The sequence below is a fragment of the Bombus vancouverensis genome, chromosome 2 (assembly GCF_051014615.1).
Source record: "Bombus vancouverensis nearcticus chromosome 2, iyBomVanc1_principal, whole genome shotgun sequence".
NCBI classification, from domain to species: domain Eukaryota; kingdom Metazoa; phylum Arthropoda; class Insecta; order Hymenoptera; family Apidae; genus Bombus; species Bombus vancouverensis.
Window position 1 is genome coordinate 1,609 of NC_134912.1, and position 72,089 is coordinate 73,697.

Consider the following 72,089-nt stretch of genomic DNA (forward strand, 5'->3'; position numbering starts at 1 on the left):
TTTCCACATCGTTTTAAATGTCGCTAACTCTTTGTCTGAGTCTTGTTCAAAGCTAGATAGTCTGCCTCTATATGTAAAATGAATCCAGCGTTTACCTTGATTTGTTAGCTTCCGTAGATGCTTCCAGTTCCAAAGGCCTTCTGGTTTCGTGGATTAAGAATTCGTCGCCGAGGATGAACGTAGTCCAAGTTAGTCCTTCCCGTAGGTATGGATGTCCTTGTTTTCCAGACGAAGCGATGTTTCACAATCCTGGGGTCTAGCGTCCGTAGAAGCTTTATGAATATTTCTTCCGGTTTCGTTGATAGTTACTTCGTTGTCGCGGATGACAGTAGTCCCAAATGATTCTATCTTCCGTAGATGATGAATGTCTTTTGGTTTCCGAACAAACAATTTTCAGTATCCTGGCAGGATCGCCAAAATGTCACGTAAAGTTGGTACTTGGGTGGTAGTAAGAAGGCTGAGTCGTAACCCAACTACTTATTTTCCTTTATAAAACTTTATTATAAATGTTCACACTTACAAAATAACACCGAACCGGAGAATAGGGGTTGTATGAGTACAGCAACTAGAAGAGGAACAAGAACTGCCCGAGCTGGGTGAAGTCTCGGTTTATATACGTTTTGGTTTTAGGACGCTGAGGGGCTAGGTGTAGGTTATGATGTAGAAAGTGTCCGAAGGACGGGGGTCCATATCCTATCTCTGATGTGGACTGAGGTGCATCACAGCCTTGGTGTATGTTATAATGATAAGGTGGTGATGTATCCAAAAGTGTCCAAAGGTCGGGGGTCCATATCCTATCTCTGATGTGGACTAAGGTGCGTCACAGTCTTGGTGTATGCTATGATGATAAGGTGGTGATGTGTCCAAAAGTGTTCGAAAGTCGGCGGTCGATGTATTATCACTGATGTAGGTTGAGATGTGATTGATGTCACAATTTCGTCGATTTTGACGAAAATTAACTGTCATTTCCTTTCCGTTGGAGATATTTCGACGTTTAAGCGCTCGTTGAACTCCATTCTACACTGCAAATGTAATGCACTACCGTTTAAGCGTCGAAACAAGCAAAATAGCTCACAAATCGCGAAGATTTCGTCGATTTCGATGAAATCTAGCCGTCATTTCCTCCCCGTTGGAGTTATTTAGACGTTTAACCGCTCATTTCACTCCATTTTAGACGCCAAGTGTAATGCACTACCGTTTCAGCGTCGAAACAAGCAAAATAGCTCGAAAATCGCGAAGATTTCGTCGATTTCGATGAAATCTAACCGTCATTTCCTTCCCGTTGGAGTTATTTAGACGTTTAACCGCTCTTTTCACTCCATTTTACACTGCAAATGCAATGTACTACCGTTTAGGCGTCGAAACAAGCAAAATTGCTCGCAAATCGCGATGATTTCGTCGATTTTGATGAAATCTAGCCGTCATTTCCTTCCCGTTGGAGATAATTCAACGTTTAAGCGCTCGTTGAACTCCATTTTACACTGCAAATGCAATGTACTACCGTTTAAGCGTCGAAACAAGCAAAATAGCTCACAAATCGCGAAGATTTCGTCGATTTCGATGAAATCTAGCCGTCATTTCCTTCCCGTTGGAGTTATTTAGACGTTTAACCGCTCATTTCACACCATTTTACACGCCAAGTGTAATGCACTACCGTTTAGGCGTCGAAACAAGCAAAATAGCTCACAAATCGCGAAGATTTCGTCGATTTCGATGAAATCTAGCCGTCATTTCCTTCCCGTTGGAGTTATTTAGACGTTTAAGCGCTCGTTGAACTCCATTTTACACTGCAAATGCAATGCACCACCATTTAAGCGTCGAAACAAGCAAAATAGATCGCAAATCGCGATGATTTGGTCGATTTTGACGTAAAGTAGCCGTCATTCCCTTCCCGTTGGAGATAATTCAACGTTTAAGCGCTCGCTGATGTCACGTCCAGCGCTCCGCACGAGCCGTAACAAGAACAAGAAAACCACTCTATACAAAACTCGCGAATAAGGATTTGAATGCACAAACTAACACACGGCGCTACGAAACTAAAGGAAGGATTAACAAAACGAGGGCGACTAATAGATCCAACCAATAAACAAAATACATATACACACAACTCTAAATAAACCTACCAATAACCGACTTGCAATTTGAAAAACTTATGGTTCAATATAATATAAATCCAACCAGTATAAAATAAAATAAATAGAACCAGCTAATGGATTGAACGAGTTACGAACCAAACAAATAAACCAGGAAATAAGAATAACTACAAAAGGGGATATAATTGAAACGCCAGGAATACATGTATATATATATATATATTTTAATCAATCAACTTGGAGAGTTACATATAAGTATAAACATATATGCCAGACGTGTAATAAACTAGTAAATATTAGAGGCAGTGTTTCCAATACTATGCATCAAATACAATATTATCAATTTATGAAATATAAGTATATATGAAGTCAAAAACTAATAGTCTAACGAATACATAAAACATACAATATTGTATTATTAAAGAAATAAAGGTTACATTGTCAGAAATATATATATATGTGTGCGCATTAAATCAAATAGTAATGTAAGATATATACTTAAAACTAGCCTACATTCCGGTAAAGAGTTATAAAATAAGAACTACATTACTGTTTAGGAAATTCGAGGATTTGGGAATACAAATTATTGACTATATTTCCCACACAGCAGTTATACATCTATATTACTCTCTGAAGAACGTCTTGCACGCACGCTGGTCGCCAACCGACTACCCTAGATTCTTCTAACATCTGGCAACAGTCTTTTGTCTCCACTAAGACCTTGACGCCCTCTAACCCTTACACACACACTCTCATGTACAGTGTAAATGTATCACTTCCCTAACACGCCTCCTTACATTTATACTGTACACTTAATTTTATTTACATACTTGTCGAATTAACAAAATATTTAACATTTATCGCTTTATTTACATTTCTCTTATTTTACATTCATCCATGACCTAAACCTTTCAAATTTCTCTCTACACAGTGCCTTCGTAAAAATATCCGCAGTGTTTTCTTCTGTACTTACTTTTATTATGTTTATCTTATTTTCCTTTACGTACTCGTGAACGTAGTGGTAATGAACTTCAATGTGTTTAGAATTTTTTGTAAAAGTTCCGTATTTTGCTATACTCATTACTCCAAAGTTATCCTCATAGATTTTTACAGGGTTATCGTCTACATTTACATCGAAGATTTTCATTAGTTCTCTGATAGTCATTACTTCGCTCACCGCTTCCGATAGAGCTACATACTATGCATACGTCGAGGCTTTTGTCACACACCTTTGTTTTTTAGACTTCCATCCAATTACATTTCCATACAATCTACTTACATACCCAGAAGTCGATTTCCTATCTATATGATCTCCTGCCCAATCAGCGTCCACATAACAATCTATCGTTTCGCACTTTTCATTTCTTTTATAATGTAGCCCTAAATCTCTAGTCCGGTACAAATATTTCAATATTCGCAAGGCATATTTAAAATGTGTCTCGTTACAACAATCTTGAAATCTACTGAGATAATTCACACTATATATAACTTATATAACTACATATAACTTATATCGGGTCTGGTATTTACACTAATATACAGCAGTGCGCCAATTAAATTCTTGTATCCAATGTCCTCTCTATTTATCTCAGCTTTTTCAATTTTTAAGTTGGTCTCCATAGGTGTACAGTACAATTTGCTATTATGTAATTTATATTTGTTTGCTAATGATTCTATGTATTTCTTTTGGCTTAATCTCATTTCATTTTTTAAATAATCATACTCTATATTTATTCCAAGATATTCTTTTACTTCACCTAAATCTTTCATTTCAAATTTATCAGTTAATAATTTTTTTTTACACTTTGTATCTTCCCTTTGTTTTTACTACAAATCAACAAATCGTCTACGTATATTAACAAATAAACAACATTTTCTCCCTCTCCATAAGTATATAGGCACAGCTCTATATTGTTCTTTTTAAAACCTAATCTCGTCACATACTTATCAAAACACTCATACCAGTCCCTCGGACTTTCTTTTAACCCATAAAGCGCTTTCGATAATTTACTAACTCTATTCGTTCCGTCCGCATATCCCTTTGATTGATTTACATATACCTCCGAGGTTACTTCACCATTTAAAAAGGCAGTTTCTACATCCATTTGCTCAATTATTAATCCATTTTGACAACAATATGATAGCAATATCTTAAAGGTCTGATTACTCGCCACTGGAGAATATATGTCATCGGCTACGTTTCTTTGTTGAAATCCCCTTACCACTAATCTAGCCTTATACCTGTCCTCTGATTTTTTCGTGTAAACCCATTTTACATCTAATACTTCTTTGCCTTTTACCCTTTCTACCAATTTCCAAGTTTTATTCTTATAGAGACATTCTATTTCCTTATCCATAGCCTGTTTCCAAACTTCATTATTTTCGCAACAAATCGCCTCCTCAAATGTACGAGGGATATCTACTTTACAATAATTTGCATGAATCTCGCAAATATTTTCCTTTTCTGGATACCTTACTGGAGTTTTCTTAATACGTGTAGATCTCCTAGGAGTGTTTGAGCTTTCAATACTACTATTATTTTCATCTTTCCTACCTTCTAACTCTTCCTTATCCATACCAACCAATGAATAGTTATCTTCGCTATCATTTCTATCTGCCTCTGATGAATTTTCCTCAAAACCGATACATTTAGTGTCTGTCTCTATGACCTCTACATGTCTAGCTATTGTTATTTTCCCACCTAATAAAACTCTGTATCCTACTTCACTATATCCTAATAGAATTCCCATATCTGCCTTCTTGTCCCATTTGGAAACTCTTTTTTGTTCTGGCCTTCTTACAAAAACTTTACTTCCATATAGATGTAGATTTTTAACACTTGGTTTTCTCCCGAAGAATATTTCAAAAGGTGTCTTTCTTTCTATAGTATTCGCTAATATTCGATTTTTCAAGTATGCCGCTGTGCAAACTATTTCCGGCCAGTACCTTTTATGTACTTTCGCTTCCGCTAACAAGCAACGCGCCATGTCCATCACTGTTCTATTATACCTTTCCGCTGTGCCGTTTAATTCATGTACGTATGTTGGGCAGTTATTTATTCTTATACCTTTATCCCTAGCAAATTTATAAATTCGATTATTTAAATATTCTTTACCATTATCGCATCTTAATATTTTTAACCTCTTGCCCGTTAAATTTTCGGCTTCATTTACGAACTGTACGAAAGAATCAAAGACCTCATCTTTTGATTTTATACAATAGATCCTAGCTATTTTACTATAATCATCGATAAATGAAATGAAATATTTTTCTCCATTGAATCCGGTGGTCTTAAAAGGACCACATACGTCCGTATGAATAATTTCCATTATTTCCCTAGCCTTAGTTCGATTATTTTTGAAAGGTAAGTTATGCATTTTGCTTTCTATACACACCCTACATTTCAAAAGTTCCTTTTCAAATTCATTCGGTATGCCAGTCACTAGCTGCTCTTTACCCAAAATCTCTAAATATTTAAAATTTACGTGTCCTAGCATCCTATGCCATCTTTCCTTTTTACTCATACCACTACGTTCGGCGCTGTTTACTAAGTGCTTCTTCCCTTTCAATATACTTTTTATTCTATATGTCCCATTTTCTTTGAACGCTACAGCTGTAAGTTTATTATCCTCATCTATTACTTTCGCAATATTTCCTTTGGAAATAACCGTATTCTTATTGTCTGTTAGTTTACCTAAACTAATCAAATTTGCGGACATTTCTTTCGCGTAAAATACTTTCCTCATATTTATTTCATTTTGTTTTCCGAATGCTTCGAAATAACTTATAACATTCCCAACTTTTGTCGCTTTTATCGGTCTATTATCGCCTAAATATATATTTACCGGTTCTTTTAGGTCGATAGATTTATCGAAATAATTTATATTATTAATTATGTGATCGGTACAACCGCTATCTAATAGCCACACTATTTCGTTCTTACTTATTTCATTCGTCTCACTGCTGTTTGCTGCGTGCGCCGTTGCTATCCATATGCCTGCTCTTGAGTTTCCATGCTCGCCCGTGCCGGTTGTTGATTGACGATGAAAGTTTCCACGTCCTCTGCTCGTATTGCCTTTGTTCCCTCTTCCTCTGTTTCGACCACGTGTTGGCCCATGCCAATAGCCGTTACTGCTTCCCGCTTGGACGCCATTTTGACACTCTCTCGCAAAGTGTCCTAATCTTCCACATCTGAAGCATCCTTCCTTTTTGCAGAAAAGGCGTTGGTTTGCATTTCTCCTCGATTGGATTTATTTTTCTTCTCTGCTATCTCTATTTTATTTTTTACATACGCTACCGTTTGATCCTCTTCTTTCAATGCGTCTATTATGTCCGCTATGTAGCTGTATTCTTCGGGTAACGTATTCAGCATGTAATTCAGCTTTTCCCTCTCACTTACTTGTGCACCCGCACTTTTTAATTCATTGATTAATTTTTCAAAGTCGTTAAAGAATGATGCTGAATCACTGTAGTTCTCCAGTCTTATGTTTTCCAATCTCCTTCTGCATACGATCTGCAGTGCCGTCGACTCTTTCAAGTACATTTCATCAAACCTTTTTATTATATCATACGCCGTTTTTCCTTCCCTAACATACTCCAATTGTCTGTTCGATATTGCACTATAAATTATATTAATCGCCTTCAAATCCTTTTTGTCCCAGTCTTCATCGTCTCTTTCGTTCTTCATTCTAGTTGTAACAACCTCGCATTCCTTATATTTGAGAAACATCGTGATTCTTTGCTTCCACATTCCATAATCCTCACCATCGAATATACGTATCATGATTTCCGATCTCTCCATTTTAATTGATTCTTCTTTTTTTTTCTTTTCTTACTCAAGCGTTCCTACGTGCTCGAAGTATATTTTTTCCTCTGAAAGTTTTTTTTTCTTTACTGAAAACTCACTCGCAAGATCGTAACCACGCACTAAATATCTTGTAAAACTAGTAACCACGCTCTGCTACCAGGTTAAGGAAATTCGAGGATTGGGAATACAAATTATTGACTATATTTCCCACACAACAGTTATACATCTATATTACTCTCTGAAGAACGTCTTGCACGCACGCTGGTCGCCAACCGACTACACTAGGTTCTTCTAACATCTGGCAACAGTCTTTTGTCTCCACTAAGACCTTGACGCCCTCTAACCCTTACACACACACTCTCATGTACAGTGTAAATGTATCACTTCCCTAACAATTACGAAACATGCATGTCTATATATAAATATATAAATAATCCATATTCTAAACTAAACCACTAATAATAATCTACAAAAGAAATAGAACACACAACGCAACACTTGGGACTAAGCGACAACCTGTCGATAGGCCAAACGCTCAAAATAATTAACACCGCAACGACTTGAGGAATTGCGTACAGAAATTCTATCATCAAACACAAATATGTAAACACACATTAAACACACAATAATCTAGAAACAAAACCTTCAATACTATGTTGTCACAATACAAGATATATATGTATATATGAAATCAAATAATTGACACATAACCTCAAATACACAACATTACATCTCTAAAGAATCTAAATGAAAATCACATTGCCAGAAGTATATACATATATACGTGTGCGTGTGCGTGTTCTATCTTATTAAATGAAGTTAATATAAAATAAATAATTAACATTTCATTTCGTATGAATACTACACTGCCAGAAGAAATATGCATATGAATACATATTTATATATATATGTGTGTGTGTATGTTTTATACTATCGAACACTCTATAAAATAAACTACTCAAAACAATAAATAACGCTATCGAAGAATTAAAAAACATTAGTCATATTAATATGACACACAACATAAATATATGTCGGGTTAACATTAGGATTTAAGGCGCGTAACGATTCTTCGTTTGAATTAGCCATTGTTTTACAAAACAGAGAATATATTTACACGAATAAACAAGGTTTTACAAATATTATGAATAATGAATTTTGTAAATGATATGATTGATTAACAAATGATAAATTAAATTATTAATTAGATTAAAGAATAATAAGTTTTATCGAACAATAAAAGAAACGAATAATATATCTTACGATTTACTAATTTAACGAATAATGAAAATTAACGATTGATAAATTTACAAATATTGAATTTAATTTACGCTATAAACAATGATCCGGGGTTCAAACGAATCCACGGTCAACGGGAAAACTTTAAACAATTTTATAACACAAAAAAATACGTTTGCTGAATCACTCGGAAAAAATTACTCGATGTATCACTTTCCAAGGCGATCACACGAATGCCTCTCTGCATAAAATCTTTTTCGTAATACGACTGCATTTGTTTGTTATATTCTCGCTGGAAACATCGAGAAGGTTCCAATCGTTGTTGCTAGGCAATATCTGTCAAAAGTTTGTTATATACTCCTTGGAAACATCGAGAAAGATCCAAACGCCGTTACTAGGCAGTTTCTGTCTGGAGATTGATTCCTCATACAACGTGTGTCCCATTATATCGACATCTCTAAAGTACAATTCTATGTGATTTCTAGGGAGAACAATACAACCGATCCACACCTTCGTCAGGCAAAACGTTTATCCCGTGACCGTGGCTACGTTCAGCGACCAGTTGTCACCTCGAACCCACTTTCGCTTTTCACAAATGTCAAACAATTACAGATGACAATTACTTAATTACAGTTATGATAAAATCTGGGCTAAAGCATTAAAAGGCTTCCTCAAAATTGCATAGGGAAGGCTCCGGTTTTCATTTCATCTCCGACATATATATATATATATATATATATATATATATATATATATATATATATATATGTGTGTGTCGGAGATGAAAGGACACCGGAACCTTCGGATAGCCCCGCAACATTGCAATCTAAAGTCTACTATAACTGTAACTAAACTATTGTAGTTATTCAATCCGATTGTAATTGTTCGAGATTAGTGACGGTAAGCTTTGGCTCGAGGCAACAGTCTGTCGCCCAACGTAGCCGCGGTCAAGGGATGAACGCTTTGCCTAACAAAGGTATAGAGTAATTCTATAGCTCTCCTTAAAAGAAATATTCGTGGCGACACGCGACAGTAAACATTCCAACGGTTTCTGTCCCGTGGCTCGCCACACGCAGACCCTATTCTTCGAGTAAGATGATTGCCAGATGTCGATGCGTCTCCGCAGTACATGTTCGGCTAGCCCGAGGGCCCGTTATAAATCTTAAGGTTTAGTTAACTAAAGTCCTTCAAACAGACAAACAGTCTTTGTCCCAACTACGGGAAGATAGGGGAGACATATTTTTCAACGAGCGGCGTCTCCCACTAGCAACTTTCCCTCGAGGGCGGCTAGCATCTTTTTCTAACCACCGATATGGAGATTGACCAATTAGCAGCAACGTCAATTTCCCTTACTTCCTAAACGCAGGCTTTCCTCGACGAATCCGATGATCTCGTGTCCTTAGACACACCCCATTATAGTTTTCCTGTGTGGCATCATCGGGACGGGACGGGCATTCTTTGACGCGCTCCCGTCGACTAGAGAGTAACGTCTTTACGCTCAGCAATTATTTTTACGAGTCAGACTTAGATTCAGCGAGAACGCCCATCTGTCATCCCGTTGGCCGCGGATTCGTTATTGAACCGGAGATCACTGTCACTAGTGTCGCGGACGTCTCACCGCCGTGATAGATTGTCAAACCTGTGTTATTCATACCTGTGTCAATAAATCGTATCTTCGCTACACCGCAACGATGGCTACCTTCAATGAAGACTCCTCAAACACCGACAACCCTATCCCCACTGCCTCTCCGACATATATATGTCGGAGATGAAAGGAAAGCCGAAGCCTTTCCTTGGAAATTTTGGGAACATCCTCTAGTACCTTAGCCTAGATTTTATTATAGTTGTAATCGCTTAAGATTTGTAATAAGCGAGATTGGGTTCGAGGTGACAATCGGTCGCTGAACGTAGCCACGGTCACGGGATGGATGTTTTATCTAACGGAGGTCTGGAGTGGTTGTATGTGTTTTCCGAGAAATGTGGTTGTGGCGGCATGCGGCCTCGAGAGCGGGCCTAGCCACGTGTGATGTTGCCTCGGAGGTGCCGATGCAATGGGACATACATTGTATTAGTAATCAAAACTCCAGGCAGAAACTGCCTAGCAACGGCGTTTGGAACTTTCTCGATGCTTCCAACGAGTGTGCCCAGCAACGGCGTTTGGAACCTTCTCGATGCTTCCAAACGGGTATAGAAAACAAAATGCAATCGTACAGGGAGAAAAATCTCCACGAGGCTGGCATTCTTGCGATTGCCTTGGAGAGTGATACATCGAGCATTTTCGACGATCGCATTTGCGTCTAAGTTAGTTTCGCTTAGTAAGGAGTTATCCCGGTGACCGTGGATTCGTTTGAACTCAAACATTGCTAATAGTATTATTTAATTTAATTATTCGTAGATCGTATTATTCATTAGGCTTAGTGTTTGTTAGACTTATTACTAGTTGTACTTATTATTTGTTAAGCTTAGTGATAGACCTGTATATACGTGTAAATAAAATCTCGGCTTTGTGAAACGATGGCTAGTCCACATGAAGAGTCGTCGCGCGCCCAAAATTCGAATCTATATATATATATATATATATATATATATATATATGTCTTTTGTTTTTATGTATGATATATATATATATATCATACATAAAAACAAAAGACATTTAAAAGAAAAAAAATAATAATAATAAGGAACCTCTGATGGAAATGCCTCCGCAAACATTGTCCGAACGTCGATCACCGAAGCCTAGGGAAACAACAAAAAAGGAAAAAACATTAAAATCGCAAAAACAACCATAATATGCGAATATCCAAACTTACGAAAAATAACTCGAAGAAGGAGGTCCTTGTTGTGGGAGAAAAGCGGAATTGCGCGTGTTGCCCGAGCAAACATCGAGATGATAATGATGCTGCAGCCGCCAGCCCTTGCACGCGCCGAAGAGACACGGGTAATTCCCACGGTACAAAACATAGAAGTTTCTCGCGGAAAAGACTACATCAGCATGGAATGCTTCAAGCCTCCTAGACGCTAGCTCAGCAGAAGCACAGGACTGATAGGAACTAAGTCGAAGTATGGAACTCGCATTCTCTCACGTACGATTTCAAGAAATCCAAACTGCAACATCCCGATTCCCACGGAAGCGTACCCCCAGTGGACCACCACCCCGTGGGGGATGGCATTATAAATAAGCGTAGCAACATAGAGCAGAGCTCATTATAATTTACGTACCATATTGTGCTCATTATTATATTTTGTGTTCATTGTTATTACGGATCATTCGTATTACGCTCATTATACTTTGCGCATTAGTCTTTGTGATCATTCTTATTACGATTATTCTTTGTACTCATTACCATCGTGCTTTTTATTACGTTCGTTCAGAAATTTCTTATAGCATTTACTGTATTAATCAGATTAGTAAATTGTAAGGCGGGTATCTAGATAAAATAAATAAAGTAAAAATTGGAAATTAACTATATTCGAGTTCAAGTAATAAACCCAGAAGTAAAAACACCGACGATCACCGGAGCAGGCGAAGTAATGGCAACCGACAGCACTGTTTCCTCAAGGTAAGAAAATTAATTTTGAAAATTCCTTCTCTGATAATTTCGTTTCCCTCGTGTTACGCCGCGCGACTCTCTGCCTGGCCCAGGTCACACACCGCGGGCCAGACGGACACCAGATGTCCGCTCTTCCGTACGGCGTACCCTCAATAGCCTAAGTACCCGTCATAAACCCGAGTAATTTGCTCGTTAAGGTCCTTCAGACCCAACAAATGTCCTTTTCTAAATCAGTTTCTAAAGACTATTGTTTACTACGGCTTGGCAAGGGAAAGTTGGGTTTTTCCACGTACGATGCTTCCTAATAACAACTTTCTATCAAGGGCAGCTAAGACCCTTCCTAATCCACCAACCTTCGTTTAACCAATTAACAACGAAGCCTATTTCCCTCACTCTCTTAGCCAAAATCGTCACCAACAAATCCGATGGTCCCGTGCGCTAGACACTGATCCTTAGCCTTCCTCCGAGACAGCACCGTCTCCCAAGAGGTACTGATTCTACATCCTTCGAACGGTTAACATCCTTCGAGCGGGTATACACACCCGCAGATCAGTCACTCAATCATCTCGTACATACGCATCAGTGTAACTATCCTCGTTATAAGTTGTGGAATAAACGGTGAAATATAACTTACTACTGTGTCATATTCAATCAACCACCTCTGTTATCCTAACCGAAACAGGGGAACGACTACTTCGCGGCGTCGATTCACCGAATCGTAGCGAGAACTTACGCCTCTCGCTGACGCGTTTTCCTCGCGACCGCGTCTCTCCGCGAACGGTCGTAACACCTCGAGAATCGAATTAGAACTTCCTATCATCGATCTCGTTTTATTTCCGTGAACGGTTTTGAAGAAAGAATCATTGCTTAAACTTTACACAAGTCCCGCACAGAGAGGATCGTTAGAATCATCTTCGATTATTAAATTCAAAAGGCGAGAAAATCGTGGCAATAGAATCCATCGTAGCAAATGAATTGAGCCTCGGTTCTAACGACGAACCACTACAGCGAAATTAAAGGAGAAGAAGAAGTCAAACGTAAAAATAAATTTATATAAAACAACGAAAGATCTCACATTCCTATCCAATCCAGCAACGCTAAAATATATATATCCAGCTAATAAAATATATATATAATAACCTAAGCAATTCTACATTCAAATAAAAATCCGTTCAACGAGGACAAATATTTATTGTACCCAGCTTTAATCCTCTCCCGTGCCAGTATCCCTGCACATAGCAGGTTAGCCGAAAAGTGGAATTCGTTTGCCAGTTGTATTAAACGTCAGTTAACGCTACCCATTAAACGCAAAAAAAAATTTAACAATAAAAAGAAAATTTCTGAAATAGTCCTTAGACTATTTCTGGTGGCAGCAACTAACGTATTAATCAGAAATCTAAATCAATATTTCATACACAATAATATCATTTCAATATTTCTCTTCCGATTAAATTCAAACTCAAACAAAAAAAAAATTTCAGTAAAATTTAAATTTAGAATTTGATCGATTTAAACAAACAAATACGTAACAGATTAAATTTTTGGTGGCAGCGGTGGGATCCGCTTCACGGAGGATTAAAGTTGGTTTAAACGGTTCGATACGCTCCACAGAGGACTAAAGTTGTCACGCTTGTCGATAAAATTTATACCTAAGAAATAATGTCGACTAAATTAGAATCGTTGGACAAAGACATGATCTTGAAGTTATCGGAAAAACTTAAAGCATGGGATGCGAATTTTCGCGACATGAGTACAAAAATGAATAAATTACAAGACGATGTGCGTTCACTGAAAATAAGAAAGGAAATCAAGACACCCGTATCATCGCCGATAATTTCCCAAGCGACAATACCGATAGAAGTTAATCCCCAACCAATTAAGTTAAAAGATGCAATAGAGACAGTACCAGTGTTCGACGGACATCGACCCTCGGTATTTCGATTTTTAAGAGCATGCGAGCGCGCACGAAACATGGTTCCTAGGCATCAAGAATCTCAGTTAGTAAAATTATTAACGAATAAGCTTCGCGGACACGCGTTTCTCGCCGTAGAAGACACAGAAGTAATAAGTTTAAACGATTTCGGGAATAAATTAAAAGATATGTTCGTTCCGGGAAAAACGGTTAACGAATATAAAGGGGAATTAGCTACAATGTTTCAACGACCGGGAGAAGATATTTTGGACTACATAAATCGCGTCAGAGATCTCAGACTGGCAATAATGAACGGGGAAAGGTACGAGTACGGCACCGTATTTCAAGATAGGATAGATCGAGACACGAGGGAAGCTTTCGTTAAGGGGCTCCCAAACGAGGTGTATTTACGAGTAAAGATAGCAGGATACCAATCCTTGGACGATGCGTACCGCCAAGCCGTGAAAGCAACACGAGAATTAAAACAAGCAAACAATAGAATTCGATACCAACATCCGACACCTTCCAATAATTATAACCGAAACAACGCTCATCCACCATGCAATAATATCTACATCGGAAACAACCGCCAGGACTGAAGATTTGTACCGCCGTCGCGGAAACATCTAAACAACCCGGGAATAGAAGAAGATGTCAGGAAAGAAGCAAGAGCAATAACCTGGGAAGAAAGATGCATAAATAAATACCTCGATAGAGATATAAATCAAAAGAGAGATGCTGACCATTTCAACTAATCAACTTTTCAATGCAAACACCATTCCGTTGCTGTGATAAGGAATAATGTCACGTTAAACAATGAAGCAGAAACTAGGAAATTGAACGACGAGACGATAGGCAACGCTTATCCACTGCCTAATATCACGGAGATATTGGACCCGCTGGGAAGTGCGAAGTGCCTCTCCACGTTCGACTTGGCAAAGATACAAAAGCAAGACTCCACAAATTTTGTGAATATTTCAACCATAATAGAAAAAGAGATAGCGAGTGTATCTCACTCAAAAACTTCTATAAAACCATCAGAAGGTAACTTTATTGAACTCAAAGCCAAATCATTAAATTGCAAGGAAGATCACACTATAGAGAATAAAAATATAGCTATCCTTAAATCCAAAACAGAATCTATAAGCAAAAAGGTTTGTAATAAAAATTCAAAGAATAATTCCAAATCTACCAAAAATATTCCTAAACGTTCCATACAAATAAATAATAATTTAATTATAATAAGCACTTCCAGTAAAACTATTCATCCTGAAAAGGTAGAGAAAAATCAAGGTGGTGTGAATAAAGTAAATAAAGAAGAAAAAAGGGTAACTAAGGAAAAGGATTCTAAACATTTTCAAGCTGAAGAAACGCAAGTTCAACAAGCTCAAAGACATCAAAAGGGAGAAAATAGGGAATCACCAGTTGAAGATATATATAAAAACTTGAATAAATACGCTAGCCATTGGATTATAATTGGATTAAAAATACTTTATTGGTTACTACATCTAATATTTGACGTAGGTAACATAGTAGGTAGTGCTGATCTTATGATTCCCCCAGGAAAATATAGATGGTATCACACTATACTATATACAAAATATTTTTGGGTTAACATGGCTGCGGTACTTTCAAAAATTTGTATTTTGAATGCTATTGGCAAGCAATTGGATAATTGGATCGGTGTCAGTAAACTTGCGTCTTGGCGTAAAATAAAAACTAAAATGAAGAAAGGGAAGAAAATAGTAATTGGATACATGGAAGTCATGAAGCCAATATTACAAAGTTTAGTAGCTTGCAAGGGAAACGAATATATAAACCCAAACGATTCCCCAAATACTCCAACTGCACGAATAGTCTCCCCAGATTTAAAAACTAAAACATATTTACTTTTAGACTCCGGATCAGAAATCAATATCATCAAGAAACCTGCCTTACCCGATTCAGCAACCATCAACGAGCAAGAATCAATTGAATTTCGAGGAATTTCGGCAAAGAATCTGGTCACCCTAGGGCAGACAATAATACAGGTTGCGGGCCATTCAGTTACTTTTCATGTAGTTGATGAATCATTGCTGATCGATCAAAACGGAATCTTAGGATCCGAATTTTTGCAGGATGCAAAGCTCGTCTGCATTACGAGCAAAAACATATTAAATGGGGAAGTATTTACATCCCGTTCGATACAATAATTGTGCTGAAACGAAGTTCGGTACCACGTACAATAAATATTGCAAATCCGGAGGCAAACGAGGGATTTATTCCCAAAATTGAACAGATTAAGGGAGTCTATTTCGGAAACGCGGTTGTGAGAAACCATAAGAGACGGGGTTATCTAAAAGTAATTAATATCACATTGAGGGATTACGAATTTACCATACCTACAATGGTAATTAAAGAATTTATAATTCCCACTTCGCTCTCTCATATTACGTGCAACAATATTTCAGTATCTAAAGAAACAAGGTTCGACAAAATAATGGAATTTTTGCGACTGGAACATTTAAACATAGAAGAAAGAAGAAACGTTGAAGCACTAATACAGAAAAATCAAGACAGATTTCATCTTCCAGGCGAGACGCTGGAGGGAACAGATATATTGAAAAACGCACCAACACGTTCCAACGATTGATGAATTCGATATTATCAGGATTACAAGGAATATCAATCACACCGACCATTATAGTAAAGCAACTACCAACAGTCACTACATCCGCTCCGAACGAGCTCAGAGATGCGATCAGTCAAATTTCCTTCGGAAATTTGAACCCCGAGAGGGGGGGGGTGTCACGTCCCGCGCTACGCACGTGCCGTACCGAAAAACGGAAAAACGCAATATATAAATAACGCGAGCGACAATTCGAATATCCAAAACGAACACACGATACAACGAAAATGGAAATTGTTTAAATAAAAGTTTAATTAAATGTAGTCATATATAGAGAATTAGTATACGAGGGCAAATAAGAGATAATAAAGTTAAAATAGGTACTCTAACGAAATGGTAAATATAAAGAGTACAACATAACCTATAATTTCATAATTCGACTAAGGATAAACTATGAAGAACCAATTAACCAAAAGTGACTCGCAAATTAATTAATAAATCACGACATAATACTATATTCAATCAGGATAACCTACAATTCGACAATTTAATCAAATCTCGTAATAACTTTATGAATAATTCAAAGGAAAGGAAAAAGGAATGGAACGATAGGAATACATACCTTTATAACAAACAGGAAATATCAAGCAATTTAATATACAGCAAATATGGACATACAAAACCACAATAAACAAAATATATCTTATATACAGCTAGATATAAAATATATAAAACACCTAGGCATATTAACACACTTCAATAAACCAGGCACTATTGTCAGAATCCACACACGAAACGTCAAGATTAAAGTAAAAGGGATTCCACGAACAATACACTCGAACAAGTTAAAACTAACACAATCGAAACAGACCACAAGAACGATTTCAAGAGACAACGGAGTGCGGTAGTATATGGAACAACACTGCTTGTCGAATACTGCAGATAGTGGTAACCTAAAGGGAAAAAGGAAAATTACTATGCGTGCTCTAACTATTACTTAAATATAAAATGTGTAATTCAATAAAATAATTACAAAACAGTGGAAGTGGAAAATACCTCGTGAACAATTACTCATCGTAGAAGGAAGTGTATGTGCGAAGACAGGTTATGTGTCCATATCCGTAGAACATAATCTACGACAGCCAGCTGAAACAAATGTAGGAATTAACTTTAATTGTTCCGATACAAAACATAATACTACTAAATGTTTATAACAATATTGTGCCTGAACCAAAGGAAGTGTGACACTGCTTATCGAATCATGCAGATAGTACAAACCTAAAAGGAAAAAGAAAATTATTATGTGCGTTCTAACCATTAATTATAAAATGTGTCATTCAATAAAATAATTACGAAACAGTGGAAGTGGAAAGTACCTCGTGAACAATTACTCATCGTAGAAGGAAGTGTATATGCGAAGTCAGGTTATGTGTCCATATCCATAGAACACAAGGTATGACAGCCAACTGAAACAAATGGAAGAATTAACTTCAATTGTTTCAATACAAAACATAATATTACTAAATGTTTATAACAATATTGTGCCTAACTCAAAGGAAGTGTGACAGTGCTTATCGAATCATGCAGATAGTAGAAACGTAAAAGAAAAAGGAATATTATTATGTTCTAACCATCATTTAAATACACAATATGTTAATTCAATAAAATAATTAAAAGCAGTGAAAGTTAAAAGTACCTAGTGCACAATTAATCATAATAGAAGAAAACGTACATGCAGGAATTTCGCAGAAACAAACTGTTGACCCACTCCGTAGAACATAGTATACGACTGTCAGCAGAAACGAATAAATAAACTAACTTCAATTGCCTTAATATATATGGAAGAAAATAATACTATTAAAAATTTACAATTATATTTCAATTAAACTAAACGAAGCACAACAATCAATAATTGATGCTCGACAACAAACTTACAGTTCGCTAATGGAAAATAAAACCGAAAAAATCAAGAAAGTTAATGACATTATAACGAAATAACTCAGCGTTGACACAGCGGTCTTTAATAAGAAGAAATAAAATCAGTTAATAAGTGCAGGAAGAGTTAAGAAATAACTAAGATAGGTTAAGTGAGTGACAACGATAATTTACTACTCACATCGAAGAAGTTTATACAAGGGTCAACGCAGTGATGAGAAACCAACTACCAAATTGGAGTAAATGTGTACGAAGAATCGCAGTCGATACTACTGGAATGACCAAGAAGATGTGAGAAAATTGGAAAGTTAAAAATTAGTGACATTATAACAAACGATTCAACACCGACGGAATGGTCTTAGCAAACAAGAAAAGGTATCTTACAAGTTAACGAGGTTTGTATGCAAACAATCATCCTTAAAGGAAATGTGCATGCAGGAACTCCACGAGAATTGGCTACGGATCCAACTTTGCAAAACATAATATACGACGGTATGAAGATATCGAAGGTAATAAATACCGAGGTAACCAATCATAACCTAAAAAGGGGAAGAATGTTGTAAACCATCTTGGAATAGAAATTGATAATAATAAGAAGCTCGTTACTCACATCGGAAGATATACATTAAAGCCAACGCAGTTACAAGAAGCCTACTACCAATCTTAAGTGAATACTTATGGAATACTGAACCAGATACTACCGAAACAGTCAAGGCAGCAACAAGAAACTGGAAAACCAAGGAAATATTCTGACATTATAACAAAACAATTCGATGTTAGCGAAGAGGTCTTAGCGACCAAGATAGTGGACGGACTATTTTACTATATAGATATTTACAAAATATAGTGTTTTATATATATGTCGGAGATAAGAGGACACCGGTGCCTTCCCTCTGAAACCTCGGGAAAATCCATAAAAACATTGTAATTAAAATCTACAGTTGTAATTAAACGATTTGCCGTCATTCTACCCAATTGTATTTGTTTGAGACTTGTGACAATGAGCTTGGGCTCAAGGCGACAATTAGTCGCCGAACGTAGCCGCGGTCAACGGGACGAACTCTCCATCTAACAAAGGCATTGAGTAACCCTATAGCTCTCCTTAAAAGAAAGATTTGTAGCGACACGTGACAGTAAACATTGCAACGGTTTCTGTCCCGTAGCTCGCCACACGCAGATCCTATTCTCCGGGCAGGATGTTTACCAGATGCCGACGCGTCTCCGCAGTACGTGATCGGCTAGCCCGAGGACCGTTATAAACACTAATATCTAGTTACCTAAAATCCTTCAACAGATACACAGTCTTTGTCCCAGTTACAAGAAGACAGGAGAGACCTATTTTTCCACGAACGACGTCTCCCACTAGCAACCTTCCCGCAAGGGCGGCTAGCATCCTTTTCTAACTACCGATATGGAGATTGGCCAATTAGCAGCAACGTCAATTTCCCTTACTTTCCGAACGTAGGATATCCCCGACGAATCCGATGACCTCGTGTCCTTAGACACACCCCGTCATGGTTTTCCTCTGAGGTATCACCGGGACGGAAAGTCATTCTCTCTTGCGGTCTCATCGACAAAAAGATTAACGCCTTACGGTCAGCGAATATTAACACAGAATCCGACTTAGATTTTTGCGAGTGCGTACGACTACCGTCCCGTTGTCCGCGGATTCGTTATTGAACCTAGGATCATTGTCACTAGTTTCTCGAGTATCTAATTACCACGGTTACTTGTCCGGTTCTATGGTAATCGTACTTGCACTAGCCAATGCTCTATTGCATAACGACGACGTGTAATCCAAACGAAGATTCGCTTCACGCCCCTAACCCTAATTCTAATGTAAACCCGACATATATATATATATATGTCGGAGAAGCAGTGGGGATAGGGTTGTCGGTGTTTGAGGAGTCTTCATTGAAGGTAGCCATCGTTGCGGTGTAGCGAAGATACGATTTATTGACACAGGTATGAATAACGCAGGTTTGACAATCTATCACGGCGGTGAGACGTCCGCGACACTAGTGACAGTGATCTCAGGTTCAATAACGAATCCGCGGTCAACGGGATGACAGATAGGCGTTCTCGCTGAATCTAAGTCTGACTCGTAAACGATAATTGCTGAGCGTAAAGACGTTACTCTTTAGTCGACGGGAGCGCGTCAAAGAATGCGCGTCCCGTCCCGATGATTCCACAGAGGAAAACTATACTGGGGTGTGTCTAAGGACACGAGATCATCGGATTCGTCGAGGAAAGCCTTCGTTTAGGAAGTAAGGGAAATTGACGTTGCTGCTAATTGGTCAATCTCCATATCGGTGGTTAGAAAAAGATGCTAGCCGCCCTCGAGGGAAAGTTGCTAGTGGGAGACGCCGTTCGTTGAAAAATATGTCTCCCCTATCTTCCCGTAGTTGGGACAAAGACTGTTTGTCTGTTTGAAGGACTTTAGTTAACTAAACCTTAAGATTTATTACGGGCCCTCGGGCTAGCCGAACATGTACTGCGGAGACGCATCGACATCTGGCAATCATCTTACTCGAAGAATAGGGTCTGCGTGTGGCGAGCCACGGGACAGAAACCGTTGGAATGTTTACTGTCGCGTGTCGCCACGAATATTTCTTTTAAGGAGAGCTATAGAATTATTCCATATGTTTGTTGGGCAAAGCGTTCATCCCTTGACCGCGGCTACGTTGGGCGACAGACTGTCGCCTCGAGCCAAAGCTCACCGTCACTAATCTCGAACAATTACAATCGGATTGAATGACTACAATAGTTTAGTTACAGTTATAGTAGACTTTAGATTGCAATGTTGCAGGGCTATCCGAAGGTTCCGGTGTCCTTTCATCTCCGACACGGCCATCCTGACTATCACACGTCCTCGTGTGTGGCTAAAATATCGTGTTTTCTTACATTAGCTTCGATGCAACTGACATTATTTACTATTTAACTAAGTGTCCAAGAAAGTCAAGGGTCCATTTCAACAACGAGGTTTTGTTCGGCGGTTTGACATGCAAGGAAATGAAAGAGGGCTCGAATTAGTAGCGCTATAATTTGTGTTTAAAGAGCTAGTTGCGTTCTGTGAGTTACCAGTCAGACCGTAATGACACGGCAGATCATTTCGATTTCGTACACCGAAGAGTCTCAGTTTGTTGGATCATGTTACTGCGTTGGGTGTATCACTGTGGGTATGTTACAGATGTATGAGGCATCACAGTAGATATATTACGTATGTGCAAAACGTCACTGTGGATATATTACAGATGTATGAGACATCACAGTGGATATATTGCGTATGTGCAAAACGTCACTGTGGATATATTACAGATATATGAGACATCACAGTGGATATATTGCGTATGTGCAAAACGTCACTGTGGATATATTACAGATATATGAGACATCACAGTGGATATATTGCGTATGTGCAAAACGTCACTGTGGATATATTACAGATATATGAGACATCACAGTGGATATATTGCGTATATGCAAAACGTCACTGTGGATATATACTACAACTACAACGCAGTGTTAGTGATCCTCTGAGGTCGGTGTACTTGCATCGATATTATCACCGTCGTCGTCATCACCGCAGACGTCCAACTCAGCAGGGACGCAGCCTTCCGGCATCTTTCTCAGTCTGCCATGTCTGTCCTTATATGATCGTTTTCCGTCTAGAGTTTTTAAGGTATACCTATCTCCTTCCAAAATCTCTGCTATCTCGAACGGACCCCTGAATTTCGGATCTAACTTCGTCTGGTTCCTTTCCTCGTTTTTGCGTAACACGAAATCGCCAAGGTTGAACCTAGTTATTTTAGCTTTGTTTTCATCGAACTTATCTTTATCGTATTTGGCGCTTGCTTCTATATTCTTTATCGCCTGCTGTCTTACATGGGAGATATTTACTTCTCTTTCTAAGATATTGTCGGGTAGGGATAAGCCGTAGGGTCTCGCTGTTCTACCGATTAGTAGTTCCAACGGGCTTGACTTAGTCACGCGGTTGGTGGTACAATTTAAGGCCAGTTGTATTTCCCCGATCGCGTCTTGCCAGGACCGCCCAGTGGTTTCTATTGTTGTGAACATGTTTTTTAGCGTACTCATAACACGCTCTACCTGTCCGTTGGCCCTACTAGCTCCGGTCGCAATTAAATGGAGTTTAATGTATTTATCTTGACAAAAGTCTCGAAATTCTTTGCCCGTAAAACATCTTCCCTGATCCGCTATTACCCGGCAGGGACTGCCGAACAAAAATATAGCGCACTTAAGCGCTTTAATGGTGTTAATGGAGTCTATCTTACGGGTATGATGCAAGTATACGAACTTGGTGAAGGCGTCGACCAACACAATGACGTATTCCTTCGAATCGTTCTTACCGCTTAGTTTGCCCGTTATGTCCATATGAACCGTGTGCCAAGGTATGCTGGTCTTAGGTATGGGGTGTAATTCGGCTTGTACTCGACCCGAACTTGCCTTTGAAACTCGACAAGCATGACAGTTCTCTACGAATTTGCGAACATACTTCGCCATTCCTTCGAACCAATAATACTCGTACAGTTTCTCAAGCGTTTTATCCCAACCTAAGTGCATAATGGACTGGTGCACATGGTTAATAATAGACCACCTAAACCCTCTCGGCACGATGGGCAGGCAGAGAGTTCTACCTTTTCTCTGTATTTTACGATGAAGAGTGCCGGACCGTAACTCATACGTATTCGCGACGTCTTCCGCGAGCTCTTCGTTCTGTAATTTATTGACGATCTCAGAAATTTGTGGGTCGCGACGTTGTTCCGCTAGTAGCCAATCGTCGGAGATTTCGGTTAGGTTAATTTCTTTCTCTGCAATTTTGCTGAACGTACCGCGATCTAAGTCTACGGGATTTCGCGAAAAGAAATCTACGTGGGTCATTCGTTTACCCTCCCGGTACATAATGTCAAAGGTAAAAGTTTGCAGGTAAGCCCACCATCTGTAAACCCTGTCGTTCAAGTGTACCTTACTACTGGATGCTTTCAGGGAGTTGCAATCGGTGACGACGAGAAATTCTCGTCCGTGTAAGTAATGACGGAAGTGCTTGACGGCGTTTACAACTGCTAGCGTTTCCAATTCGTAGGAATGATACCTAGATTCTGCAGGGCTAGTTCTTTTGCTGTAATATTCCACTACTCGATTTTTATCTTCAACCCTGTACATTAAAATGGCCCCATATCCTTCCGAGCTAGCATCCGTATGTAGTTCTATTGGGTAATTGGGGTCAAATATCATTAGCACCGGCGCGTCAGTCAGGACGGAAATTACCTTTTGTCTTATCTGTTCGTGCCGGTCCGTCCAAGGTATATTCTTGTTACTCGAGGTGAGTGCGTACAGGGGTTTCATTACTTGTGAGAATTTGGGAATGAAGTTTCGGAAGTAAGAGGCCAAACCTATGAATTGTCTGAGTTGTGTGACGGTCGACGGTGCAGGTAAAGAACTCAAGGCTTGTATTTTACCCGGGTTTGGACGGACTTCTCCGTTACGAATTACATATCCCAAATAGAGTACCGATGTCTTTAAAAAGGAACATTTTGCAAAGTTAAAGGAGAATCCGGCTTTCACGAGGGTATCTAATACGGTATTCAACCTTTCTAGGGCTTGATCTACTGAGTCGGCGATAATTAGGACGTCGTCCAAGTAAACAACAACGAACGAATACGCGAGGTCGCCTAAGGCGTTGAGAATGGCCCTCTGAAAAACGGATGGTGCATTTTTCAATCCGAAAGGCATAGTTACGTACTCGTATTGCCCGTCGGGTGTAACGAACGCCGTATATTCCGTCGAATTGGGATGAATGGGGATTTGGTGGAACCCGCTGGCCATGTCTAGGCTAATGAAGTATCTCGCCTTCTGCAATCTCGCTATTTGATCCGCGATAAGGGGTAGGGGATACCGGTCCGCGACCGTATTTTTATTCAATGCTCGAAAGTCTACACACAGTCTATCCGAACCGTCCTTTTTCTTCACGAGTAGTATAGGGCTCGCGAACGGTGGGTTACTAGGCCTTACAATCTTCGCTTTGATTAACTCGTCTATTCTCTCACGCACTATCCTCCGCTCTTCTTCGCTAAGTCTGTAAGGACTTCTTTGCACGGTGACATTAGGATCGATTAACCGTATTTCTAACTGCCCCGTGCTTACGCGGGCACGTGGGAAGCCCGTAATGAATGAATCTTTGAATTTCTCGAGAACAGAAATTAACCGACTTTTATCGTTACCGATCACGTCAGTATCGGCCGCGTTAATATCGATCTCGTCTTCGGGGGTTTTACTACAGGTGTTGACCACCTTTGTTCTACAAATATCGACGCTATTTCGTGTAATGTATACGTCGAAACCCTGGCTTAAAATCTCGCGACCAACCATGATATCGTAATTCAGATAAGTATCGGCAAGAACATGGAAGGTTATCTCCAATGTAAGACCGTTTATGCATACCGTGGACAAGATCTGGGACGTACTCTTAACACGGGTGTTTCCTATTCCTCGCATTACTACTAGCTCAGTCGTCCTCTTACCGGAGAATTTCGAGGCAGCCGACTCTCTAATTAATGAGCACTCGGCTCCGGAATCGAAGTAAAATGGGAACGACTCACCCAGATGACTTAGGGTACCAGCTGGGGACTCCACCGCGCAGCAGTTGACTACACGTTCATTCTTGGTACTGGCCTTTTTGTCCCGTCGTAGCGGGCAGTCAGGTGCGATATGGCCCTCCGCCTGACACTTAAAGCAAACCACCTGAGGCGATGCGTCCGGTCGCCTTCCTCCCTGGCGTTGTGAACTCCTCTGCTGTTGCTCACGCTTCCTCGTCCTACAATCCGCGAGTTTATGTCCTGGTTTGCCACAGTGAAGGCATCTCGGGAGGCGGGCCGACGAGTGGCGTCGTTTTGCTTCAGGTTCCGCCGATGGATTATTTGGCGAAGGTACTGGCCTCTTCTTCGCGTGAGAGAAGATTTTCATTTCCCTCTGGAATTGCTCTAGGGTCCGAATATCGTCCCCGAATGCTATTCTTTCGAAACGCTGGTCATACCAGATCAGTCGCAGAAGGATAACGGCGTTGATCAGCTCGACATTGGATAGATTTCCCCATTTCGCCGACAGAAGGGAGTGGAGGCGATTTCCGAAAGTCCCAGCGGTTTCGTCCTCCAGAGGTGATTCGTCGAGCACCCTGATTAGCACCGAGGTTGCCGTCTCCGTGCCTCCGTAGCGAGCAAGAAAAAGTTCCCTAAACTTTGTCCAAGTAAGACCGTTGACCGGGACATGCGTAAGCCACTCTGCCGCGGTACTCTCTAAAGCACGACTTATAGCAATATATAACTCGTAGTCTCGTCTAGGGACACTTTGTCCATAACCGCACTAACAGCCGCGCACCACGAAGCTGGGCTGGTGCCCGCGTTCCCGGGGTTGAAACGGGGTAGCGCTACACTCATCGTCTCCGTACTCGGCCTTTGCGTCAGTGTCCGAATTAGCTCTTCCATGGCGTTGATCCGCCCTTGCATCTCTTGAATCCGTGCGGATCCCACTTCTGATGTCGGAGAAGCAGTGGGGATAGGGTTGTCGGTGTTTGAGGAGTCTTCATTGAAGGTAGCCATCGTTGCGGTGTAGCGAAGATACGATTTATTGACACAGGTATGAATAACGCAGGTTTGACAATCTATCACGGCGGTGAGACGTCCGCGTCACTAGTGACAGTGATCTCAGGTTCAATAACGAATCCGCGGTCAACGGGATGACAGATAGGCGTTCTCGCTGAATCTAAGTCTGACTCGTAAACGATAATTGCTGAGCGTAAAGACGTTACTCTTTAGTCGACGGGAGCGCGTCAAAGAATGCGCGTCCCGTCCCGATGATTCCACAGAGGAAAACTATACTGGGGTGTGTCTAAGGACACGAGATCATCGGATTCGTCACTAATCTCGAACAATTACAATCGGATTGAATAACTACAATAGTTTAGTTACAGTTATAGTAGACTTTAGATTGCAATGTTGCAGGGCTATCCGAAGGTTCCGGTGTCCTTTCATCTCCGACATATATATATATATACTTACAATTCTAGGATAAATAAAAGTAGTCTTGATAAGTGTTAGACATGTAACGAAGAACCAGAAGATACCAAACGCGCACCATGTAACCGTTCCAAGTAAAGGACTCGGCGATGAAGGATTAGAATTGTAGAACCTATAAACAATAAAGATTTAGCTAGCAATGTATAAGATTAGCTCCTCTATTCTATGTAAAGGCTGCAAATTACACGCACAAGGTAACGACAACCGCATAACAAAGAAACAGAAAATAGCCAATAATATAGGAATAGGTTATGAATTAATCAAAACTGATTAACTGAGTATCAACGACAACCGCGATTAAGATAAAAAATTATTATATTGTACTTAGTTAATATAGCATAATTATATTAATTCTGGCGTGGAGAAATAAGGTTATGTTACGTAATAGAACTGGTAATAACAAACTATGCACATATTACTATCAAATTAATTAAGCGAACACTTTATAAAAATAAACCACTCGTAACACAACAATAAAACAGTGCTATTGATAAATTATAAAATTTAACAATAACACAATCCACATGTTATTATATTAAAATAACACATAGTATATATACACATTATAATGATTACACAAACAATACTATTGTCATTTAAAAATTCTAACTGCGCTAAAATAGAAGAAAATAAGCGACGGACGAATAATTGTTTCAATATTAAACAAATTAAGGACGCGTCACTACACTTTTACTAGAGACATTCACTAGCGGCCATCTTGGATTGTTACGATAGCTCTTACACGTGCGCATCGGAATACATGTAATAATTACACACATTAAATAAATGCAAAATAATATTATTCCCACTGCAATTGTACGTCAACTATTAAAATAAAGTCACAAATAATTAACGGATAAATAATAGATTTCACATTAATAAAATGTTACTATATACTAGGAACATTCACAGGCGGCCATTTTGGATAATCAACACGTTCATATAGTAATCTTTATGCGTTACAAAATAAATCATATTTTCAGCGAAGGAATAAATATTTAATAAATGATTATAAAATGAAAGATCGTAGCGAAGAAAGAATAAATAATGATCAATACAACGTCACGCAAGAATACTGGAAATTGATAGAAACCAGCCGTAAGAAACAAACCATGAAAAAATATATTAAGCTTACTATTATAAAAAAAAATGATATTTTAAAGCATAAGAAGACTCGGCAAATACTAAGTAGCCACGCGCCTTGAACGATTCACTGGCATCAGCAAGGAAGTTACCAGATACATCGCAGATGTAACTTCAGCAAGGACAAGTTGGCACGCGCCTGCCACGTTCCACTGGCATCAGTAAGGAAGTTCTGGGAAACATCGCAGACGCAACATTAGCAAAATACGAGCTACTACGATACCTACATTTTATCACGCACCTTGCATGTCCCTAATACCCAACGAAATACGAGAAATTAAGAAGACGAAACTTCAGTAGCATCTACGTGTCTCAAGAATATGAGAAATTAGGAATAGCGTAAATAAGATAATCAAGAAGACGAAACTTCAGCACAATCCGCGAAAGTAGACAGTTAGAAAATTCCTAATTTGTTACGTAGCAATGCTGTGATTCCCATAGAGATGATCCATCGCGTGACAATTAGGATATTATAAATAAGCGGGAATAACATAGAGTAGAAGAGTCCTTATTTAAAATTCAGACCATTCACATCGTCACTCTGTCCGTCGAAATCGAATATTAAAAAGGGTTTCAAAAAATCTTCATTCGAATTAAGCATTCGTATTGTCACTTCATCTGCGGAATCAAAGTTAATTGTCAAAATTCGACACATCACCAAGCCATACATACCGCCGATCGACTTTACATCTAATCAAGGTAGGAAATTTGAAATTGTATATCCTCTTCTCTTTTAACTTGCAGTCGAACAAAGCTGTCTCTGAACAAAGGCACCCGTCGGCAGCTATAGTTGACAGATAAAACTATCAAGCACACAATTTGCGTAGATTTCATCCGAACGTCTTGAATTCACGATATAAAATTGAAATAAACGTTCTTGGCCAAGATTTAATAAATTGTCTGTAATAAAACAACTTTATAAAATTTCGATCTATTTCGTTTACAATTGTTCGCTGTATCAACCAGTGATTACGGTGTTTTCAACGCAGAGAACATCTATGGTTTTTCGTTTTCCTCTTCCCATCGTTAGCAGATTGCTCATCCTTGGGCGAGGCCTACGAAGCCACACTGATTGTCCACAGTGAACCTAGTTGCCAATTAAAATAATCATTTCTCGCTTACGACTGCACTAGTTGCCAAGAATGACATATATTTTCTAAATTGTTAAATCTAACTGATTATTCGCTGTGTTAAACCTGTGTTACGGTGTTCTCAATTATCGAAAACACTTATCGACTTTCGCATTCCTCCTCCCATCGTTGGCAAATATTGCCCGTCTTTGGGAAAGGCTTGCGAAATCGCACAAGTCGCTCACAGAGAGTGATATTCATTTCACCTTGATCATATCAGATGACAAAAACAAGAAAGAATCGAGAAGATAAAAGTCACCTGAGCAAGAAGCGAGCCGAACGTTGGTACAAACGATTAATTGCTGCAGAAGTTACAAGGGAAGAAAAGAGGCGCAGAGAAGAGTTAGACTTAAATCACGAAGATTCTGTACCGAGTTTTTCGCCCTCGAGTTCACTTATTTCCGAACATTGCGAGACGCATTCCTTCTAATCTCGATCGCCATCGCCTACATCATACGATAGCGTTTGTCATAAACCGTATTATATTAATCCCCCGAACGAGTAAAAATTAGCTTTCGCCATTAATCCTATCGACACAAATAAATCTTACCCTAATAAACATTTGTAAAACTTATCCGATTAGAAGTTCGAGTATTTACTATATCTACATATATATATGTCGGGTTTACATTAGAATTGTAATATCGGAATATATTAAAGGTGTAATTTTGTCCGATTAATTATAATTTATTAATAATGGATTGAAAATACAGATATTAGTTAGACAGAGAAACGATGTTTGATTAACAGGAAAACTAAATGCAACGCTCGTACTTACATCAAATAACTTGACAACTATTTGGTAACTCTCTCTCTCTCTCTCTCACTAACAACTCTAACACTCGACAAAACTCGCAACTCAATTCTAACGACTCTATGCTTCGACGTCTCGATCAACTCTGACCCTCGTCAATGCATTCCTGCTCGGTCGTGCTCGCTCTTGCTCTCGTCCTCTCTCTCTCTCTCTCTCACACACACACACACACACTTTTCGGCCCACATACTCTGGCCTCTCGATTGCCACTCCTTGAAATATGAAACCGTACTTCTGTTTTGACGCTGCATATCTTTTCTCGCGTCACTGTTACTAGGCGCTCTTGGATGTAAACAAACTACAAAAAGACGACGTACACGGTGTTTTCTAATTTCAGCCGATCTCCAATCAAAGCTATTCTACGATATTACAATCGGCCTTTCCTGACAATCACATCTGCCCTCAGATGTGCTCATCATCGCTGCTCGCACTTACATCACTATCGTTAACATTCCACCACTTCATGTGGTCGGCTGCCGTGATCGTGCTGCTCTCGCTGCACTACGTATCGGTCATTTCGCAAGACCTTTACTTTTAGTTAAGGAACTTCGGATGCAGCTTTAGTCGGGGACCGCCCTGCGTCCTCTCGATCGCCACTAAATCTCCCGTCCTGTATGCTGTCGCCTTCTTGCGTCTCTTGTTATACGTCCACTTGTCTCGGGCTTGGATCTCTTCGATCCGTCTCTTTGCATCTGTACGCAACTGATCTCGTTCCTCTTGGAACACCGCGGCCTGTTCGTCCTCGATGCTACTGCTCCTCTTTCGCTCTTCCTCTATCTTCCTCTCCGTTGTTTGTTTACCCATTTCACTCTTGTCAGGGGCTTTGATCGTCGTGGCAGCATCATGACATTTTCGTAGGCTCGGTTCGTAGATGGAAGACGTTAACAACTTACCATCTACCGAGACTATGATCTCTTCTTTTTCGAAGGTCTTCACGTTCATCGTGTCCTCGACAATCCCATCGTCGTCTTCGTCATCCACATCCTCTGTATATCGAATCTTCGTATCGATATTATTGGAGGGATTCCGCACGTGCGACTTCCCTTGTCTTTTCGTTCGCCTTGCGTTGACTCTCTTCGAGTCTATCCGAAAACTTGAAACAACTCTCACACCCGCAACGCTATCCTTCTCAGTAAATTCGCAAATATCATCAACAACATCCTGTTGCTGTTGTTTAGCCAGATTCTTCCTCCTCGTGATGTTCGCTAAGTCCTCCTGCTGGCCGCAAGAATCTGACGAGGACACCATCTCGTGGTCCACTTTGCCAATCACCACGTGTCTTGCCACTATTCTCCGTTCCTCCGACACTTGCTGCACAGCTGCCCGATACTTCTTCAAAACTTCTGCCAACCTTTCTTTATTTTCTTCCAATTGCGACAGTAGCTCAGTTCGTTCGCGACTAGCTACATTAACACGATCTTCTGCTTCGGAACGTTGCCGCAGTGCTTCCTGCAACGAAGCCTGCGTCTCATTCCGTTCTTGCTCCAGTGCCTGTTTCGCTTTAACTGCAACTGCTCTAGCGCATACTGCATCTTCTAACTGGTTCTTCAGCTGTCGTAAAGCTGCTTTACCCGTCGAGTCACCTTTCGATCTCTCCAGCATCGTTTGAGCGTCTCTTAGCAATGCTTTGGTTCTCTTCAAATCTCTTTTTAGCCTATGTTGCATGTCCTTAACGTGTGACAAATCTATCTCACTCGCCTGTGTCTCTACATCTATCTTGAGGACTTCCGGACACTCATCGGGATTTTCGTCCTTTATTCTACTAATAAAAGATTCTCCCCCTTTTATACTTATTTCAACAGTGTCCAAAAAGTCTGCGCCAATAATAAGCGAATGTTGCATCACAGTGTCTGGAACCAAATTGTCGCATTTTGATGCGATGTGTCCGTACTCCCTACATTTGAAGCATTTAGGTCCTCTCGATTTGTTCGGACACTCCGCACACACGTGCTCCGCATCACCGCAATTGTAGCATCGCGCCTTCCTCGCATCTCCAGATCGACCGGGTTCCTTGTTCCTGCTACTCTTCGGCTCCTCAAATTTCGTCCTCATCTCCATATCTCTTTTTATCGCTTCGTAGCGCCTGAAACGCTCTTTTAATTGCTCGATATTCCTGGCTCCGTATGGCACAGTCTTGTTCGCGACCTCGTCGGGAATGCCTTGAATAATGTAGTCTATCAAGGATTGCGTATCAGCCCTTCCTTGTTTTGCAATCCCGCACATGTGATACATGTAATATCGTGATATAATATATTTACAAGGAATGGATGATACAGATGTTAATCGGACAGAGAAAGACGATTGTTGTTCAACCTGAACTATTCACACCAAACGTACAGAAAACAGCACAACTAAATAATTAGATAACGACTCGACTTTCACAAAATGCAATCAATACTCTCTCGGCAACGCCACACGCAAACTCTGTTTCTCGACTGACTCTCTGGCCGTTGTAGCATTCTATTGTCTTTTGCTAGGCACACGTGTTCTGCAGACGCTCGTAGCCAGGGTCACGTAGGTCTTTTCGGCAAGGCTATTTACTTGAAGGACCCGGTAATGCATTGATGGAGCCGACAGCGCCTCGGCTCTCGCGACATTATAGTTAGCTCGACGTTTCTTAGGCCCTTCTCCCCGATGCTACATACATATATTGTTGCAGACTCTCATCTGCTTTCTTCTTTCTATGGGATAACTCGCCATGTATCTGTTGGTCGCTTACTACATTTTCAAACTCATTCCTCAACGCCTTTTTTAGCTTTGCCCAGGACTTCGCGCATCGTTCTTGTCGTACGAAGGCCTGAGCGGAGCCTGCGAGTAATTTCTTAGCATAGGCCACCATGTGGGCGTCTGACCAACCCCACACTTCTGCCATTTCCTCGAAGTCTTCCACCCACTGATTTACACTCAGCAGATCATCCCCGCTGAATTTCTCTAATGAGTCTTCTACGTCTTTAAGACTCAACATCGAACCGACGCATACCTTCTGGTGATACTCATCGCGGTCCTGATACACCACTCGCGTGCCTCTCTTGTATTCTCGCGCGCCTTGTTTATCGTCCTCTCCTTCACTTTCGTCGGAGCTCTCTTCTTCCGACGATACATCGTTTCCTTCTAGGGCCGCCTGTAGCCGCGCGCGTAGTTCGGATTTTCTTCCCGTTACCTTCAACCCCAAGCTAACGAGACGCGCTCTCAGCTCTTTCGTCCTCAGCTTCTCGAGGTCTTCCTCTCCCTCTTGACTGCGTTCGGCTCTCTGCTTGCTTCTTAGATCTCGCTGGTTTGTTGGTTCTTCGCCACGCTTCGAATCCTTAGGAGTAGATCGACCAGGTTTGCACGCTCTGTTCAACCTGGCAACCAGCACTGATCTCGCACCGGATATAGGCAGATTCATCTGTGCGAGCTTACTCCTCAGCTCTTCCAGCGTCAAATCCTCTTCACCCGACAATCGTTCGTCTTCAACGTTTGCCATTTTATTCTATTCTTTTCTACTCCCGCACAAATAGCTCCGTTAAATCGTGTCGTTCTCTGTCTTATTCAATCCCGGACGAGCCCCCACTTGTAATATCGGAATATATTAAAGGTGTAATTTTGTCCGATTAATTATAATTTATTAATAATGGATTGAAAATACAGATATTAGTTAGACAGAGAAACGATGTTTGATTAACAGGAAAACTAAATGCAACGCTCGTATTTTTTATATTTTGTAACTCTCTCTCTCTCTCTCTCTCTCTCACTAGCAACTCTAACACTCGACAATTCTAACGACTCTATGCTTCGACGTCTCGATCAACTCTGACCCTCGCCAATGCATTCCTGCTCGGTCGTGCTCGCTCTTGCTCTCGTCCTCTCTCTCTCTCTCTCTCTCACACACACACACACACACACACTTTTCGGCCCACATGCTCTGGCCTCTTGATTGCCACTCCTTGAAATATGAAACCGTACTTCTGTTTTGACGCTGTTTATCTTTTCTCGCGTCACTGTTACTAGGCGCTCTTGGATGTAAACAAACTACAAAAAGACGACGTACACGGTGTTTTCTAATTTCAGCCGATCTTCAATCAAAGCTATTCTACGATATTACAGAATTATATTTCCCCCTTTTTAATTAATTATATATATATATATATGTCGGGTTTACATTAGAATTAGGGTTAGGGGCGTGAAACGAATCTTCGTTTGGGTTACACGTTGTCGTTATGCAATAGAGAAGACATTGACAAGTGCAAATACGATTATTATAGAACCGGACAAGTAACCGTGGTAGTTAGGTACTCGAGAAACTAATGACAATGATCCTAGGTTCAATAACGAATCCGCGGTCGACGGGATGATAGATGAACGTGCTCACAAAATCTAAGTCGGACGCGTAATATTCACTGGTCGTAAAGGGTTACTCTTTTCATCGATGAAATCGCGAGCGAGAATGACTTTCCCGTCCTGATGATGCCACAGAGGAAAACTATAATGGGGTGTGTCTAAGGACACGAGATCATCGGATTCGTCGAGAAAAGCCTTCGTTCAGAATGTAAGGGAAATTGGCGTTGCTGCTAATTGGTCAATCTCCATATCGGTGGTTAGAAAAAGATGCTAGCCGCCCTCGAGGGAAAGTTGCTAGTGGGAGACGCCGCTCGTTGAAAAATAGGTCTCCCCTATTTTCCCGTAGGTGGGACAAAGACTGTTTGTCTGTTTGAAGGACTTTAGTTGACTAAATCTTAAGATTTATAACGGGCCTTCAGGCTAGCCGAACATGTACTGCGGAGACGCATCGACATCTGGCAATAATCTTACTCGGAGAATAGGCTCTGCGTGTGATGAGCTACAGGACAGAGACCGTTGGAATGTTTACCGTCGCGTGCCGTCACAAATATTTCTTTTAAGGAGGGCTATAGAATTACTCCATACCTTTGTTAGACAAAGCGTTCATCCCTTGGCCGCGACTACGTTAGGCGACGGACTGTCGCCTCGAGCGAAAGCTCACTATCACTAATCTCGAACAATTACAATCGGATTGAACAACTACAATTGTTTAATTACAGCTATAGTAGACTCTAGGTTACAATGTTGCGGGATTATCCAAAATTCCAAAAGCTCCGGTGTTCTTTCATCTCCGACATATATGATAATAGAGTTTATTATGCAGATCTAACAGAGTAACGGTACAAAATGTTACAGAATGATTCAAAGTATTACAAGAGTCTGCGTCAAAATATTTTAACAGATTGATTCGAGCGCTTATTTTGGGGGGTTTTTATATCGTGCTTTCTGTACTGTGTGACACTATCGTGGGGTTTTAGTCGGTAAGTCCGACACTACCCCGACAGTGTCCATGAGGATCTCCCCACGAAAAAAAAGTTCAAGGCTTGAATATTTTTAGAAAAATAATAATTTCACTGATCTTAGTATTAATTTCAGTGATTTCAGTAAAAATAAATGTAATTTTCAGTATTACTAACAATTTGTTTTATCCTCTTCCTACCACATTTTGAAATACAAATTTTTAAACCTAAAGTTCAATCTAACAATGAAGGTCATCATCGAGGTTGATACATGTTCCAGTTTCGAATATACATCAAAAGAAGTATTTCCTTTCTTAAGTTGAGGTCACAATAAGCATCTTCAATCAGCATTTTATTCTTTTGTCTTAATGGTGAAAACAAGTGGTCGAAGAGATAGTACGCATCAAAATATAATACAATATGCTCAAATATACTACACAACCTGCTACAATATACTGCAAGAGTAATTGAGACCGAACACGGAAGACCAGGAACGATAGCGTCATAAGCAGCTTGTTCCTTTTTGTTCTTTATTTGGAGTTTTAGATTTCTTCCCTTACAATAATTAGCTCTTTGTGATCTATCTGTTTCCTCTCCTTTTTCCATCTACTTAGGGACTCATTTTTTGGAATCCACGGACACAGTACGTAATTGATCTTCATCGAGCAATCTTGTCAATACGCATCGTCATTTGCCACTCCCTCATTTGAAGAGATTTGATGATAGTATTCCTATTACGGCATGTATATATTTCATGATATGGAGCAATATCATATGATGGTAATAAAAAGATACATCGAGTTCAGCAGATGTTCATATAGATCAAATTTTTGATATACAAATTTACTATAGTGTTCCAGTGCGACATATGATCAAGTAATTTCACAAAACGTCCTGAGTTAAAAATTTGGCAGGAGTCCCATTTCAGGAATAGGTTATTCAGAACAATAAACTCCATACATTTTAAGGCAGTTCATATGAGATGGTTGTCCCAATAGATTCAAATGCCAATAAGAACATTTTACAGGACTTTCAAATGCAAGTCGAAAATGCATTCATAAGCGGTTGCAAGTTTCATACAGCGATGATTGATTTTAGTCTCCTGTGCAAGCACTAAATATGTTTTCACTTGAAACATTTTTGACTTCAGGTGTTCTCAGGTTTTTCTTTGCATATTATCTATAGACAGTCTTGAGTGCAGTAACGTTGGTTTGAAAATTTTGGGTGGATGAGAAACGTAATCGTTGACAATACATCTGTTCGGTTGGAATGTACTTGTTAAGATATAATAAATTAATTGCTTTATTTGCAGTCAACATCCATACATATATATTATACTCTGAAGACATCGATAACCTTCTAACATGCACGCTTGTTGTCAAACAGACTATTCTAGATGCTTCTAACAGCTACCAATAGTCTTTTGTCTCAACTAAGACCTGGGCGTCCTCTGACGCTTACACACACATTCTCATGTACAGTGTAAATGTATCATCTATCTAACAGTACTACCGCACTGATACATTGTATTAATTGTATTGTCACCTATACCGTGACTATAGCCAGTTTTCAATGGTACGATGAGTATTGTAACTCGTACAAGGATGACTGCAACGACATAAAAGAGGAAATGACGGAGTGCGTTTTCTGCAGTCAAAGCAGTGAAGTTTTGTGCTCCTGTTTAGCAACTGGAGGTCAAGTTACGCAAATTGCATTTTTCTGTACAAGAAAATGCAAATACGTCTGTAGTAAATGCCGCATATTTATCGAAAAGTAGGTTGTTCATAAGATTTTCAATTTTCAAATATTTTTGAGGTGTTCATTAGTTCTCTTCAAGAAGTTTTTGCATCTTACAACCTTTTCCATCGATTGCGACCTCACTGCGTATAGGTTTCTTTGTATTACATAAGCAAATGTTTCATTTGTTCGTTTATCCAAATTGAAACTTGATATTATGTTATATTATTGTTGCTATATTACATTGCACAATCCTTGTATTAAGAGAAACAAGTTAAAATTCTGGATATAGTTTCCTTACAGATAAAGCATGATTCTACATTCGAAGTATACAAATATATTCGTTTGTGAAATAAGGAGGATCTCGTCTTCGTGATTAGAAAATTGATGTACTGCATCGCATATCTGACAAAAATAATTCGGTCCATTTCCTTAAGTAAAGTTGTTACAAAACTGTGTGCTATTCACGCGATTATGTGATTTGAGTGCACAAACGAAAAATTGGAATCGTTATAGTTTTCTTCTTTTTATATATGTATCTGTATATAATGCTGCGCGTTTTAAGCGAATCACGTTGTTCATCTTCTTCCCGTTACTGTGTCAAACTTCAAACCGCAAATTTTTTCTTTTATTTTTTACTAATAATTATTTACGAGTCTGCCAAATTATTCAAATTCCCCGCCACATAAATATATATCACAAGTTCAAACCGTTGCTGTGTCATTGTCCAATCTGCATGGAGTTTTCGATGATATGATGACCAATATCTATATCTTTTGATTTGTTATAGATATCTCCAACATATGTCGATATACGATAAATTACAATATAGAAGATAATATATTGTTGGCTAGGAACTTCCTGAATATTCTACAATTCCGTTCAACTAGACGGATTGCATTTCTTTACTGTTTTCTACATTGTATACTGTACAAATATCTTTATGAACTCTATACGTTTTTCTTTATGTTGAGATGTGAATGATATTTAAGGTCGTAGCGTTGCATGTTGCAAATGCTTATATCGCTGCAAAATACATTGTACGGTTTATCGCAAGACCTACTATTTTAGCGAATCCTTTTTTACCAATGAGACTGCTCTCTGCTCTTTCTTGTTTTATATTTTGTAGCACTTCTAAGCAATTACGTTGCTATCTTTCCATTTCTACTAACAAATTTTGTAACTTCTATGACGGTGTAATTGTTTACTGTAATAGCAGAATTCTGTCAATTTCATTATTATTTAAAAATTTTTCCTTGAAGGGACACTTACTTACTTGCAAAATTTAGTGAAAGAATGAAATTTTGTGTAGACTTGTACTCTGTTAGTTTGCTTTCAAAATACCTCAACAGTAATTAATAAAAAATGTAATAGGATTCCTTTTATGACTTTAGATTTTCTTCAATAATTTTCATAATTAATTACAGCGATTTTCCATGTTTTGCGCAACACACATAACTTATAGAGTATAAACTTGTAAAACTTATATAAATATTAAGCATGTCCTGTAATTGTAATGCCAGTCTAAAACATAACCAAGAAAAGTGTATCGAAAAAAAAGAATGGGAAATGTAAATGAACAATGGAAGAAGGTAAGATATTTCTTGTAAATACAACACAACCTCTATACGTAATCTGCTGTTTCAATAATCGTGCTTTTACATATGAGAATCAGTTACGATTAATTGCAACCCGTTAGAATGAAATAATTACATAACCATACAGAATGATTTATGCAGAGACCCGCATCTAAAATCGTCCTGTGTGATGCAAAAAATATTTCTAATTGTTTACTCACAAAATATTGTAAATAAAAGTAAAAGGCAAAATGAAGACTTAAAAACTTAAATACATGGCTTAAGTACTGCATGGACCATATTAATTAGCAATAAAATTAGAAAGATTTGCCGAATGGACATATTGTAAGGTACAAGTTGAATAAATAAATATAAAAAAATATATCTGTAGCGGCACATGAGTTACAGAACGATTCGAATCGAGGGTGACTCATGTTGTTGTTTTGCCTCGGAGTATCAAGACCGTTAGGTTTCAAGTAATGTAAGAACAAATAAACTCCGGACAAAACAATGTCGCCGCTACATACAACCGTCAAACGTAGACGAATTCGAATTTTCTGGTTCTCCCCCGACCAGTATAAATAAACGGACGCAATCACGAGCGAAGGAGTTCATCGAACAGAGTCGAAGAGCATTATTCGTGTAAACAATTATCGAAGTGATCTACAAAGTTTCTCCGAGTATTTATCGGGTATTCATTTCGTAATATATTTTTGTACTAGCCATTCACAATTCGTCTGTAATTTATTTATTTATTTGGAGATATATTTAACGGATTGCGACAGCAATATTTCGCTTTCGTTATTTCGCTCAACCAAATAAAGACTAATCCTCCACATTGGTGACTTCCACGATCTTGAGATAGCGAAATTAATATTGTGAGTCTGAGCGCGTTAAGGATGTCGAAACAATACGACTACGGTTACGATTTTGCAAACCATCCGCGTGCCACCGCTGAAGCAGCAGAAGATCGTATTTTGGTTCTCTCTATTTGAGAGACAGCTCGCGGTGGTGGGGGTCAAGGACGGGAGATCTATTGGCGATCGAAAGGACGCAGGGCGGCCCCAGGCTGAGTCGGTATTGGTGATATTTGTTGACGTTACATTCCCCCGGTGTTAGAGTTAGGCTGGTCCTCCAGACTCTTATTTTCGGCGTAGTATTCCCTTTTGTATGCCCTTTTGGAATCTTACATGCCTTGCTTCGAAGATGATTGAATCGGTGTCTTGAGATAATTCTCGTAATGGTTGTATTTCAGGTGTGGAATATGTGTTTAAAGGTGCGCTAGGAGTCTCTATTAATCTATGGTAGGAGGTTGGCGGGTAGTATAGAAGAGCCGAGGGTGGTGTCCGATGTAAGGATAGGGGAGAACGTCACCATTTCGGTGGTACCAAGGAGTAGGGGGGATGAGGAGAACGACCCCTTCAGGCCCAGTAGGAAGGCCCTGAGGAGCCCTCCGAGCGGTGCTAGGCCCGAGATAGGAGTAATCGAAGATTCGGAGGGTTCCGCTGGGATGGGGGACGGCGACCTCGGTACGCCAGTGACGACGAGAGCACTGGCCTACGCCAAGCTGCTGGCGAGAAGGGTGGTGGATAAAAACTCTGTAGCGAAAAAGGCGAGTGCGACCATGCCTGGCGAAGCGGACAACAGTGTCAGGGATGACACGATGACGAGCGACGCCGTCATATAGACGTCGTGATATCGAGGCCGTGATACCGATATCCTTGTGAAAAAGTTCAGGGTAGACAAGAACAAAGGCGAGGATATCAGGGAGGTAGGGAATATGATGAAAGGTATTCTATCGTCCCTGGAGCAGTGCGGAGAGCACAAGGATAGGAGGAGGAAGAGGAGGAGGGATCCTGTCGATGAAGCGGTCAGTAGGGTGACGGCGGCCAGCGAGGACGGATATTCCAAGAGGGAAGGGATATCGCTGGCCGAGGTGGCGAAGACAGAGGAGCGTAAGAGGCCTCGAAAAGGCGACGTCTCTTATGCGGAGGCCTGGGGGAGTACGTTCAGTAAGGCCAGGATGGAGGAGGAGTATAGTGACGACTCCGAGGTGTAGACGAAGTTCGAAAGGAGGAAAAGGGAGAGGAGAGCTCCCTTATAAAGGAGGCTCCGAAAGCGCGCCCGACGAATAGTCGAGAGGTGGCCCCGGAGGATAGGGCTGAACCGAGGGATGGAAGAAGGAGGGAGGCGCTCCTGGTAAAGGTGGAGGAAGGTTCGGAGTGGCTCCAGGCGTATAAGAAGATACTGGCTGCTAGGAGCACCCTGAAGGGAGCCACGGGGGTCCGAAGAACGAGGGCGGGGCACACCCTGATAGAGTTCGACAGGACGGTGTCGGTGCACGAGGCGGCGATGAGACTGAGAGCCGCGTTAAGCGACAGCACGGAGGTGGCCGCGATCGTTAATAGGGCGACGTTGCAGATCAGAAACTGGTGGAAGAGATAAGAGCGCTATGGGGGATCAAGGACAGTGTGAGCGTGGAGGTGAAATCCCTGAAGATGGCACCATGGGGCACGCAGGTCGCGGTGGTGGTCCTCCCTGCTAACGGGGTGCCGAGCGAAGATAGGGATAGGAGGTTGAGGGGCTAACCATAGCCTCAGTTAGGTTGCTTACCGGCGCACGGCGCTGCTACAAGAGCCACATGCTGGGGCACGTGGCAGCGAAATGTACCGTGGTGTGCCCGGATAGGGAACTTTGTAGGAGGTGTGGGAGTACCGAACACGCCATGAAGGACTGCGATAGGGAACCTAGATGCGCGATGTGTTCGGGGCAGGAGGTGATCCGTGCGAAACACATCACCGGTTCGCTGGCGTGCCTGATGGTGCGCCTAGGAGTTAGGAAGTTTAGACGGGGACTCAATTAGAGTCCTACAGATTAACTTAAATAGGTGCAGACTGGCGCAGGACCTGATGATGCAGTACGCGTGTGAAAGCAGGGTGGACATCGTGGTCATCTCTAAGCCCTACAGGCAATTGCCTTATTGGTTTAACGACGAGAGCGGGGATGCATCCGCATGGGTCACCCTGTTTAACGGTAGATACGCGATGAGCGAGACCCTGGTCCAAAAGGCTGGGATCGTAGGAATCAGGGTCGGCGACGCGTTCTGTGTCAGTGGATACTGTTCCTCGAATACGACTAGGTGCATTTTCGATGCTTTTTTGGGGGGAACTAAACGGGGTTCTGAAGGAGGGGAGGAGAAGCGCACCGGCGCTAATGGTTGCCGGCGACTTTAATGCCAAGTCTAGAGTGTGGGGTGGCATCAGGACCGAACGGAGGGGGCATGCCTGTTGAACGTGATCACGAAGCGCGGGTTGGTACTGATTAGGACGACGGGGAACTATTCCTTCCTGAGGAATGGAAGGACTAGCTTCCCGGATGTGTTGTGTATCGATCGACGTATGAGGCTGAGTTGGAGGAGGAGTGCCGTCTTGGATTGGTACTCAGCCTCTGACCATTTTTATATACTACACGTATTTACGAGCAGCGTTAGGAGGGCGGTTGGCGGGGCGTTCGTGTACTCGACGAAGCAGATCGATGCGGATAGCTTTGTGAGCAAATTCGACGTTGTCTACGCGGAGCACGTTTTAAAAAGCGACGAGTCGGCATGCGGCGAAAGGCTACAGAATACCTTGGAGCGCAAGTGTGCCGAGACATTGAGGAAGAAGTTCACGTCGCGGGCGAAAAGACGAGCCAATTACTGGTGGAACAGCGAGCCAGCCACGTTAAGGAGCGCAATGTGCGGGAGCAGGAGAAGAGGACAACGAGCGGTGGCGGCTCGCAGGGGTTCTGTGCCACTTTAGACCAGGATCCGTGGGGCAGGCCGTATCGAGTGGTGAGGAGCAGATCGGTGCGGTCGGCACCATCCGAGCCCCTAGGAGGTGACAAGGTGGCGAGTATCCTGGACAACCTCTTCGTTACCGGGCAGCAACCGCGACCGGGTAGGCAAGGAATCGGACTAGCCCCACCTGCGGTACTCGACGGAGCCGATGATCTGCGGATAGACGAGGAAGGTTTAAAGATGGCTGTCGGGAAATGCGATCCTAGGAAGGCTGCAGGGGTGGATGGGATCCCCGGTACTTTAGTCAGACTGTTGGCGGAACGAAGACCGAGGGTGTTCCTAGCTGTGCTCAATGGAGTTAACAACTGCAGTAGCATACCGGCAGTATGGAAGGTGGCTAGGGTGGTGCTGATACCCAAGCCCAACAGAGACCCGACACTGTCGTCAGCTTACAGGCCGATCAGTATACTGCCGGCATTGAGCAAGGTCTGGGAGCACACACTGAAGATACTCATCGAGAGGAGCATCGAGCGAGATCCCTTCCACAAGCACCAGATTGGCTTCAGGAGGAGGAAGGGAACCCTCGAAGCCCTGAACAGGACGGTCGCGGTTGCAGAGGACTGCAGAAGAAAGGGCCTGGTATGCGTTCTGGTCGTCCTTGACGTGAAGAACGCGTTCAATACGCTGAGGCTGCAGAATATTCTGGAGGAAGCGCGAAGGAGGCGGTTGCCAGGACGACTTCAGGGGTTGATCGGAGATTACCTGGCCGATAGGAGGATCATGGCGCACTGCCGGGGCGGCATCGTAAGGAGGAAGGTCGGTGCGGGGGTGTACGACGGAATTTTGGAGACCGGGAGAAGGACATCGAAGCCGTGGCGTTTGCCGACGACCTGGCGGTACTCCTTAAGGCCAGGGAGTTCCTTGGCATCCAGGACAGGATAAGGGCGGTCATCAGTACGGCCACTAGTTGGTGCAGCGACGTGGGACTTCATCTGGCAAGAGAGAAGACAGAGGTTATCCTCCTAACCAGGAAGAGGATACCGACGAGTTTTAACTACGACGTGGGGGACGGGGGGGAGATCTCCACTAGCAAGACAGTGAAGTACTTGGGAGTTTGGTTGGATATTGCTAGGGGGTTCTCCCCCCACCTCGAATCGGCCTGTGACAAGGCGGAATGGTTCTTGGGTGCCATACGAGGCCTGCTCCCCAACGTGAATGGGCCTAGGGACGCGGTCCGAAGGCTCTATTATGGGGTATGGGAGTTGGTGGTCCTGTATGGTGCACCTATATGGGCCTCATCCCTGGACAAGTTGAAGAACAGGAATATCATCAAGAGGGCACAGAGGGCGGCGATGATCCGTACGTCTACCGCCTACCGTATAGTGTCGCATGGAGCCTTGTGCGTGGTGACGGGTAACATGTCCACACACATCAAGGCGTGGTTGCGGTGGAAGCAGTACGGCGTGAAGAGGAGGATCGTCGGGAATGCAGAGGGAACGGAGCTGGCATAGTACGAGGAGATGGAGAGGCTGAAGACCGAAGAAGAGGACAGATGGAGGGTGGAATCCCTACAATTCCACAATCCCTACAGCTGGACTAAGAGATTGATAGAGGATCCGTTGATCTTCTACAGAACGAAGAGGGGCGTCAATTACCACGTCATGCAGATTCTCACTGGACACGGTATCTTCAATTGGTACCGTCACAGGATGGGGAAAGAGAGGCACACGGGATTGCGGAGCCACCGTGGACGATGCCGAACATGTGCTGTTCTGGTGCCCTAGATGGACTGGGGAGCGCGCGGAGTTGGAGGCCGAGATAGGAGAAGAATGTAGAATAAAGAACCGGATCGTGGAGAAGCTGGCTGCCGAGGAGCGGCTATGGCTGAAATTTAGCAATATGTGTACTAAGGTCATGACAAACTGGCTTAACAAGGAGAGGGAGGTGGAGGCTCTGCGGAGAAGAGAAAGCAGGAGGAGAAAAGTATAGCGTAGAAGATTGCCGATGAAGATGGCTACGCGTAAGTAGAGGCCAACCCGAAGTAATGTCGAATGATTGTACCGGGTTGGTACCTCGAGTACCTCAATGCAGTGAATAGGAGGAGGAGTTTTTAGTGGGTATGGCGACGTCATCTGCCGAGACCCACATAACTCAGTGACGCGGGTCCCTGGGTATGCGTAACAGCATTTTCCCCTCCTCACAAAAAAAAAGGTATCTCTGTTGGTCTAGAGTCGGCTCGAGACGTGGAGGTGGACGGACGTGTTTTGGATCGTTGCCGCCAACGGCATATATTTTCGTATATTTTTAGTGCATAATGAGTCGTGTGTGATCGTATAATAATAATAAGATAAAGTGTATTGAGAGCTCCTAATAGTGTTATTGTGGGGGGTGTTCTACATATTTGATATAAGTATAATAAATAACAGATAACACGTTACGACAAAAAAGACAATAACATACTATCAAATACTGAAAACGAAGCAGTGGACTATTAGTGGACAATAAGGAGTCGTAGTTGCATTATAGTTGTGTGGCGGATGAAAAGGGAGTCGTGCGTTTCGTCCCGGGACTCCGGTGGACTCGTCAGTAAGGCTATGCCCGGTAGTCCCTGCCTTAGACGTAGAAGGAGTCTCGCTAGGTGCGGTATTTGTATCAATCGCTCGTATATTCGACCGCTAGCGAGTTAGACAGACTCGTTGTCGTCGTAGCCCTCTAGTGTTGGCGGTTGGTACCAGCGGATCGCCCGGGAGGTGTTGCGCCGTGTTGATGCCTCGACCTGTCTGCGTCCATTTGATACCGATTCGCCACAGTTGTATTATAGTAATTAAATGGGGCATTTTAACCGTATATAATTACTAGTATTGTTAAAGGAAACGTAATGGTTAAGTTGAGGTTATAGCGGTTATATTGGCGGTACAAGTGGGGTATGTTATGATAAATATGAAGCGATTGAGAAGTTTTTCTGTGGCTACGATGCATAGATAATAAAGATATTTTATCATATAAATGTGCAGGTGGAAGGATTATTTATTCGATAAGCAATCCAGTTTAAGGATAAGATGTGCGAAAAGTTGGGATTTCAGAATTAGTTGGAATAGGAAGGCAGACACGGGATAGGTTATGTTCCTCGTAGCGTGTGTAAAATTAAGTAATATTATGATATAATGATAAATAGTTGCCGTGTTAAGGATGTAGTTGTTTATTATGGCTGAGCTCGAAGGTTCTAGTGGAGGAAATCCAATATCGGTACGTGCTTGGAGCGCGAGCGTTGACGGGTGATTACCTACAAATAAGAATCAGATGGGTAGTGTTATTTATTTAGGTAGTACATGTGCCTATATGCGTTTTGTTATCTTAAATTTTCAGTGTAAGCATAAGAATGATTGTACTATCCCTTAAGAGGTAGATAATGCCAACCGATGAGGATGTAGTGTAGCGAAGGAGGTTTCGAGACCTGTCAACAAGGATGGAATATGATTAATATGACAGGGGGTTTACAATAATTATTACAATAATTATATTAAATTGACATTGAGATGGATTCCTCTAGCCTAGACTGTGTAGCTATGTATATTTATAGCAAGTTACTTCTCTAGATTAAGTGACTTGTACTTATAAAGATGGCTACGTTAACTGGTTTGTATTTTTATATTATAAGTAATTGAGTGGAACTCAACTGTTTCTGTGAAGCAGTGTGTATACTGCGAAGGAGGTGGCGATACCTAAAATAGGTAAAAACGAGGATTATGGGGATAGGTTGCTACCTTACTTTTATTAAGTTAATATGAAATGGTGCCTTATAAGGTTAGCTGGTAGCTATTTAATATGTGATGGGTTTTTTACAACGATTGACTAGTGCTAAGTGTTTTGTATTCTTATTTACTATAAGCGAATGAGATAGTTTAAGTGCTTTGTATTCTTATTTATTATAAGCCAGTGAGAGGGATGTACCTGTTGTATGAAGTAGTGATTACTGCGAAGGAGGTGCGATACCTGTAAATAAATACAGAATAAAGAGTATTGGGACAGATGGTTTCATACGGCATATATTAAATTGAAGTGAGATGGTGTTTTTCTTTAAACCCGGGGGGGGGGGGAGATATTTTATTTTATTTTATTTTACTTTACTTTACTTTATTTTATATATATATATTAGGCAATTTTCCTTGTTTAGTGCTTGTTTATTGTTCAGTTCTTGTTTAGTGCTTGCATTACTTATGTCGATTCATTTTAAGTGCTTTTTCCTTTTTGTTTTTTTTTACTATTTACATTTTGCTTTTTACTTTTTACTTTTTCTTATTATAAGCAAATGAGGGGGACATATCTGCTTCTGCGAAGTAGAAAATAAGGTTGACACTTGCATAGACTTTGCGTTGCAGGATTGATACCTATGATAATAAAATGAGAATGAATCTAGTAGGTATATCAGTTGGCGAGGAAGCCGGGTACTTACTGCCTACTGCTCATAAGAACTTGTAAGAAATTATTAGGAGTTAACGTGTGGGGTCATAATACCGGTAATTAGAGATGAGATACCGGGGGATGTGAGATGGTGCGCCGTTTGTAGACAATGACGGAGGAGAGGGTCATGCCACGCGCGGCCGAGTTGCTAGTGGTTAGGCGGATCGCGTAAGTACCTTTTCGTATGTTTCTTCATTGGATACAATGAACGAAGGAGGATTAAAATGGCATGAGAATAGACGCACTGTTACGCCTCGATGCCGATGCAAGTTAGTAAAAGTTGTCAACAATTATCAATTGGTAATCGGGAAATTATCAATTGGTAATTGGTAACTGACGCAGTATATGATCACACACGACGAGGTACATTTGTTTGTTAGATGTTTGTACTCGTAGGGCCGCGACACTTTACGGTCGCGCGATGCGTAATATTTAATTAAGACATGCACGTGGGAGGCATTTAATGCCATCTTGCCCGTTGAAACGCTAGGAAGCACGCGCTAGCGTGCGTGACGCGCATGAGATGTGGTTCGCTGTGAGGTGGTATGGTGATAGGTGCGTAAGGAACTACTCTTGGTGTTTTTAACGAACAATAGTTTATTTAGAACTAATCAACAATCAGAGTTAACAATTAACAATTAACAATTACACTTAACAGACAATTGGTAACAACTAACAAATAACGATAGACACCGAGAGATCATTCGACGCGTTGCTATGCAAATAATACCGAGGAGTTACACATTTAATGGCGTAAGACAGACTGCCTGTGCTTTTGTTTCGGATCGCGCAGATTCTTCCCTTCGTAGCCCATCGATATCGTAGCCCAGTGCTGGCACGTGTATGCTCTTCCGAGAATTCGGCGGAAAGAGTGTGAAGATATCGATGGTTCATTGGGCACGTCGGTGTTGCGCTTTGGCGGCGTCGCGCTTTGTATCCGGAGCCGTTGAAAAGTTCCGTGGCCCGTGCCGCCACAGCTGCGTCGCCATGTGGCGTCGCCACCTCACAGGCGGGTGTAGAGAACATATGGTCGGCTCGGCGTAAGCCCCTATTACGAAGAAATAAAGTCGGGTCGACGAGAGTTCTATTTAGATATCTTTTCATTATTTTATCGAATTATGCTGCTCGAGCCGGGATCCCTTTTGTAAATAAGAAGCAAATGAATGATGGTTAGCTGCGTGGCGTGGAGATATAATGGAGTTGTGTGACGACTAATAGGAGAACGCAACTGGAGGTGCATTTATTTAATTATTTATTTATTTGTTTATAAACCGTTATTGGTTATTTATTATTAGTTATTAACTACTTAGTGATATGATTTTTAGTATTCCTTAGGCATTACTGGTTATTATTTAATTATTAGTCGTTCACGTAACTGATTATTTTATTGATTAGTGATTATTATTAGTACGATTATGGGAGGCTTGGTTGACGATTTGGCGACTTTTTGGTCTACGAGTGGATATATTTGGACGGTTTTGAGCAAGGTTGTTGACGACTATGGCTATTTCCACGGACTTGAACACAAGTTAACAATATGGATAAGTTGAATAAAGAGAAAACAATTACGGCGCCTCCAGGTTTCGGAACCTCCAGACCCCGTCGGTGATTCGAGTAGAGTGCCAGGCTCGACCCGACGGTCATCATACGACTGGGCGAACGACGAGAGGAAGGTCGGTTCCAGGACCTCCTCTCGTTCGGTAAATACGACCGGGGACCATAATAGCTGCAAGGAGAGCGACGGTGAAGTCGCGAATGGCGGTGCGAAGATGAGTGGAGGGAGTAAAGGAAGTTCTCGATCACCCAAGAAGAACACAAAACTCCTTGAGTTTAGAGACGACTTCAGCGAAGGAATGGAAAAGAAGGACCTGGGCATCCAGAGTATAAGTAGCGGTAGGGCGCTACCGAGAGTGACGGTGATTGCAACAGGAAGAGGTAGTTTCCTGGTTCCCGTAATGAGAGGAGTTAAAGGTGAGAAAAGCACCTCTATGGTAACGTGGTCCAGTATCGCCGCGAAAGCAACGAGTGAAACAGCAACGAGGGTAGCGTCTCCGAAGGGGCGGAAAGCAGCTGTAGCGCCACGTCGATCACAGGAAAATTGAAAAGGCTGAGAGAGACGCAAATGAAATCGGTGTCGAAAGTTGCAAGGAGGGTCGAGAAAACCCCGGAACAAAAGGTGGAGGAGTGCGTGATGGTCAAGCCTGTCGAGATCGAGGAGATGGTAGAGCTCATGAAGGGAGCCTACGAGGATCTGAAAAAGGCGGTAAGAAGACTACACCTCATCTCCAAGAAGGATCCGAAAATTCATGAGCTTACTTCCGCGGCTAATAGCAAGGCGGATGAAGTATGGGGCAAGCTTATGACGATGGTACACAAGAAAGGAAGGAGAGGTAGGGGAAGAGTGGAGAGACCTGAGGAAGTAGGGGTATTCACACAAACCTCTCCTCTGTTGGAGGAGATAGGAAGGGGAAACGGGGACAGCAGAAGAGGGTTGTCCTCAGAATCCAGAAACAAAAGGAAGACGGTCTCTCCGCTGGAAATCAAAGACAAGGAGTATAACAAGAGAATATGAAGAGGCGATACCTCTTATGCAGAGGTATGCGATTCAAAGAGGAGGGGTGCTATGGACACCAGATATGTTGAATCCTGCGAATCCGGGGACGAGTGGATGGTCCAAAGGAGCAGGAGGGGGAAACGTAGGATACAGGAAAAGGGAAGAAATGACAAAGAGGACCGCGGACCACCGCCGCTGACGTCTACCGAGAACCGAGGGCCGAAGATGCTGAGAGCCCGTAGAAGGCCCGAGGCCATCCTTATCAAAGTAGGAGAGGGTAAGGATTGGCTTCAAACATATAAAGAGCTTACGGCGGCGAAGGATGTCCTTAAGGAAAGCTCGGGCATTCGTAAAACAAGAGCGGGGGACATCCTTATACAAATGAGGGCGGACTGCGAGGTGAAAGTCGCTACCAATATGATAAATGAGATTATTGGCAATAAGGTGCGAGCGACGCCCTTACAAGACAAGGTGTCGGTGGAGATAAAGGAAGTGGGTCCGCTGGTGAGTAAGGAGGAGCTCGTGGAATCCTTGTAGAAAGAGCTTAAAATCATAGATATCGGGGAACTGGAAGTTATGGCGATGAGAAGGGCGCCGTGGGGCACGCAATCAGCGATCGTTGTTCTGCCAAAAGCGTACATCGATAAAGGCGGCGACAATATTAAGATTAGGACGGGCCTAACAATAGCCACAGTCAGGGTGTTGCCCATTGTGACAAAGTGCTATAGATGTCACATGTTCGGGTATACTTCAAACAAGTGTAAGGCTGTGAGCCCCGGAAGGGAGGTCTGTAGGAAGTGCGGAGGAAGGGGTCCCTTCCCACACGATAGCAGCGTGCCCAAATTTACCGTGCTGCGCGATATGTAGCAAGGAGACGGGTGTTAGGTTTGACCATGTGACGGGGTCCCTGACGTGCCCCGGTTACAGGAGAATGTTACGACAGGGAAGACAAGGGAGGAGATGAAAATCCTCCAGATTAACCTAAACAGATGTAGGATGGCGCAGGATCTAATGTGCCAGAACGCGATCGAGGCCAGACCGGATGTGGTAATATCCGAACCGTACAGGCAGCTACCTTACTGGTATAACGATACTAAGGGTGCTGCGTCGATTTGGGTCACGCAAAAAAACGAGCACCGAATGAAACGCTTTTCTACAGGAAGGACGGGCTAGTGGGTATTGGTGTAGGTGATATCCTCTGTTTCAGTGGTTATTGCTCCCCCAATATCAAGATTGAGGAATACATGACGTACATAAACAAGCTTGCATCGGAGATAAGGAAAGGTGTAAGCAGAAACAAGAAAGTGATTGTGGCTGGCGACTTCAACGCTAAGTCCATGTGCTGGGGAGGACAAACCACGGACAAGCGAGGAAGAATTTTGATGGAACCCTGTGCGGTTACGGCGTGTTCCCTATAATGCTGGACGATAAATGCACGTTTTATAGGAATGGAAGGACGAGTTGCCCTGACATAATCAGTGCAACAAACATGGTTAACGACCTCCACGTAAGGAACAAGGTTTTAAATGCTTTCACAGCATTGGATCACCTATACATATCTCATACGTTTAAAACGAGGACCGTAAGTGATCGAACTAAATTTTTTAAATATGTGACGAAGGGTCTTGCACCCGACATATTTTTAGCTAAATTTGACGAGATCGCTAACGTACAGAATTTTAATACGACGGACGACGCGGACAAGGCTTAACTGCTGCAGAAATGTATGGTGGAAACTTGTGACAAGATACTGAAGAAGGTGAGCTGTACGACAAACAAGAAGTACAGCAATCACTGGTGGAATGAGACGATCGCAGAACTGAGAACTCAGGATCACAAAGCATTGAGGAAAATAACTAGAGCAAGGAGGAAGGAGGACAGTGGGATCAAAGCCCTTATTAGTAACTATAAGGGGCTAAGAAGGCAGCTGAAGAAAAAAATAGCTGGAAGTAAAAAGAGAGCCTGGGCCGGATTCTGTGAGATACTAGAAAGGGACCCGTGGGGAAAGCCGTATCGCACGATTATGAATAGATGTGGCAAGAAAGGGCTTCCAAATGACATGCCTGTTAACAAGGTGAAAGAAATTTTAAAAGGCTTGTTCATTATTGGACGCAGATCGGAGCTAAGGGAGGTCGAAGAGCATGACAGGGAGGATATCACCTATAACATGAAGCAGCTTGAGGACGAAGATGTTAAGGAAATCATTGGAAGAATAAATGGAAAGAAGGCGGTGGGAATAGATGGGGTCCCAGGTGATATTGTTAAGCTGCTAGTAAACAACCGAACAGAGCTTATCACTAAGGTGATTAACAGTATTACGGACTCTGGTAGGATCCTGGGATGCTGTAAAACAGCGAGAGTAATATTGCCCAGTAAACCGGGTAGGGAACCTAAGCTCCCTAATGCATACCGCCCAATAAGCGTACTTCCGGCCTTGAGGAAAGTGTGGGAGAAATGTCTCAAGTTGATTATCGAACGATGTATGGGGGTGGACTCATTTCATAGGGGACAATATGGGTTCAGGAGAAGAAGGAGTACAGTGGACGCGATTACACAGGTGATTAAATTCGCGTCATGATTGACACGAATAGGAAATTTGGCAAGCACATTGCCTCGGTGTGCGATAAAGCGGGCATCAAGATAGGAGCATTACGAGCAATCTTACCGAATATTAAGGGTCCGCCTGGTTTGGCAAGAAGGCTATACTACAGCGTGTGGGAATCCATAATAGCATACGGTGCGCCTGTGTGGGCTGATGCGATGAAGTACGAGAAAAACAAGATCATAAAAAGGGCTCAACGAACTGCCCTGTGCATCACATCCACGGCCTACCGCACCGTATCCCTCGCTGCGCTTTGTGTATTGACCGGGAACTTACCAATCTACATTAAAGTGCGAATGTTGAAGGGGATATATGAGAGAAAGAATATCTATAAGACCCTAGCTGTTGGAGAGGAGGTGATTGAGAGGCATGCGGAAAAGAAAGAAGATCTGGAAGAAGTAAAGAAGAAGGCCTCAACGGAGTGCCAGGCGGAATGAAGCATGTATAATAAGGATAATGTGACCAGGAGATTAATAAGTAATGCGACCATATTCGCCAGGAATAGAAGAGACATCGATCACTTCACGATGCAAATGCACACGGGACACGGCATCTTCAACAGCTACCGTAAGAGGATCGGTAAGGAGGTCGACACGAAGTGTTGGGACTGTGGAGACCCGAATGATGACGCCGAGCATGTCTTATTTGCGTGCCCTAAATGGATCGACAGAAGAATCGAGTTGGAGAACTTCTTGGGTGTCAGGATAAGCGTGGGCAACTTGGTGGACACTGTAGTCACCAGGAATGAATACTGAAGGAAGTTCAGAGAGTTCTGTAAGGGCATATTGAGATATAGAAGGGATATGGAGAAGGCGATGGAGTCAGCGAATAGGAGGGGCGGCACCAGTACGCGACGATAATATGCGGCGACCCGGTTCAGGACAACTCTGATGAATGCTGATCGGCTCTGCTGGCGTTGTCCGTGTCTAATAAATCAGAGGAAAGAGGAGGGGTTTTTAGTGGGTATGACGATGTCATCTGGAGTCTCACATAACCTGGTAACGCGGGTCACTGGGTATGCGTAAATGCATTTTCTCCTCCTCGCGCGCGTAAAAAAAAAAAAGAAAAAAAGGCGGCCCCGGGTTAAAGCTGCATCCGAAGTTTCTTGGACGTATCGAGTGGTAAAAGTCCTGCGAAATGACCGGTACATAGTGCAGCGAGAGGGCGAGCACGAAAGGCCACGTACAACTTCCACGGCAGCCGATCACATGAAGTGGTGGAATGTTGACGATAGTGATGTAAGTACGAGCAGCGATGATGAGCACATCTGAGGGCAGATGTGATTGTCAGGAAAGGCCGAATGTAATATCGTAAAGCAATTTAAATTAGAGGTCGGTTGAAATTAGAAAAAACCGTGTACGTCGTCCTTCTGTGGCTCGTTTACATTTAAGAGCGCCTATGTGACTAAAGTCACCTAGTTCTTACAGAGATGTGAGAAAAACATCAAACAACGTTAAATCAGAAAGACGGTTTCCTGTTTCAAAGTGGGACGACCGGAAGGTCAGAGTTTACAATTATTTACATAAAACTTGCGAATATCTTCTCATTTTATAAACCTTTATGTATAAAAACTCTATCCACGTTAAATCTATCTCTTTTTATAGAAACTTAATATAGAAAGTTAGTTTTCTGGATAGAAAAATTAAAACTTTAAGTAAATTCCTGTACAACGCGCAATCTACTGCGTCCCGGATACGAATGATGAGTGAACATTATCGAACTCTACGACGACCGCTTACATAGTGACGACGACGGATTAGTATTGCTCAGTGATGGGCTACGCTTCGAGCCTATAGGCGGTATCTTTACGCAATCACTGTGTAAAAGTCATTTCGTGGCATGCCCCCCTCACTCCTGCGCCAACCATTTACTCAGCCCCACAGGACCTAAAAGTAGGCCACCGTCCTGTTGTTACCATCCTGTAAAAGTAGGTCCTGTTTTGCGAACAAGTTTTCAGGACAGGAAAAGAAAGAAAAGACAATATCGTATAAAAGTACCGCTTTTGAGCGGCTTAAATTAAATTATAAACTGTAATGTTAAAAATGTAAACCCAACACAAAATATGGTATGACTACGTCGTACCGTCGCGTAGCGGTACTTTTACCAAAACCACTTTCAAACTGAAATTCGTTGTTTATTGTGACATATATAATTTATATTTTTCTTGGGCAATAAACATTATATATATCGGAGATGAGAGGACACCGGGGCTTTCCCCTTGGAATTCTTCGGAAAACCATCAATATTTTAGTCTCTATAATTTAACTCGATTCTAATTGCCTGAGGTTTATGATCGTGAGCTTGGACTCTAGGCGACAACAAGTCGCTGAACGTTTTTACCTAACATAGGGATGGAGAAATTCTATAGCTCTCCTTAAAAAAAATAGTTGTAGTGGCAAGCGACAGTAAACATTCCAACGGTTTCTGTTCCGTGGCTCGCCACACAAAGACCCTATTTCTTCGGGCAAGATGATTACCAGATGTCGATGCATCTCCACAGTACATGTTCAGCTAGCCTGAGGACCCGTCTTTATTCTAACAGTCCCTAAATCTACCACCTGCTATGGGAAGATACAGGAAATCTGCATTTCTCACGAACGATGCTTCTCAAGCGCGGTTGGCATCCTTCTTCAACCACCAACATAGAAATTAACCAATTAACAGCAACGTCACTTGTCCTCACTTTCCGGACGAAGGCTTTTCTCGACGAATCCGATGATCTCGTATCCTTAGACACGCCCCATTATAGTTCTCTGCAGCATCGTCGCGACGGAAAGTCATTCTCTCGTGAGGTCGCATTAGCGAGTTACACAGCATCTTTACGTTCGGTGAATATTCTACGTTTTAACAGAGAGTTAGTTCAGTAATACTTGTACCGTAGACAAGCAAGTTGAGTACAACTTGGACTTTGGAAGAAAGCGCATTTTTGTTATTCCGTTAACCGCGGTTTCTTTATTGAACCTAAGATCATTGTCATTAGCGTCTCGAGTATCTAATTATCACGACTATTTATCAAATTCTGTAATAATTATATTTGCACTAGTAAATATCTTCTCTATTGCATAACAACAATGTCTAATCCAAATGAAGATTCGCTTCACGCCCCTAACCTTAATCATAATGTGAACCCGACATATATGTCGGAGATAAGAGGACACCGGCGCCTTCCCTCTGAAACCTCGGGAAAATCCATAAAAACATTGTAATTAATATCTACAGTTGTAATTAAACGATTTGCCGTCATTCTACCCAATTGTATTTGTTTGAGACTTGTGACAATGAGCTTGGGCTCAAGGCGACAATTAGTCGCCGAACGTAGCCGCGGTCAACGGGACGAACCCTCCGTCTAACAAAAGCATTGAGTAACCCTATAGCTCTCCTTAAAAGAAAGATTTGTAGCGGCACGTGGCATTAAACATTCCAACGGTTTCTGTCCCGTAGCTCGACACACGCAGACCCTATTCTTCGAGTAAGATCATTGCCAGATGTCGATGCGTCTCCGCAGTACATGTTCGGCTAGCCCGAGGGCCCGTTATAAATCTTAAGGTTTAGTTAACTAAAGTCCTTCAAACAGACAAACAGTCTTTGTCCCAACTACGGGAAGATAGGGGAGACATATTTTTCAACGAGCGGCGTTTCCCACTAGCAACTTTCCCTCGAGGGCGGCTAGCATCTTTTTCTAACCACCGATATGGAGATTGACCAATTAGCAGCAACGTCAATTTCCCTTACTTCCTAAACGAAGGCTTTCCTCGACGAATCCGATGATCTCGTGTCCTTAGACACACCCCATTATAGTTTTCCTCTGTGGCATCATCGGGACGGGAAAGTCATTCTCTCGCGCGATCTCATTGATTAAAGAGTAGCATCTTCGCGATCAGTGATTATTTCACGTTTTACTAACAAAGAATCAGACTTAGACTTTGTGAGTACGTTCTTTTGTCATCCCGTTGGCCACGGATTCGTTATTGAGCCTGAGACCATCGTCACTAGTGTCGCGAGTGCCAAACCGCCGTGATCAATTGTCAAAACTGTAATAATTCTATCATTGGAATAAACTACACCTGTGTGTACCGTACCAATGGCTAATTCTCGTGAAGATTCATTTGACGCCCACAACCCTACTCCCAGTGCTAATCCGACATATATATATATGTAAATTCTATAGAGTTTAGAATACTAGCCGACGGTTTGACTTTCCCTGTGTTTACTGCAAGTCGGTCGAACGATATAAATAGAGAGGGACGGGGACTTAGGATAGAGAATAAAACAGGACTTCGAGAAGCGAAGATTGAACAAAGAAAAAAAGAAAAAGAAGCAAGTTAAGAGCTAGAAGGAGAAAGAGAAGAGGGATTAGAAGCGAAGAGTTCTGTGGAGATACGGAAGAAGACTTAGAAAATCGATTCTTGAGTTTTCACGAATCGATCGCCTCATTTCCAAAAACATTTCGTTACATATACATATATGTCGGGTAAGCGTTAGGTTTAGAGGCGTGTCGGAGCGGTCTAGGATGGGTGACCGCTCCGTGAGGTGTTGACGAAAGAAGGAAGGAGGCGCACCGAAGCCATTTTTCCGGGAACATCCAAGGAGCACGAGGCAGGCAGAAGCCCCCGGGACGCAGGACTACCCTGGGAAAACACCGATGGATCTGATATTTCTTATAGTCGGGTGGCGGCTGGCCGGTGCCCGCGACACTAGCCAGTTCGCCGATCCGGTGCGGAAATTTCGGAGAAGTTGGTGGCCCCCACGGAGTCCTGTGAGCATCCCGACGGATCTGATATTCTCTCATAGACGGATGGCAGCTGGCGGTGTCCGCGGCACCTGCCAGTGCGCCGATCCGGTGCGGAGAATTTTCGGAGAAGTTAGTGGGCCCCACGCCTGCCAAGACCACGTCGAACCAGGAAGAGGCGTCAGGGGACGGGGTCCCAGGATGACGCAGCAGGAGCGAGGCGCTGGGGGGCGTGGTTCCCCCCCAGCGGTCCAAGAAGAGCAGGACGCCTCCCTTCGACAAAGAAGGAGAGATAGACGCCCGGGGGCAACCGGAGTAATTCGGGAGAGATCCCGGGTGCATCTCGACTCAGGCGTCAGGACAGGCCACCGTGGAGGTTTTAGCCGGTAAGAATCCGGCACTACCCAGCGCCCTCTCCCCGGAGGGGCGCGGGGTGCCTATGAAGGTTTCCTCCACGAAAAAAAAAAAAAAAAAAAAAAGGTTTAGAGGCGTGTAACGAATCTTTATTCGGACTAGCCATCGTTGTTGTACAATAGAGATTATATTTACTGGTATAAATATTGATTTTTACAAAGTTTGACAAATAACCGTGGTGATTAAACACTCGAGATATTAAAGACAATGTTCTTAGGTTCAATAACGAATCCACGGTCAACCGGGTAACTCTTTGTCAAACGTAGAATATATTTTGAAGCACAAAGTAACGTTTGCTGTGACGCTTGGTATAATACCGCACGTAAAGACGATGTGCAAACTCTCCAAGGTGATCGCAAGAATAAAAGACTGATGGAAATTTTCCTCTCCTTACGATCGCGTTTGTTCGTTGCATATTGGCCGGGGATATCAACAAAATTCCAGCCGCCGTTGCTAGGCAGACCCGCGTAGAGCCGACATTGCTCCTGCCCGGGGTTTGATTGTTAATACAACATGTGTCCCACAATATTGGCACTTCTCTGTTAGGCAAGAACGTTCATCGCGTCACCGTGGCTACGTTCGGCGACCAGTTGTGTCACCTCGAGGCCAAGCCAGTGTCACAAATCTCGGCCAAACATAATCGGATTTGTGAAGGATTGGTCGATGAATGGTTGAGTGAAATAACGAGAGCGAAATATTGCTGTCTCAGTCCGTCAAATATATTGTAGTATCGTGGAAATTAAGATATAAATTTTTTCCTGATTACTTACAATTTATTAATAATGAATTGAATATACAGGTATTAATTGGACAGAGAACGATGTTTGTTTAACTGAAACTAAATGCGATGCTCGTATCTATCTCAAATAACTTTACAGTTACTTGGCAACTCTCGTCACAACGAATCTAACACGCGCGCGCGCACACACACACACACACACACACACTCTCTCTCTCTCTCTCCTCTCTCTCCCTCCCTCCCTCCCTCCCTCCCTCTTTAGCAACTCTGACACTCGATCAATTCTCTCAACTCTACTCTCCGACGTCTCGATCAACTCTGACTCTCGCAATCCACTCACTTTTCAACTCGCATACTCTGACCTCTCGTTGTTTATTGTTTTTCTCACATCACTGTAAGAACTACGTGACTTTAGTCACATAAGCGCTCTTAAATGTAAACGAACCACAGAAAGACGACGTACACGGCTTTTTCTAATTTCAACCGACCTCTAATTCAAATTACTTTACGATAATACAATATTGTGAGTAAATAAATAAATAAATAACTAAATTATTCACAGCCTAATTCGCGAATCGTTGGTACAAATACAAGTCGCGGAATAAATACTCGATAAATACTCGGAGAAACTCTGCAGATACACTTCGATACTCGTTTATACTCGTTGATGCTCTTCGATACTGTTCGATACTCTCTCGCTCTCGATCGCGTCCGTTCATTTATACTGGTCGGGAAAGAACCGGAAAATTCGAATTCGTCTACGTTTGACGGTTGCATGTAGCGGCGACGTTATTTTGCCCGGAGTTTATTTGTTCTTACATTACTTGTAACCTAACGGTCTTGATACTCCGAGGCAAAACAACAACAGGATTTGAATTGTCCTCTGACTCGTGTGCCGCTACAGATTGAATCATAACAACTACCTCTAAGTTTTATTATTTAAGTATAGCTATAATAAATAATTTAGACTAAAGTATTGGGGATCTTCCCAAAAATTCCAAAAGAAAGGCCCCGATGTTCTTTCATCTCCGACATATACGAGGTAGTTGGTAACTGGTGGTACAAGCTTAAGGGTGGTGATTCTACGCGAAAAAAGGAGTCGAAAATGTAGAATAAAAATTTTCTTTTTTAATTTTTTTTTTAATTTTTCCATCGAGACAACGATCTACAGTGAGATTCGTTATAACGAGACGTGATAAAGTGCACGCGTACCGAGCGAAAATTCAAAGTCGATTTTCTCGAAAACAAAGCCTCAAACGAAAAATTTTTATTCTATTTTTCGACTTCTTTTTTCGCGTAGAATCACCCCCTTTCCGCTTGTACAATGATTTTAATATCGAAAATAGCGATTATTATACTGCGAATATTTATATGAATACGTTATGTTAGAATATATGAAACATAAGGTCCTGTGAAATACGGTCAACAAACGATAAACAATTTTACACGAAGAAAAACAAGAAAAATATAAAGAATAACAGGCTTTGTTTTCAAGAAAATTGATCTTGGAAATATGTTTGAAACATGTAAATTCGGTTAGTTACCGACTAGGCAGACGGAAGTTACTTTACATGCAAAAATAAGTGAAAAATGGGAATAAAATCTGTTCACTGTTCGACACGTATCTAATTTTGCAACCTTCGATAGGCGATTCTTGTAGATTTTTGCAAGCTACACTCGAATTTGTAAACCGTTTTTTCTTTATAACTCACAATTTTCGAAAAAATCAATTTTGAAGAGAATTGCAAATTTTCAACTTTGGAAATATTTTACGTTATTATAGTAGCAGCTATTGAGTTAGGGTTGAGACGAAAAAATTCTGTGGACTCTCCCAAATAAAATGATACGTATTGTTATTGCATTGTGAACATTTAAACAAGTCTAAATAATAATTAGAGCGAAAAGGTATCTCAAACGCAACATTTCTTCTTACATTTCTTAGTTTATTGAAAAAGCTAAAGGTCTAGGAGAAAACCTAACCACAATACGCGATGCAACAAATATTTCTGCTAAGGCAAGCATCATCTACCGCATTTCATTGTCATTGGCACCTCGAGTATCTAATTACCACGATTACTTGTCAAATTCTGTAATAATCATATTTGTACTAGTAAATATCTTCTCTATTGCATAACAACAATGTCTAATCCAGGTGAAGATTCGTTACACGCCCCTGACCCTAATCATGAATCTGCATTGTACTGCACATAAAAATTAATTCAACGATTCCGCATGACTAGATTGAGCTAAATTTTTATGTATTCAAGAATGTAAAACACACATGAAATATATTCAAAGCGTACGTAATGTAGATATTTTTGCATATTTTGTTATATTTAAGCATAAATTAATATTTCAAAACATAAGGAAAGCTAATAATAAGTGAGTTATCGTGCGCCAATATATTTCATAACAAAATAACTCTGATTCATAGATACTTGTTGACACGTTTTCAAACTCTCCTGCTAGTTATATTTTTCTCGCCTTTATACATCTTTTAACACTTGTATTAATTACCACATATACTGCTGCGAATAATTATAAACTCAACCCTATTTTCAGTTTTTTTATGATACTAAAACAAAAATTGAAAGAATCGTTTGTATAATTTCGTATTACAATATAAAACAAAACTGAAGATAGAACAAACAAAAATTGTTTCCTTTCGAACTCTGGAAAAACTTAAATTTCCTCTTAAAATTGTGTTCTTGGCTGTGAAACAATTCAATGATAATTTTGTTATCCTTTTATTTAATATTCAGTGGATTTTCCTTTATTTTTTATTGCTTCTATCAATCTGTGAGGTACACTATACACTGATTTATTAAAAAAACAGGAGAGATATTATCCAAAGAAATTATTGCCTTTTTTTTAGAATTTAATGTATATATTAATTTATAAGTTAATATATGTATTAAAGAATGATATTGTCGCACTCAAATGGAGAGATTCGTGAGATTTATCAACAAAGCTCACTCCCATCATGGTACCAAGTACAAGAAATATTCGTTGCTGCTTTTACGAGGCAACAGTCATCTGGAAGATTGAAACTACTAGCTGCTCTTGCATACAATAAAGTATAGCGGATCAAATGTTTTCTTATGCCACTACAATTAGAAAAGGGCTCAAACGATACTGGAAACTTGACATTCAGTTTCTTCTGGGAATTACAGAAAAACGCTTTAATAGTTTACAAGATTACGATAAAGAAGAATACAAATAGAAAATTTAGGGAATTATTAGTTATGAAAATATTAGGGCTGATTGATAATGTAATGAAATCTTCTGTTTAACGTAGATATCATAATATTGTCATCCGAAAAAGTGCTTCTGGACTGTTGAGGTTATCTGATAGAGGAACGCGTGGATAAATTTCTAATAGAAATATATATTGAAGTAAGCTTAAGTACAGGTATAGTATATGCTGATCCAGATGATGAATTTAGCAGTGTTACATTACAATAGAATATAATAGGGAGCACGTTGATACATTGACAGCAATGGGCGTTACCAAAACATTAATCTTGGTATGTAACTCTAGTTGTAAGTTACAAGAAACAGCAATAAAAATCTACTTATAGCTCTTTTGTTTCTAGACCTTGTGACCCAAAAACAACATTTATATTCAAGGACACAATAATATGGACCTCTCCTTTTCGTTAATTTTTTTGCTTCACTAAGTTCTATTTTCACAGTAACAGCTGTGTCCAGGTCACGAGTATACAGAAGAAAAAGAAGTAGAGTTTTTCTAGAAGTAAATACTTCATCATAGACAAAACATTACATTGTAAATAATTTTTAAATAAGCCGTGTTTCTATATTACTTTTATAACAGTTTAATAGTCTTATTATTGTTGAGGATTGTGGATCTTAGTTGCCGAAATAAGCATATAGCAACACTCACATTACACATAGAAATGATATTAAAATAGTTTCATATTTATTTAATATGTGATTTACAAGATATTCGTAGATACACACTAAACGTGTCTCAGCACTCTTTTTGTCTCACAATCATTTTCTCCGTTCTTTTGTTCTACGAGACGCTGCGCACGCACATACTTGCACACACACTCATACTCACATATATGTGTTAAGGAAATTCGAGGATTTGGAAATACAAATAATTGACTATATTTCACACACAACAGCTATACATCTATATTACACTCTGAAGAACGTCTTGCACGCACGCTTGTCGCCAACCGACTATCCTGGATTCTTCTAACATCTGGCAACAGTCTTTTGTCTCCACTAAGGCCTTGACGCCCTCTGACCCTTACACACACACTCTCATGTACAGTGTAAATGTATCACTTCCCGAACAGTAAGAAACAAGAAATTCTGACAGTGAAATAAATAAAAAAACAGAAAAAGATAAAACAGATAATAGGAAACTACAACGGAACAAAGAAAGCTCAAGAAAGTAGACAGTTACAACTAAAATGGCAGAGGAAAGAAACACAAGAGGAAAATTAGAAAAACACATCATAAACAGCAAAATGGCAACAAAAGACAAAGAATAGATAACAACAAGTATAAACAAAGGAAATATAGTTGTGAACACAGGGAATAAGGCATGAAATTTGAAATCCTGAAAAAGATAGATATGTTTAGGGAAATGAGAAATATGAAAGACAAATTAAAGAAGATAAGAAAGGCAAATAATATATTTAGTTACACCTAATACAAGATGTTAAGCTAGAGAAAAATAACAAGAGATAAGGAAACAAGATGGATAGAAGAAGAAGAAAACTTGGAAGTACAAGATAAGATAGATGAACTCAAAGGGATGACGATAAATTAAAAGTGATAAATGAAGCGGGATATATTCAAAAGATAAAAACAAAACACCATTAAAAGTTGTAACAGTTATACTTTCAGACCAGAAGAATAAGATCAGAGTATAAGTAAATGAAAAGATATGGAACATTTGAGGACTATATATATCTAAGATATCTTTATATCTAAGATATAGCATTGCAAAGAAAGGACAAGAGACGGAGACGCATCGACATCTGGCAATCATCTTGCTTGAAGAATAGGGTCTGCGTGTGGCGAGCCACGGGACAGAAAAATTCGGAAGAGTTAATATGAATAATAAATAAGCTGAGTGCGTGTTCTTCATCCTTTTATAGTCGACACTACTTTAACTTTAATAATTAGCACCGTGAGCTTCGTTCGACTCACCGCTACTCTTCGCATCACGTTCCGCGCTAGGTTCATATTTATTCTCTTGCACAAGTTGCTACTTGCACTGATGGTTACTACGATATTGCGACGACGAGCGGTGGCGGCGGTATCGGACAGATGGTGGAAGTTCCTGGAAAAAGGAAGAGGGGCGTCGGCATCAACAGCAATATCAATACCAATACCAATACTAATGCCGCATTCACCGTCACTACTACCGGCTCGGGATCGCTGGAGTCGATGGCGCAAATCAAACTTGGTACGATCGATATGACGACCGCCGACATTGGAACTGAAATTACCAGAGAGATGGAGGAGGTCGGGAGGATTGCCTCCATCTTGAAAAGTCTTAAAGGCAGCTGTATGCGTAGATTGAAGCTTCAGCAGCGTACGGTCGTCCCATTTTATCTCGGCACTGCGGGCAGTCTTTAGCTTTCTCAACAGCAAGAACAATATCTCCACGACAGCGATAGAGAAACGGAGAGCGTGTGCGTGAGCGTGTGTGTGTGTGTGTGTTAATTAACATCTGTTTAATCCATTTATTATTAATAAACTAATTATAATAGTCTACGATACTACAATATATTTAAATCATTGACTTTATGTATATCTGTATCAAAAAACTGTATCAAAATCTTTTACGTATATATTGAAATCATTGACGTTGATGTATATATTAAAAATCATCCTATATAGACATATAAAGTGATTCAGATGATATGGGAAGTACGTAAGCCGATTCACCACAATAAAACGAGGAGAATGGTTTATATAAACATATGCCCAATATAACCGGGGTTTCGAATGGCAGCTTATTTTTTGTTGTAGCATGTAATTTTTTACGTTGTTTGAGTATCATGTAAACATTGTGTTATAGATAGAGCCATTAACATACAAGCTACATTCACTGAATCAGAGTCTGTATGGGAAACGATTTTCGAATCGCCGTTTGCTTGAGAGGAAAATGTTACAAATAATAAACGAGCGTTTTCGAAATACCCGTTCTTAGAGGAAGCTTACAACAAAAGGAAATGCGCGTGTCGGTAAAAGTGTTAGACAAGAACGAGGTTAAGAAGTACGAGGGGGGGAGGGAGAACAAGAGGAAAGTAAAAAGTGATATGCAACTTGGTAGAGGTTCAGAAGAAAAGTCTGAGGAAATTGTGAAAGGAAAATGTCTGACATAAAATGTGATGATTAAGAAAAGAGTAGGGCATGAAACATGTTATATAAAATATATCTTATATGTTCTATTTTGGTTCATATATATGTCGGAGATAAAAGAACATCGGTGCCTTCCCTTTGGAACTTCAGGAAAATCCCTTAACACCGTAATCTAGATTCTATCATAGGCATAATTAAACAATTGTCGTCTTTTAATCCGATTGTATTTGTTCGAGATTTGTAATAATGAGCTTGAGCTCGAGGCGACAGCCAGTCGCCGAACGTAGCTGCGATCAGGGGATGAACGCTTTGTCTAACAAAGGTATGGAGTAATTCTATAGCTCTCCTTAAAAGAAATATTTGTGGCGGCACGCGACAGTAAACATTCCAACGGTTTCTGTCCCCTGGCTCGCCACACGCAGACCCTATTTTTCGAGTAAGATGATTGCCAGATGTCGATGCGTCTCCGCAGTACATGTTCAGCTAGCCTGAGGAGCCGCTATAAATCTTAGGATTTAGTTAACTAAAGTCCTTCAAACAAACAGTCTTTGTCCCAGCTACGAGAAGATAGGAGAGACCTATTTTTCAACGAACGGCGTCTCCAACTAGCAACATTCCCTCGAGGGCGGCTAGCATCTTTTTCTAACCACCAATATGGAAATTGACCAATTAGCAGCAACGTCAATTTCCCTTACTTTCTGAACGAAGGCTATCCTCGACGAATCCGATGATCTCGTGTCCTTAGACACACCCCATCATAGTTTTTCTCTGTGGCATCATCGGGACGGAAATTCATTCTTTCTTGCGATCTCATCGACGAAAAGAGTAACCCCATACGACCAGTGAATATTACGCGTTTTATTAACAAAGAGTCCGACTTAGATTTTGTGAGCCCGTACATCTACTATCCCGTTGACCGCGGATTCGTTATTGCACTTAGGATCATTGTCATTAGTTTCTCGAGTATCTAATTACCACGGTTACTTGTCCGATTCTATAATAATCGCAGTTGCACTAGTCAATGTCTTCCCTATTGCACAACGACAATGTGTAATCCAAATGAAGATTCGTTTCACGCCCCTAACCCTAATTCTAATGTAAACCCGACATTTATAATGTAAAAAATGTATATGTAATACAAAAAGAATGCAGAATATAGGTACTAATGTTTAATCTGATTTTCTGTAATTTTGACAGTTTTGTAATCTTTTATTTTTATATTTTTATATTTTCTATATCTTTGTGTTCTTGTATTTTTCATACAATTCTATATTCAAGTAACAGTATAAAAAGGATACGAAAAGTATGGAATGGCAATGCATGTAACGGTACGTGAATGTTACGCGTGCGCAAGATAACCAGGAGAGGTTGTATAGGAATCAAGAGGTCGTTGGACAAAGAGAACGTTTTTTAGCATTACCTTATGTTTAAGACATTCATATATTCTGCAGATATTAGTTCCTATCAGTATACCCACGTCGTTATTAACAAGATGTTTATGTATTTCCATTATCTTTGTTTTAAAATTCACTGTTATTTTGGGAATTTGTTAAAAAATCTCTTAATCCTTTTAGGAGATGTATCACTCTAAACTGAGATCTAAACTCAGATCACAGGTTTTTTTTTTATTTTATAGATTAGATTCACAATTTGTCCAGTTTGGACATTTGGTAGAATTTTTTAGCTGTTAGATTATTATGTGGGTAGCTACCCCCAGTGGGATACCATCTTCGTGTTTGTTTGGTTGTGTCCTTTGTGAGGTCTGCTGGGTATTTCCCTTTCAGCCTTCTATCCATGTTTGAGGTGTTGATCGTTTCCGCAGCTAGCCAGTTTGGCTGTGTTCCTATTCTTTCTTTGTATTTTTCTGCGTGTCTGCTAATTTTCTCTTTGACCATTGGTATTCCCAGGTCCTTCCGTATGCCTTCGCTTCTAACGTACCATGGGGCGTTTACTATTGTTCTAAGAATTTTAGCTTGTACTGTCTCTATTTTGTTTATATGGCTCATTGCCGCTGCCCCCCATAGTGGTATTCCGTACGTCCAGATAGGTTTTATGATCGTTTTGTATATTTTTAATTTATTTTCTATGCTTAATTTGGATTTTCGACTTGTTAGCCAATGCATTTGTCTCCTAGTTGTCTGTATTTTGTCTATTATTGATTTAGTATGCTGTTTCTATGTGAGTTGTGTTTCTAGGTGGTCTAGTCCTAGGTATTTGACTTGCCTTGTTTGCGGTATGTGCGTGCCGTTCGGTAGGATGTTTGATGGTGTCTGTCTTCGCAGTGTGAGTGTAATATGGTTGCATTTATCGGGGTTTGCTTTTATTTGTTTATCTTGCAGCCACTTTTCTATTTTTGTGATATGTTCTTGTAGTAATTTGACTGCTGTTTCTGGGTTAGTGTGCCTGACTAGTACAGCTGTGTCGTCCGTGAGTGTCAGTATTTTGCTATTGGTAGTTGTTGGTATGTTTTGTGTATAGTATTGATCCTAAGACGCTTCCTCGCGGAACCCCTGCCTTGATGTCTTTAACTTCAGAGTATGTGTCCTTGATTTTTATTACGAAGGTTCTGCTGCTTAAGTAAGATTTTATTAATTGGTATATTTGCTCCGGAAATTGTTTCCTGATTGTTTGTAGTAGGCTTTCGTGGTTTATTTTGTCAAATGCTTTATCTATGTCCATAGAGAGGGCTGTACAGTATTGTTTGTTTTCTAATGCTAGTATTATTTCTTTAATGAGCCTGTGCATTTGCTCTATAGTGGAGTGTATGTTTCTGAATCGAAATTGGTGATCTGGTATTAATTTTTCCTTCTATATTATTGGTTTTATGCGGTTGCATATTATTTCCTCTAGTATTTTGGAAAACACAGGAAGTAGTGATATTGGTCTGTAAGATGCAGTTTGGTGTGGTTCTTTGCCTGGTTTAGGTAACATTATGTCCTGTGCTAGTTTCCACAGTTTAGGAAAGTATTGGATTCTTAGTATTGCATTGAATATTATTGTCATTAGTGTTATCGCTTTTGGCGAAAGGTTTTTCAAGATTTTACCATTGATTAGGTCGATTCGTGGTGCTTTATTGTTTTTTGTTTTCTCGATTATGTTTCTAATTCCTTGTGCTGTTGTTTTAGGTATGGTATAGTGGTTGTCAGTTGAGGTACTAGTGGTAAACGCATCCTCGTCCGTATGACATTTGGGGTTGCTGTTGTTGATATTATGTGGTATAAATGTGTTTCAAAGGTGGTTGGAAAATTCTTCAGCTTGCTCTTCGTTGCTTCTTGCCCATGTGTTGTCTGCCGTCCTGATTGCTGGGACTAGTTTTATTGGTTTCTTTTTTTTCGTGGCTTTCCATAGGGAGTAGTTGGAGTTCTCGTGAGCAGAGAGTGACTCTATGAATTTTGTGAATTCATTATTGTTGTGCACTTTTATTTTGTTTTTTATTTCCTTTGCAAGTTTGTTTAGGTGTTTTTTGTTTTCTCGTGTTCTATGTTTTTGCCATTTTGCTTTCGCTTTTCTTTTTTCTCTAATTTTTTCAAGTATGTCTGATGGAATTATTTTTGTTTGTCTGTTGGTTGGTTCAGGTATAGTGGTTGTCCATGATGCTTCTAGGATAGTTTCTGTCAATGGTGTTACTGCCTGTTCGACGTGTTCGGGTGTTTCCAATGGGATGCTGCAACTGGTTTTGCTCTCGATTATTTCTTTAAAAATTTGCCATTTGGTTGTTCTGTTGCATAGTGTCCCTGGATTGCTATAAAGTATTAATTTGTTTCTGTAAGCAATTGGGCTGTATGCAATGAGGCTGGGTGTTATTTTTAGTTTATTTGCGTTTAGTCCCTTTGTAACTGCAAAATCGAGTAGGCCAGGTATTTTGCTCAGGTCTGTCGGCCAGTATGTCTTCCTGTGGATAATATATTGAGATTGTTGTTAATGTATTTTTCCAGGGTTCTACCTCGAGGTGTGGTAATTCTTGATCCCCATAGCGTGTGGTTTGCATTGTAGTCTCCCGTTGCGATATACTTGTCACCTAAGTGTTGAAAGTACTCTTCCCACGTTTGTGATGTCATTTTGTGTCGCGGTGGTACATATACTGCTGACAACTGTAAATGGTTGCTGCTAGTTTGTACAGTAACGGTGGTTGCTTGTATATATTCCTTACTAGCTTGGCTGTGTTAGTGGTGTTTAATGTCGTTTCTTATTATTACTGCGGTCCCTCCGTGTGATTTTCCTGAGGGATGCTTGGTATCATATATTATGTAGTACGGTATTTTTATGTAACTTTTTATAGTGAAGTGTGTTTCCGATACGAGTAGTATGTCGATATTATTATTATACAGGAATGTTTTAGTTTCTAGGGCCCTTTGTTGTAGTACGTTAGAGTTCCAAGCTGCTATTTTAAGCATGTCCATTTTTATTTTTTACTTAGCAAGTTTGTGAGTAGTTGTAACATGACTGTTTGTTGTACTTGTTGCCTTAGTATTGTGTTTTTCTCACTTACCATTTTTCTTAATATCTCTGTACCTTTAATGGATTGTCTGAGCATTTCTTTGATTTCTGTATCGTCTTCGGTGTTGTTGCTTTGATTCTGTTTGTTTGTGGGCGTTGTTTGTCTAATGTTTTGGGTTACTTGCGCGTAGCTGCGGTTTCCTTGGGGATCGGTGTTTCCGTTTATAGCTTTTGGTTCATTTTGTGCTTTCAATGTTGCTTAATTATCCGTTATAGTTTGTTGTGGTTGGTAGTTGTTGACTGATCTATTGCCAAGTGGTGGAAACTGTTTACGTTGTGATTGTTTTCTGATTTCGCATCCTTTATAGCTGGCTGGGTGGTTTCCATTACAGTTGTAACATTTTACTTCATTTATTTTCCCTACGTATGGACACTGTGTTGTTAAATGCTTCGTATCGTATCTTGTCATATTGTTTATTGCTCTTGTTTGATGACCAATTTTTGCTAATTCGTCACTTAATTCTTTTTGTGTAGTTTTTGAATGTAGTCCTCTTATAACTATTTCGCAGTTCCTTTCCGTTTTCAGCTGGTATGTGTGGTACACAGCGTTTTTTCTTTTAATTCTTTTATCACTTTCCTATAATTTTCTGGGGTGTTTATTTGAATTTTTACTTGTTCTAATTTTGTTTGTTTTATTGTGTAGTTTTCCTTCCCAACTATATCGTTTAGTCGATCAATAAGCGGGCCTATTATCTGGGCGTCGACAAATATTGGTGGTGGTTTTGTAGTTTGCGTTGATTTAGTTGTGTTTTTGGTTGTTGGGTCGTCTATTTCTTCCGTAAGTGAGCTGAAGGAGTTTCTTAATGGTAATTCTTGCAGCCATCGCTGCTTTTCTGTATCTGAATTTCCTGTTATTTTTCGTTTCTTGTTATAACTTGCCACCTTCCAGCTTTCATCCTGTTGGGTTAATTCGTTATTGATAATATTCTCTTCATTGTTTGGTATTGTTTCCATATCAACTTCGTTTGTAGCTGAGCATTCCTGTTCTTCGTTTATTGGTTGGCTTGGTTTTGATATGTTTGTTGTTTTATTTATGTAGTATTGTTCGTCTTTGTTAATTATTTTTATCGGTGGGATGTGCTTTTTCATTTTAGTTTTGCTTGTAGTCTTCTTAGTAGAAGACACGAGTTTCCACCATTTAGCTATGGACGTTGCCGTTCGTAACTTTCTCTTCCCCACTTGCCGCACTTTTTCTGAAGCACTGTTTTACACGTCCGTTTGGCTCGGTTGCTCTGGCAGAACTCGATTTACAACATTGAGAACATTTATATCGAAAATTCTTTCTCGCATGAAGCTTCTGTATTAATACAAAAGGCACGAATTAAGATATATGATTGTTAACAAGTATTAGAGCACTTGCTGATCTTATAGATTTTATAGAAAATGTGATACATGATTGACCAAGATTATTAAGAAAATGAAGTTTACATCCGTATGAGATTAACGATCCGAAATACACACTTTGTGAAAATTCGTGACAGTTTGAGGAAAAGTAATGAATTAACGATTATGTGACAGCAATTAAAATCCATCGATCTAAGGTCTTTATTAAATTAAATAGTTCAAAATCGTTTACATATTAGGTGATCCCATAAGTTTTTGTGTATATATTTATACACTTTTGTGTATATATTTCATGTGTCGATTTCTAAACATACGGCCATACGGGACCAATGCACTTGAGCTTAGCTGATCGAGAACAGGCTAGAGTAGATCTTCGTGGGCATAAGATCGTAATATAGTGAACACAGTGACTTCTAACAGTAAAAAATCACGAGTGAAATGCGTATCCATTTTCGACATCTCATGTTATATGAATTTCGGAAAGAAAGTTCGGTAACAATTGCCAGGAAAAACATATGTGCTGTTTACGGAGAAAATACGCTTTCATCTCGCACCTGTAGGAAGTGGTTCCAACGTTTTAGAGCTGGGAATTTCTGTTTAGAAGAGGAGGTACGTTCCGGGCGTCCTCCTCAGACAGACGGAGATAAAATTCGGGATCTTGTTGAAAAATCACCAAGTTTGACAGTTCAAGAGATGTCAAATGTCCTGAAAATACCTAAGACAACGATTCATAGGTGTTTAAAAGAAATGGGGATGGTGTCAAAGTTGAACGTTTGGGTGCCCCATGAACTTACGGAACGGAACCGTCTTGAACGAACGACAGCGTGCATGTCATTAATTGCACGTAATAAACGTGAACCATTCCTTAAACGCCCCTGGTAACTGGTGATGAAAAGTGGATACTTTTCGAAAACCCTGAACGGAAACGTAGTCGATCCCAACGAAATCAGCCACCTGAACGCTGTGCAAAACCAGGGTTACATCCACGTAAAGTTCTTTTGTGTGTATGGTGGGATTATAAAGGAATACTCTATTTTGAACTTTTATCTAGTGGTGATACCATTAATTCAGACAAATATTGCGCTCAGTTAGAAAAATTAAGGGAAGCACTAGCTGAAAAACGGCCAGGTTTAGTGAATAGGAACAACGTTATCTTCCATCACGACAATGCTAAACCGCATGTCGCGAAAAGCGTTACAAAAAAATTGTCTGAATTTAATTGAAAAATTTTACCACATCCCCCATATTCCCCAGACATTGCCTCATCTGATTACCACCTGTTCAGAGCATTACAACACTTTTTAGTAGCTAAAAAATTTGAAAATATTGACACTCTCAAAAATAGCATAGAAAATTATTTTAAAGAAAAACAAGAGAACTTTTATCGAGACGGAACCTACCAGAAAAATGGGAAGAAGTTGTACAACGAGAGAGGGATTACATTTTTTCATGAAACTGAAAGGTATGTAAACGATCTTAACATATATAACCTCTCGAAAAACGGCACGAACTTATGGGATGACCTAATAATTAAACAACTATAAATATATCAAAAGATTATAATAAAAGAATGTAATAGAATATCTAATGTCCGTACTTGTAAATACAACGAAAAACGTAACGTGTAGATTGCAGATGTTTATGAATGTAAAATTTGCGAAAAGCATATGAAAGTTATACACATAAAATATACAAATATTGATATATGCACGAAAACTATGCGTATATGCACAAAGATATGTACAATTTATGAGTAATATGTCTAATATTGATTTATTAACGTTATGTGAATTGATACAAAAGGATATTTAACAATTTCGTTTTAAATAAAAATCTATTTATGACGACGCGCCAAAATTCGCATTACGATAAATTACGATAAATTATAAATTGCTTTTCCGTATCTGCAGCACTCGAATTGTACAAGTAATGTGTGCGTTTGAGGGCCCGACCTTTTGGTCGACCGCGCCATACCTGCAGTAAAAACGCATACTGGCTTCGCATTTAGATGTTCGCGTTCGACTTGGGAATGGCGCGCATAGATGGTCGGCGCGCGACTTGCCCTCTCCTTGCGGATCATTGGACAAGTTAAACCTACCCTTTCGGGCGGCAGCTCGCTTAGCTGGCGCCACGCGATACCTGCCACCATATAGCTCGGTCCCAGCAGGTTGGCTCTCCAGCCGATTATTCCTGCTCGGCAACCATTTTGTAGGCTTACCGCTTGCACCGACGGTCACAGGTTTCCTCTCCAGCTCGCACGCTTCGTGCTTTTTTCTGCGCCCCGGTTCTTCGTTACTGTTGTTTTCTTGGTTCTATCTTGTTTATTGTTCTATCTTCGATCCAGTGTTCTGTTTGTTGTATCCGTTTATTTCTTCGTTGCGATTCTTTGTTTGGTTGTTGTTGTTGTCTCTATAAACTTGAAATATAAATGCAATTTCCTTTTAAATACAGTAACGAGGTTTATTCAATTTCGATAACATTGTATTAGTAAGATATCGAAGCTAGCAACTTTTCGTTGAAGTTTATTTTATATTTCTTAAATTATTCGGGTAAAGATAACTCCACACTGACGGCCTATTGTCCACAGACAGATGTCGTAGTAATCGGCGGACAATGTCTGTCAGTGAAACTTAAGGCGCGTACGGGCAGACTACAGGCGTCTGTAGACATTGCCTGCCGACAACACATGCCAAAACATGTATATA

General features: G+C 40.8%; 1 protein-coding gene and 1 long non-coding RNA gene across 7 annotated transcripts; one reads left to right on the forward strand and one right to left on the reverse strand.

Annotated features, from left to right (window-relative positions):
• Positions 1 to 16,918: 16,918 nt before the first annotated feature.
• LOC143304249 (uncharacterized) lies at positions 16,919 to 26,954 on the reverse strand. 6 transcript variants are annotated; one of them, XR_013060968.1, is made up of 4 exons: positions 18,530 to 18,547; positions 18,327 to 18,417; positions 17,267 to 17,676; positions 16,919 to 17,163 (listed from the first exon to the last, which is right to left on the reverse strand). It is a non-coding gene; the product is annotated as an uncharacterized LOC143304249 (long non-coding RNA). The 6 variants fall into 6 exon arrangements; XR_013060974.1 differs by lacking the exons at positions 18,327 to 18,417; positions 18,530 to 18,547 and adding an exon at positions 17,943 to 18,025 and having other exon boundaries at positions 16,922 to 17,163; positions 17,267 to 17,488; positions 17,587 to 17,676; XR_013060969.1 differs by lacking the exons at positions 18,327 to 18,417; positions 18,530 to 18,547 and adding an exon at positions 26,924 to 26,954 and having other exon boundaries at positions 16,921 to 17,163.
• Positions 26,955 to 49,704: 22,750 nt separating this feature from the next.
• Positions 49,705 to 51,747, forward strand: LOC143304333 (uncharacterized). The gene is made up of 5 exons (XM_076626794.1): positions 49,705 to 49,790; positions 49,868 to 50,074; positions 50,155 to 50,290; positions 50,429 to 51,225; positions 51,300 to 51,747. The coding sequence occupies exons 1-5, from the start codon at positions 49,705 to 49,707 to the stop codon at positions 51,745 to 51,747; spliced, it is 1,674 nt and encodes a 557-aa protein (XP_076482909.1).
• Positions 51,748 to 72,089: the final 20,342 nt, after the last annotated feature.

What these genes read in the sequence shown, in the direction of transcription:
- LOC143304333 (XM_076626794.1), top strand. Translation starts at nt 49,705, where the DNA reads ATGGCGCAGGATCTAATGTGCCAGAACGCGATCGAGGCCAGACCGGAT. An exon ending in GGAGGACAAACCACGGACAA is followed by an intron (nt 50,075 to 50,154) that starts GCGAGGAAGAAT and finishes CACGTTTTATAG; the next exon opens with GAATGGAAGGACGAGTTGCC. An exon ending in TTTCATAGGGGACAATATGG is followed by an intron (nt 51,226 to 51,299) that starts GTTCAGGAGAAG and finishes TGACACGAATAG; the next exon opens with GAAATTTGGCAAGCACATTG.